The 72,089-nt window shown below is 43.7% G+C and overlaps 1 protein-coding gene across 1 annotated transcript; it reads left to right on the forward strand.

The window, feature by feature from the left end:
* Positions 1–8,701: 8,701 nt before the first annotated feature.
* On the forward strand, positions 8,702–38,902 carry LOC310792400 (pregnancy-specific beta-1-glycoprotein 1-like; the record flags this gene model as incomplete). The annotated part of the gene is made up of 8 exons (XM_083654115.1): positions 8,702–8,783; positions 35,720–35,968; positions 36,423–36,650; positions 37,319–37,579; positions 37,853–38,116; positions 38,376–38,463; positions 38,560–38,614; positions 38,876–38,902. The coding sequence occupies 8 exons, from the start codon at positions 8,702–8,704 to the stop codon at positions 38,900–38,902; spliced, it is 1,254 nt and encodes a 417-aa protein (XP_083510241.1).
* Positions 38,903–72,089: the final 33,187 nt, after the last annotated feature.

Consider the following 72,089-nt stretch of genomic DNA (forward strand, 5'->3'; position numbering starts at 1 on the left):
TGTTATACATTCAGGCTAACATGTTGGTCAGGAAATTCCACTCCTGTTCTGATGATGTGAAGATCACATTCTTTAGGGCTTACTGTACCCCTATCTATACTGCCCCCTTGTGGGCAAAGTTTAAGAAGGCAAGCATGCATAAACTTCAGGTTGCCTATAATGACTGCATGCGCATCTTGCTGAAAAAGCCCAGGTGGAGCAGTGCTAGTGACCTGTTCTGCAAGGCGGGGGTGGCCACTTTCCAGGCGCTCCTGAGAAATCTGAGGTACAGGTTCATCTGTAGATTGAACATGTCTCAGAATGTTATTATTAAGTTGCTCACTGATCCTGGGCTAAGCACTGTGAGATACCAGTCAAATATGTGGAAACTCTGGTATGACTCTCTTTTATAATGTACTTTTGTTCTTTTATTGTGCTCTTATGTGCTTTTTGTAATTGTGTATGTGACAACTATGGACCAAGTGTCTGTCAATAAAGGTTTGATTGATTGATTGATTGATTGATTGATTGATTGATTGATTGATATATATATATATATGTATATATATATATATATATATATATATATATATATATATATATATATATATATATATATGTTGAGATACCCGAAATACCTTACAACCCCAGCTAACATCACTGATGACGTGTCCCAGCGCATGTTGTAGCATGTATTTTAAATCTAGAATATTGGCTCCCCTGGCCAGTGACACTTAAAGACTAGGTGACAACCAAGTATAGTTTGGTGACAAGCTGGAGAGACAGTTGACGGTCGGAGAGACGACATCCGGTATGGGATGGGATTAGCTGGCTCTCTCGTGAGGGAGAAATCCAGAAGATGCACTTCAACTTCATTCAAAATCAAGGCAAGATCCTTTCTTAGGTTAAACTGATATTGATTATGGACAAGAATTGAAACACCTCCTCCAACCTTCCCCTTTCTATTTGAAACGGTAGAAGTGTAATGAGGTAAGTTATAGAGCTCTGCAATTTCATCGGTGAGCCATGTTTCAGTTAAGGCAATGATCGAAAATTCATGATTCAGGGCCGACAAATAAAGAGTAAATTGATCATTGTTTTTAGGGAGGCTGCATATATTTAAATGGAGTGTAGACAAAATGTCAGACTTCTTTGTTAAATTGTCAATCAATGTGTGGAACTCACTTTCATTATAATAGTTGCACAGGCTAGAATCATTGTTTACTTTGTGGAAAAAGTTTGCATCTGGATATATGAGTCAGTATAATCAGTGGATTTACACGCATTTATAGTAAATGGGTTAAAGGTATCGTTCATGATTTATAGAGAATGAACAATAAAAGGATCACACACAAAGACGCACACACGCACACACCTTCTTGAGGCATCCTCTCTGCCCATGGTAGGATTGCCCATGGTAGGGTCTGGTGAGATGTAGGAGGAGCCCGGCCTGGAGTCACCCACACAGGGCCTTAGACCCTCCATGCACCGAAGGGCCTTACAATACTGCGGTGTAGCACTAACTCTACTGCAGCGGATTGGGTGTGACCAACCCTTCCGCAGGCAACGTTGCAGACAGAGTAGGAAGGCTGATCCGTGAGCGGCTGCTTCTGGGACGCGGGTCGGGGTCTTAATCGGCCTCGGCTGAGTCTACTGGGCGAGGGTGTATGATGTTGAGAGACCCGAAACACCTTACAACCCCAGCTAACATCACTGATTACGCGTCCCAGCGCATGCTATAGCATGTATTTTAAATCTATATATATATATATGGTTTATATATAAACCACACACACACACACACACACAGCTCTGCTCCGTCTGTTTCACTCTCGTCTCTTCTTCCTCTTATTTAATCTCTTCTCTCTCCCAATCTCTCTCTCTCTCTCTCTGTGTGTCTCTCTCTGTGTGTGTGTCTCTCTCTCTCGGTCAGTTTGTCAATGAAAGCTTGCCTTTTTTATGACAAAAGAGGAAATGTTTTCAACAACACGGCTCCGATCCACGACTGAAAGCAATCAGGATGATTGATTGATTGAGTTTATTCGACAAATCAAAAAATACAATACACCAACAAGCACACAGCATAAAATAATTAATCAAGGATATATCACAATAAAGTCGTGAAACTTATGTCCATTGTGGTTCCCAGGTCTCGCCTGCAGAGGCAAACAGAAAAGGGAATGACGCCACAATACAACACAATCACAGATGGGAAGTAACTAAGTACAAATACTTTGTTACTGTACTCAATGGTTGTCGTTGAGTCCATCCTCACCGTCATCGATCACCATCTGGTTCGCTGCCTCCACCGCTAAGGAGAGAGGCAGACTGCAGCGGATCATCCGGTCAGCCAAGAACTTCATTGGCTGCAGCCTTCCGTCTCTCCAGGACCTGTACAACACCAGGACCAAGAAGCGGACAGGAAAGATCATCGCCGAGCCCTCCCATCCTGGTCACCATTGTTTCCAATGATGCTGCAAAAGGTTCTGGTCTATCAGGACCAGAACCTGGTATGGTATGGTGTTAATTCTTAATCCCCGAGGGGAAACATTGTTTGCCACCAGAGCGAGTACAGATACACAAACAGGAAACAGTAACATACAGCACAATACGAGTTACATAACACAGTAAAAAGACAGAGCCTCACAATGCAGAGCTAGCAGTGTTCATTAAAGAATTTCACAGCAGCAGGAACAAAGGATCTTCTAAATCGCTCAGTAGAGCACCGAGGCATCAAAAGCCTATTACTAAACGAACTACGCAGAGCATCAAATACATTATACAAAGGATAGCCTTCAAAAGAAAGAATAGAGTTCAGTTTGGTCCTTGTTCTCTTGGCTATAGTGATCTCCAAGGAATCAGGGGGAAGGCCAATCACTGAGTCAGCCTTTTTTTTTTTTTTTTTTATCAATTTTTTATTGGTATTTTTTTAATAAAAACAAAACAAAACAAAACAAGGAAAGAATGTGGTTATATCAACATCAAACCAAAGAGAGGAGTTAAACAGTTAAACATATCTTCTCGAATTGGGAAAAACGAGATAAGAACACCAAACACTGGGTTATTATTCTCCCCTGGATCAATACAGATGACCAAATAAACATTGATAAGCAAGAATAAATGAGAAAAGGGAAAGGCAAGGGAAGTTTAACCAAAAAGATACAAATACAAATTTGTTAAATTGCGTGTTTTAAGTCCCTATGATGCCCCTCCCCCCGCCCAATTTTGCACAATCCTTCCATCACTAAAAAAAGTCGAGACTGCGCCTTCTTGAACACAGAATCTGTGTTCTTCCAGTCCAGCTTACCGTCCAGGTGGACACCGAGATGCTTGTAAGACTGGACTATTTCTACCTCCTGCCCCTTAATAATGACAGGAGAGACCTTCGCCTTCTTCCTCCCAAAATCAATAACTAGCTCTTTGGTCTTTTCAACATTGAGCTGTAAAAAATTGTCATCACACCAATGAACAAATGAATCAATCTCCTTTTTATAGGCCCGGTCATCACCTTTGTTGATGAGGCCGATAAGAGCAGGATCATCTGAAAATGTCTGCATGAAGACAGAGACAGAGAGAAAAGAGAATGAAAAAGATGGGATAAAAAAAAAAAAAAAGGTCTCTCACCATTCACCACTATTGCTATTTTTTCAGACGCTGGTGCATGTAGCCCCCCGACGGGGAGGGACTTTGGCTCTCTATTCCTTGAGGGTTGAGAACCCGAGGTGAGAACAAGGAGGAGGCAGCCATGACAGCTAGTGAAGCACTAGAAGAACTGAGAGAATTTGAATGACAATTTTGTACTACCAATGAAACTGTTACTCTCTTATGGGTGGTGAAAGAGAAACTAGTGGATCCTAGTGTCCTCATAAACTATTTGAAAAGCTATTTAAATACTGTTTAAAAACCACGGGAGTTCGCGAGACAATATTGGATAAATATAACTCCTGCCAAATAAAACAGGCCTCGCCAGAGCGTATCCGCCCTGATTATGACCCCGTACAGAGGAATGTGTTTCTTTATTGGGAATTCACGAGCGGAAATAATGATTCTGAGCTTGGCCAGGTTCTGTTGTGGCGGTCATGTTGTTGTGCCTGCTGCTCCCGAATAGACAGTTGTGGGTTTATGCCCTCTATAAAGCCTCCACGGTGATACGCCGAGAATTCTAAACAGTTTGCGTAGAATCCAAAGTTACTCACTAACATCTGCGGAACGGGGCCGTGACAAACAACAACAGCCGAAAGATTTCTTTTTTGCCGTAGTTCAGTCAGAATAGTACCCTCACATACAGAGTGTACAGCTGTACGGCAGTGTTTCTATGCTGGGGCTTGTTAACCTCGGTGTGAAATACGTTGTCAAAAGCGAGACATTTCGTAACGTGTGCGCGGTGCCTATAATAACTTTCATTTGAGCGACGCTGCTGCGTTCTCACTCATTATCGCCGACTTGCATTAACACTTCCACGGTATGCCAAGTGCAATTTTGTGTAATGCATGCTTCAAAAAGTTGGACAGATTGACAGAGTTTCATATCACATTATTGTGTTGTGTCAAAAGATATCTTGATGTAAGCACGATTCACACTAATGTCAAACTGTCAAAAGATTTGGTGGCACGGCTGTGACACGGTATGCTAATGAGTGCTGGATGAGTTTATATGCACTGCATGTCATGCTGTGCTATATGTATATATAGATACATATATATATATATATATATATATATATATATATATATATATATATATATATATATATAAACAGTATATATATATATATATATATATATATATAAACAGAGTATATATATATATATAAACAGAGTATAATTAAAACACAGCAATTTGAAAAAAAAAATCATTTGAAACCCCGTTTTTCTTGACAGAAAATGCCTTCTATTTTCGCTTTTCATTTGTGCATTTTGAAATGAAAATCAAATCACCATTCGTTTTTTATTTTTCATTTTTGTTCCTGATAATAATATAGAGTGAATAAATACACAGATCACGAGGCTATGACATTTAAATAGGAACGTTTTGTTTTGGCGTCGGGTTTATTACAGTCGGCTTAGTTTGGGGCTTAGTTAGTCGGGCCTCAGGCCCGTGCAGACCTAAAACGTGAACGCACTTGTCATAACGTGAAATAAAGTGAGCAACATATGAAATAAAGTGTGCGGTGCTCTACTCTACTAGGCTTTGAGAATCCCAAGCTTAAATTATACTACTACTACTAATAATAATAATAATAATAATAATACTAATACTAATACTAATACTACTAATAATAATAATAATAATAATAATAATAATAGTAATATCTGTAACAACATCTCCAGATAAAACAACTTTTATTGGCACAATGCTTGACATAATTTCGACTTTGGGGGGAAATAATTGGGGAAACCTGCTTTAGAGTCCTTTATGAATTGAGCAACTTTAAAAAAAAAAAAGTCTTACAGCATTTCCTCAGAAGCTAACTGATGCAAGGTGATACACACAGTGTTTAATTGACTGCAACAAACGATGCAAGCGCTGGACTGGACTGTGTGCCAAATCTGAAATCACTGTTCTTCCTTGTATCGCCAGGAGGGGGCAGCATCGCTCCACAACATTTGAACCCCTCCTAGCTTGTTTTGCTGAGGCCTCTTATTTGGGACAGGGTGACATTAAGCGAAGCAGTTAAAGGTTAAATACTTTTCTCAAGGGTGCTCCAGCACGGTCCCCCGCCATACGGTGAAATCCTCACACACGAAGCTGCAACCTGCAGATCGCTGCTTTACTGCACCGTAACGGCCGCACCACGGTGCCATGGCACGAGTCCGATACCTCACGAGTCCGACACCTCACGAGTCCGAAAAAAGAGGCTAACTTCCCCCAGACCCTAACCCAAAACCTAACCTCTCCCACCCCCACGCCTAAACCTAACCTCCCCCAGACCCTAACCCAAAACCTAACCTCTCCCACCCCCACTCCTAAACCTAACCTCCCCCAGACCCTAACCCAAAACCATGAGGTGTCGGACTCGTGAGGTATCGGACTCGTGAGGTATCGGACTAGGGGGCAGTCCCCCGCACCACAGCTATTCAGCTCAGCTCCCCATGTTCGTGTGGGTTTCCTCCAGGTGCTCCGCTTTCCTCCCACCATCAAAGACATAATTAGGTTAGGGTCAATCTAGTCTGACTCATGGAAGCAAGCTGCAGGTATAAGCTCTGTCATTGGTGCCGACCATTTCAGTCAGAGCGAAGGGAAATCCCTTTCTGCTCCCTGCGTGTCTGCTCTCAAATGCCTCCACCGCTGTGAAACAACAACGCTAGCTAGCAAGCTAGGCTAGCCCATGCTGAAAATGGCAAGTTTTGACGAAGATTTGGTGCAATAAAGCAGGCCTGCTTGGTACTTTCGTTGGATGGTTGTAAAGATATCAGAGCATTTTCCCCGCTATACCAGAGTGAGCGTAAGAGGAGCCAGACTCTCTCTTGTGGTGGTCTGGCAAGCGAGACTAGGGTCAATATGAGAACCCATCAGTCAAAAAAAAACATGTATGCCCTAAACTAATGTCTCAAGACAGACTTCCGTTAGGGTTAATACTCCTGTCAGTGCCCCTGAGCAAGGCACTGGTAAAAGAACTGGAGTTGGTCCCCGGGCGCTGCACTGCGGCTGCCCACTGCTCCTATAGGAAGGTTCCTAGTAGAGGATGATGGGTTAAATCTAGAGGATGAATTTCCCCACGGGGACAATAAAGGATCGCTTAGCTGAACGAATGGGAAGTGTGGAAATGACCTAGAATCTGCCAACAAAGTGGAACAGCTCGATACAGACGGAACTGAGACCAAAGTAATACTGTAGCACCGGAGCACACAGATCAAGTGTAATATAGACTTTTATTGGCGGACTAACGTTTTGACACCAAGTCTTCAGCAGAGTCAGGACAGTCAGTTTCGCTCCATCTCCTGCGACAGCTAGGCGACGCCGTGAACACTCCGACTTACTTTCCCTTGCTCAACGACTGTGTAATGTATAATTATGTGAAGGTTGAGTAAGACTTCCCCCCGGTTGGGACAGGAGTGTTACTTTCACACTTTGCTGGGAATTAGGTGTGAGGGAAAACGAGTCTTGTTATTCTGGCCTCGTTACAGAGGTATTATAGCAAGGCTGTCAGGCAAACTAAGCCACACTTTAGCAGTAGCAGCTGTTGGGGCGTACAAGCATGCACCAATGCATGCTCTCTCTCTCTCTCTCTCTCTCTCTCTCTCTCTCTCTCTCTCTCTCTCTCTCTCTCTCTCTCTCTCTCTCTCAGAAATTCTGATTAAGGAACAGACATGATCACCCAGTCAGCCTTTATTCTGTTCCAACTCTTTAGGTGTCAGTTGGGTACAGCCAGAGCAATCTAGTAAAGAGAGTGGCCCCAGTGGAGGTCCACAATGCGTGACTCAGTAGCCAATGGATAGCCAGGAAGGGGGCTCGCGCTACGTTTGAACGCATAAAATAAAGCTGATAATATACAATTTGATTCTTTAAACGTCGGACCCTTTCAAAGTACAAAGTACAAAGGGTCCATTTTGTCCATTTTGTCCATTTTGCTGCAACTTGACAGCGCTGCTTAATCCAGGACCTTACTTCCGGGAACTTTTCCGAGGTAAAAAAAGAAAGAAAAGAAAGTCCATTGGAGTCAATGGGGATGTCGCAACTCTTCTATTATATGACTCTGGGTACAGCAAGGTACAGGCATGTGCCACACCCCAAGATTGTATTTATTGTTTCATTATAGAGGGGAGCAAAGATCAAGCAAAAGCCAAATGTAAAAGTCACCTCAGGGGAGGCTTCAGGACGGATGTTCAGTCTGTAATGACAGGCTGGGGACCTCGGTCAAATCATTGATCATTTATCATCTTTTACTAAATAATGTCACCCTGTCATCATCAGTCATTGCTGCACTTGCATCTGGGAATTTAGTCGATGTGAACCGATTTGAACATTTTGTCACAAATTGTATAGGACGGATGGACAAAATCGAAAGACAAAATCGCTTTAAATGTGGACTAAATAAGACGTCCTTGATGAGTGACCTATAGCTCCACCTACAAAAAGTCAGGATAAAGTGGAGCCCACACAGGTTAGATACATCTCTCCCTTCAACCATGCACTCCAAACATGCCACACGCATATATTTATTTATTTTGGGAGCAGGTTCAACCATTGTGAGTATTTCACTCTTAATTGGTCACTTTCTGTGTGCCAAAGAGATTTCCCCCATGTGACCATACTGGAGACTTACAATTAATTTGGGCCAGTAGGGCGAATCTACAGTGCCTCCGTTGCAGCACTAAATTGTAATTGATGTGTGTATTTCTACATAAAAAAGATGATGCTCTTCTAAGTATGTAATGTATGTATGTATGTATGTGTATGTATGTATGTATGTATGTATGTATGTATGTATGTAATGTATGTATGTATGTAATGTATGTATGTATGTATGTATGTATGTACAGTATGTGTATGTATGTATGTATGTATGTATGATCTGTAAGTTTGCTTGTATGGTATGTTGGATTGCCACCTTGTTCAAGAGGACCACAATGGAAATAAGTCCTGGACTTGATTGTGTTTATCCTCCATTGTGCTTTGTAACGTACACTGTTATTTACAATCCAATAAACTCACCTCAACTCAACTATGGACGTTCAAGTTTAGTCCTGCTGTTCTTCACTTCAGATGGAGAAGAACTAACATGAACTCTCCGCTGACATCATGGCTACAGAGAATATACATAGAGTCTTTTGACAAGGGCAAAGACGAGGCTGGAAGGCCATGTGAGAGGAATGAAAAGAGATGAAAAGAGAGAGAGAGAGAGAGCAGGAATGTGAATGGATAGATTGGAGAGACAGAGAGAGAGAGAGGAGAGGGAGAAAGGCCAGAGCGTGAGGAGAAAAAGAGAAACGGCACCTGAAAGAGAGAGATAGGAGAGCAAGGGAGTGATAGAGAGAGAGAGATGGGAGAGTGAGGGCATGATAGAGAGAGAGAGAGATGGGAGAGCGAGGGCGTGATAGATAGAGAGATGGAAGAGCGAGGACGTTATAGAGAGAGAGATGAGAGAGCGAGGACATGATAGAGAGAGAGATGGGAGAGCGAGGACGTTATAGAGAGAGAGATGAGAGAGCGAGGACATGATAGATAGAGAGATGGGAGAGCGAGGACGTTATAGAGAGAGAGATGAGAGAGCGAGGACATGATAGAGAGAGAGATGGGAGAGCGAGGACGTTATAGAGAGAGAGATGGGAGAGCGAGGACGAGATAGAGAGAGAGATGGGAGAGCGAGGATGTTATAGAGAGAGAGATGAGAGAGCGAGGACATGATAGAGAGAGAGATGGGAGAACGAGGACGTTATAGAGAGAGAGATGGGAGAGCGAGGACATGATAGAGAGAGAGATGGGAGAGCGAGGACATGATAGAGAGAGAGATGGGAGAGCATGATAGAGAGAGAGATGGGAGAGCGAGGACATGATAGAGAGAGAGATGGGAGAGCGAGGACATGATAGAGAGAGAGATGAGAGAGCGAGGACGTGATAGAGAGAGAGATGGGAGAGCGAGGACATGATAGAGAGAGAGATGGGAGAGCGAGGACATGATAGAGAGAGAGATGAGAGAGCAAGGACATGATAGAGAGAGAGCGAGGACATGATAGAGAGAGAGATGGGAGAGCGAGGACATGATAGAGAGAGAGATGGGAGAGCGAGGACGAGATAGAGAGCAGAATGTGTGTGTGTTTGTCTGCCTGTGTGTGTGTGTGTGTGTGTGTGTGTGTGTGTGTGTGTGTGTGTGTGTGTGCGTGTGCGTGCGTGTGTGCGTGTTTGTCTGCCTGTGTGTGTGTGTGTGCGTGTGCGTGGTGTGTGCATGCACTGGTAACTGCTGGCACAATATTTCATCATTTCACATTTGCAAAAGCCTCCCCCCCGTGTCCCAGGGTCGCTGGTTATGACAGGAAGTGGAGCACCCTTCCAAGTCAATGGCGGCCGACATGGAAATCAGGTTGGACAATTATAATGCAAAGATGAAAGGTGATGGAGGGGACAGGGATGTTGGGCCAGGCCTGAAACAGTGTGAGCCCACTGCTTCCAAACTCATGTTTCAAACCCAGCCAGGACAAAAGCACAACTCAAATGACTGTCTGAAATGTAGGGGTCGTGTATGTACATTTATACCATGGTCTCGATTCTGATTGGCTGCAGGGTGTCCATTAAGTGATAATGTACCAACTGTAAAGTCGTTCAGCCAAATGGTCTGTTCACCATTCATATCAATGCGCCATAGTTTCAACAGTGGTATCAAGAGAGCTGTTTGAGCTCTATACCCCCGTTAAGGGTTACTTTAGTTTATGCACACCTGAGTCTAAATTACTATGGCTTTTGTTGTGTTTTTTCTGCAGACTAAGCCATAGGCTTTTGGTTCTATGAAAGCTTTTATTTTTTGTATTGAGTGATACACTCTACTAAAACACTAATATCATATATATCAGAAGTGTTCTTTGTTTTGTGATGTCAGTTTGATTTGGTTAGGTTAGATCTATGGAATATTAAATCATCCATCTTTGCTCACTACATCTGCCTTTCTTACTGTCATTATTGGCAACTAAACCTGTTCGAATTTTGCATTGGGGAGAGTTGTATAGACCAAATCACCGGGATGTTTACATTTACTTCCGGGTACCCCTGAGGTCCACACATTATAATGGCGGTGAACGGCACAAACTGACGTGTTGAAGACAAAAACAGACAAAGAAGACAAAAATGGTTCGTTCGTGTTGTGTTGTTGTTTAATATCATTCATAACAACACTTTCACTAACGTTAGTGGAGACCAGACTAGCTAATTTACCTGTTGGACCAGACTAGAGTAGACTTGAAGCTAAATTAAATTGACGTGGCGTCAGTATCTCTGTCTGTACGAGGCTCTTTCTCGCCGAGAAGAGCGAAGAGCCTGGTGACGCGAGGTTACTCTGTAACGTTAACGACTGCAAAAAAACAGTGAGTTTGACAGACGAACAAACATTATTAGCTAGCTAACACTACATAAAACAAACACAGAAGAAAGGCTAGATACGTCGGACAAGCATGTTTACCAACCGTTTAACCATTTAAATTGAAAGTAGTCGGCTGAAAACAACGAGAGGGTTTGACAGCATTTATTTGACAACACGCACATTTAAACCTGCCGCCTTCCCCAAGTGGTACCCGGAAGTAAATTTGTTTACATGGTGACGTCACGGTGATTTGGTCTATTGAAGTGACTATAAACCATCTGTGTGTCGTTTCACTTTTTATTGAAAATGCTTCCACCAGATTTTCACGGCTGCTTTATGAGAATGCATTTGAGTGCCGATAACATCGTTGACATCACTGGCACTCGGCATAAGGAGGATTAACGTTATTATTATTAACGTCATTATCGATATCAGATTCTTCATCGTCAATAACGTAACGCTAAACATAACCGACACTGACCACGTTACTCGGTGTTGACGATTCAGCTAGAAGTGCCTTGTTGGTCGACTTGTCCTGTTTGTTTTTTCTGAACGGGTCCCCCTTCTGAGGACGTTGTTTTCCTTTTTAGCCAGCAATCTATCCTGTTTGCAAGCAGCTGTTTCCACCGAGAAATCAGCAGAGGAGCGTTGATGTCGAGAGGACTGAGGGACGCGATATTTTTTTCCCCATGATGGCGAAGGCTAGGCGAAGGACTGACCCGCCCCTCTCTGCCTCTGATTGGCCTAGTGTCAAACGTTCATCCAGTCACATTCGCTTGGCTATCCTGCAACTCTTTCTACAGTCTGTGCTCAGACCTGGCTCTGTCAGAGCACTGACTTCTGCTCCCTAGTCTTCCTGTGGGGGCCTTGAGGCCAAAGTCTCCTGCCAAAGTTTCCTGTCAATTACACAGCTGTCTCTGGTTCACTCATCACCAGCTGACGGCTTTGACTTTGATTGCTTAGCTGAGTATATAAACTCCTGTGCCACACTCAGTGAGTGTTGGATTATTTTGTTTGTACCTCCTGTGTTCCTGAGCAATACTGAAAGTAAACTTGATTTTTAAACTTCAACTTAGGAGATGCTCATCTTTTTCAACACCCAAAGCCACTAAACTTGTTACTCAAGCATAAATTCTGTCAAATCTGGACTACTGTCCGGCAATCTGGTCCAATGCCACACTTGATATGATTAGGAAACTACAAATGATACAAAACAGAGCTGCACGCATTGTACTCAATTGCAATTAAAGAACAAATGTTGTAACAATGCATAAAAGTCTTAAAGCAGCTACAGCAACTTTTTCGATTGTTATTAAACAGTATAAATTTAATATCAATGCATCACATCTTACCTCTAATAGTCGACGAGACCAAAGCCGTGTGTATCTGAGATTGCTCCCTTAGGTGATTATTAAGTCTATAGTCTGTCTAAACTCGCGCCAACAGGGGGCTCTCTAGAGCGACCGGACCGGGTAACCCGGAAGTGAAACGCGGAAGTGAAACCAGGAAGTGAAACGCAGCTGCCTTTTTACGCCGTTTGCGCTGCCTAGCAACATAACATAAACAATGTGAACGCCACGCATACTCGCGGGAACATCTCTCGTTATATTCTAACAGGTTTTTTGGAAGTTATTTTGTGGTTATGGCCGAAGTGGCTGCTGCAAACCGTTTCATTTCAATTCCTGATCTGCCCTGGCTACAGACACACTAACACTGGCCGATTCACTCGGGGTTCAAGCGAGACTACTCTGCGTTGGTATCGTCGACTATTAGAGGTAAGATGTGATGCATTGATATTAAATTTATACTGTTTAATAACAATCGAAAAAGTTGCTCGTAGCTGCTTTAACTGGTTATTTGTAAAAGATAGATTGCTTTACTCACTGCTGGTCTTTATTAGAAATATTTCTGTGACAAAAACTCCGGGCATTCTGTATCAAAATCTATCCTTCAGTAAGGACAAACATAATCACATCACTACACATGCTACTGTGGGTAACTTCACTCTTCCTAAAGTAAGAACAAATGCTATGAAACGAATGGTCATGTATGGAGGTATGTTCGAATGGAACTTGCTCCCCAGAGACATCTCTAAAGAGAATGGTAAAACAAAATTTAAATTGTTACTGAAACATCTCAAATCTTAAACTAAATGTATAATGTGTTTATGGAAAGATAGACTGAAACTGGTGTTATGTTAAAAACTGCTGAACTGTTATAGCACACTGATATTGTATGTCTGATAACATATACCTTATATGTTATATATTGCACTACTTAAGTTACTGTACTTTTACTATTTTGTGTATTGTATTTTATGTATTACTGTACTTGCTATGTGATCGGACCCCAGGAAGAATAGCCGTAGCATCCTGCTGCGACTAATGATGTCTTGGACTATTTTCAATAATGAAGACTACTTAACAGCCAACGCCCAGTTCAGGTCACATCACAGTGCACGCCTTCTTTCTTTGAGGTTGTATAACCCATTCATTGTTAGGCTCGCCCCCTTTCTCTGATGCTGTCTCCTCACCCATTCACAGTTTACCACACATGTGGCAATAACCAATCAGCCCAAGGTATTCCTCTCCAGCTGATCCCAATCACCTAATCAGCGTAGTATATCAGGGTCCATGTTTTACTCTGTTTGCTATGTGCTGTGTATGTGCCATTTCAATCAGGAGAGACTAGAGACCAAAGGATGAATAAAGTGATATTTATTACAATAAAGTGAATAATTTACTACAGAAAGAATGTTGAGAATAAAGTATTGTTATTAGTCTTTGGCGGTTAGACACCGCAGGGAGATGTTGAGAGCTGCACCAGCCCAGATCAGCATCCAGATATATCCCCCTGCAGTGTCTAGATACTGGTGGTGCTGGTGATCTCCTTCTGAGACTCATGATGACTCTTCCGACTGAAGAATGGGATAGGACTGCGATGACCGGGAGGAGAAGGGGAGGAGGAGGGTGCGAGCCTGACAGCAGCGATGATTGAGAGGCTCAATGAGACAGAAACAAACATATTTAAGGAACCCGCCTCCAAGCAATTGGCTTACGACTGGGTTGTGGAGCAACGTGATAGGCTTACACTGGAGGTGCGTAGGGTGAGAGGTGATCAGAGCAGTGATGTGACACTATGCAATTGGTTAACAGAGACTGGGCGGCAACCAGCTGATTGTTCATTGAAACCCGGAAATTGACAGCTTATTATGATCTTGTGAGTAGATTGAAGAGTGGAGATATAAAGTGCATTAAAGAAGTGTAAAAGATATTATAGTCTTCCTGCTTGAACTTACGTTGAGAACTACATGTGTCATTCTCAGTTGCTGATCATCATCGCTGAAGCAGTTGTTTTCGCCCCACCTCCTCCCCTGACCACCACCATCGCCATGACTCCTGATTGAAGAATTCCCTATGGGGGATTTCCTATCCTATTCTTCACTGACGATGCCCTCTCATCATCTCAGGAGAGCGTCATCATATCATGGAGTCATACGCCAAAATTAATTTGTTGTATCATTAAAGCTTGTTGTACTTTCTACTAGTCTCACATTATTGAAATACAGTTAATGGTGGATTATTGGTGTTTATAGATAAATGATATTGCTTCCCTATTATCTATTGTATAATGTGTAATTGACAATACTTTTCTCTTGTGTCTGTTGGAGAACCACAGGAAAAACAAAACGAATGCAACAGTCACAAATATATTTCAACCTGACCAGATTGTCTGGAACTCCCTTCCTTATGACCTGACCGTTGTACCGTAGTGGTGTTCATTCCTGAACCTGTTGGACAAAAAAACCTTTCTAGCATACATACACAAACATTATTTTAACTTTATTTGTAGCAAAATCATTGGAATTTATGAAAACTACACAAGTGGCATTACAGAGATACCATACTCTTCTCATAAGTAGCTTCCATTCAGAGTGGCTCTGTCCATTAGCATAGACCTACTGCATCTCACACAAACGACCTTGGAAAAAACCTACAGTAAGCACAAACACAACACAGAAAGAACCTACTGTAAGCACAAACACACAACACAGGGAAAAGCTGTTTGAATTCCAGTCTTGATCAACGAGCCATTGAGCTCAGCATCAGCAGTGAGCAGCAAATACAACTAGTTTCAGGATGCTTTTCATTGAGAAAGTGCCCATTTGTGTAGTTTTTTTTCTCTGTTTTTTCCCCCAGATTTTTCCACCCTCTGCCGATCTGGGGAGAGCCGAAACTGGCTCCATGCTTCCTCCGAGACATGGGCAGTTAGCCAGCCGCTTCTTTTCACCTGACAGGGGAAGTTTCACCGGTAGGACATAGCACGTGGGAGGCTCACGCTATTCCAACCAGTTCCCCTCCCTCCGAACAGGCGCCCCTAACGACCAGAGGAGGCACCACATTAGCAACCAGGATTTTGCATGTTTTTGGTGAGGGTTTCCTATATGAAGGACACCCCCAGGGGGCACGGGGAGAACATGCAAACTCCACACAGAAAGGCCCTTTTGACGACCCCACCCGGGCGGTGGGCACTCGAGGACATGCGGACAGGCACGCATTCCTTCAGCGCTCACAGCGTCCCAGGTGGGAATCGAACCCAGGACCTTCTAGCTGTGAGGCGACAGTGCTTACCACTGAGCCACCATGCCCCTGCCCATTTGTGTTTTGAAGTAGAATGCTGCGCTCACTGTTGTTTTGGAGGAACGGTACGCAGGCCAAAAGTCATGATCAATGGAAAACAGTGTAATGCAGGTTACTGTCAATGAAAAACAAAGGGACTCTTGCACTTGTTGAGTAAATACAACATATGAAACTACTAACGCACTTTCCTATGAATCATCCTCCGTCTTCTGCCTCTATCTATAAACACTCATAGTTTGTGGACTCACTTTGATCAGAGCCTTTTATGCAAAACAGTGTGATGATTTGATGAATTGTGGTAATTTTGCCAAACTGCTGGTTCTCGCAAACAGTGTGGAGACTAGTTGAATTTGTTTCACATATTTATTGTGATTGCAAATCCCTGCAGGGACTGGGTTTGTTTGTGTATGTGTGAGTGTGATGTCCTTTTGGAGTGACAGCTGTACTGCTGCTGCTCCACACAAAGCAATGTGTGCGCTTGATTTGCACTACAGATAGAATTATGTACCAGAGGCGACAATAGGTGGCGCTGCTCCGGGGCCGAAAACACGCACGACTTTGTTCTTGACGCTGCACGACTAATTCCCCTGACAACATTTGCACAATATGTATATACCTACATACTGTAGCCTATGGTGTGTGTGTGTGTGTGTGTGTGTGTGTGTGTGTGTGTGTGTTTACGTTTCTAATGTGACATTACATTTCTGCATACGCAGAGATGGGCAGTATTTTAACACATTCACTGCCAGCCGTTTTTTTTTTTACTGTAGGTAGGTTCTGCCAGAGGGTTTTTTTGAGGATTCTGGCTCATCTTTCAAGACCCGAGGATTCTTTTCTGCTAAGATTTTGTGAACACACAATATCTCAAAAGAACTAATAGAATGTGTGCTTTCTCTGTCTAAAAGAGTTAGTTTGTAGAGTTAGTAGTTATGTAAGCATTAGCAGTTGAATACAGCATGGTTTCAGCGTCTGGAAAATTATTCTGAGATAAACGGCTTTTTGTGAAATTCGATAGAACAGTCACTTTAACCATTCATTTTTGGCATCAGTAAGACGTCAGACATCTAAACAATAGTTTTGAACAGTAATTTCCTCCATAACAGCAGGAAACACCCCTCTGCTTCAAACTCCTCCCTCCGTGTGTGTTCTTTTTGGCTGCAGCGGGCATGTCACAAGCTCGTTGCTGCTGCTGCTGTAACCTCGCGTCACCAGGCTCACTGCTTCTGCTGCTGCTGCCTGTCTGCTGGCGGCCGCTCGGCAAGTCTGGATATGGGCTCGCTCGTTTCTTGTGATTTCGGTTGAGAGCTTTGATGAAGCTTTTGCGATTCTGGTCTTATTTATGCTGCGTGTTTCAAAGTGTGTTCCACCCGTAATCTATTATGCAAATTTGCAATCCCGCACCGCCAGCAATCAGCGCGAAAACGAAAGCGTTTTCGCCAATCCATTTTCGTGAGAATGGCTTCCTCAAACTGCTTTTTGCTTGCCTTCCTCTAGTCTGGGAGAGCACTGTCACCACTTAGTGGGTCCGTGGAATGGGTTGTACACGTTCGCTGGCTTCAATATTTTTATAGGAGACGTGGGGAGCGTTGATCCACGTCCCACCGTCAAAAAAAAAAAGCAGAGATATCTCGTCAATGGCAGTGAACGTGTTAAATACATGTATTTAAAATACATATTTCAAATACATTTGTGTATTTTGTAATTTGTATTTGGCTGGACCGAGAAAAATAAGATGTAATTTGTATCAAAATACTTTCAGACCTTGTATTTTGTGTATTTTAAATACATAAAATACTTTTTTCTTTAATTCTATGTTATTTGATTCTCAAATTGACACAGGTTTAAACTGTGGAGGAAAAAAATGTGACATGTCACTTCTACTCTACCTCTGATTGGCTTACCCTCAGAACAAACTCAACCACAAATCAGAGGCAGAGTAGGGTGGGTCTTGAATCAGACTTCACATCACTTCTTCGTCTAGTATGAAGCCTTGTGTTGGTGGAAATTCCCCCAGAGATAAATTACTAATATAAACTGATGATTAGATATTGCATGCACTGGCCTATCTGCAAATTAAACGGTTTACTGCATATTCAAACCAGTGTATCATATTGTATGTATCAAGACACAACTAATTATCTTCTTAATTAAAATTGGCAAAGTGGGTGGCAGTGTGGGTCATGATTGTGATGTCATCAGTGATGTCATCAGTGATGTCACTCGATCAATTGTGATGTCATCAGTGATGTCACTCGAGCCACTGATTGCCCAACTGTGATGTTACTCAGGCAGTTGTGATGTCATCAGTGATGTCACTCGAGCAACTCTGATGTAGTATGAGCCGATGGCGGTGTGTGGGCGGTGTCTGTCTGTCTGTCAGTCATGATTTTGGGAGCCGGCGATTTCCATAACTGCAGCCATGGCGCATTGGCGCATCATCTCCAGGGATACTGTTATGTCAGATATCTAGGGCTAACATGGTCAAAGTTCCAAAGCTTGAGGTTAACATGTAGAAATGCTGCCTGTAAGTCAAAAACCCTCACAGAAGGTGATTAACAGCTGAAGTGAGGGAGAAATTAGCTGTGCTGAAAAACAGCTAAAACTGAAATGAAAGAACTGTAGCCTAATGTGTTAGAGGGTACACAATAGGGTTGTGCGATGTCACCTAAATAACCATCGCGATGGTTCCACAGTGAAACATCGCGATGGACGTTGGCATCGTCGTTGACAGGGGGTGGGGTTAATTAATGATTTATATTTAAGTCCATGTGGTGCCGTTTGGCTGCGCCACTGCAATGTACGTTCACGTTTACAACAGGACAGCTGAGCTCTACATGTCATGAGAGACCAGCGGGCTTGGATAGGTTACTACTACAGCACAGAGCCAGGTAATTCAAACAGTAGGCTATCACTACCAGCAATATTGAAAGGCGCAAAACAATCCAACGTTAACGTTACAGATCGTGACCAACATGTGTGTGTGTTCGTGTGTGTTTAATTTAACTAGCTGGCAGAAAAGGGGCAGAATTACTGGCGGCTAACGTTAGATTTGTGTGGGCTCAGTTTTGAACCTAACATTAGGTTACGTTAAGGAGAGATAGAAACACAGCAGCAGGCAGCCTACACAGTATGTAATGGAGAGAGTTCCTGGAAACAGAGGAGTTGAATTCACAGTTGAAGACAACATTACTCACATTGGGTTGCAAACAGGAAAGAACGTGAAGTTTCTTCTTTCTTAACATTTTCACAACACAACCGACTTCTGCTTATCTTCTCTTCCTCTCCGCTTTACCGCTTCTCTGAACTGGGGATAAGGTACGCTTTGCCACTTGTTTAATGCCGCCTGTGCATCCTCCATGTGTCGCGGTTGAGTGGAGATAGCCTTTTTTATTATTAAATCTGCAAAAAATTTAATTCGAACAGATAATCACGATGGTCCGATGTAGAAGTGTCAGAGGTCGATGGGGGTCGGCCCATCGATGATAGTCGATGCCATCGTCCATGGTGCCAACCCTAGTACACAAAGGAGAATACTGTCACAGAGGACTAAGACATGATTTACCATCTAAGGAAACCAGAAAATTTCACATTTGATAAGCTGGAACCAGAGAATTAGGACATTTTCCTTACAGAAATGGCTCAAAAGGATGAACAGATGATCAAAATAGGCAATTAATGTAATATTTGGCAATGAATTGATGGATTGACTAATTGTTGCAGCTCTTTATCAGTTTTTATAAAATTTATTTTTATGTATTTTCAAAATACAAAATACGTATTTGTATCTCAAATACATTTTTCAGACGAGTATTTTGTATTTGTATTGTGATACATTTTTTGAGCAAGTATTTGTAATTTGTATCAAAATACTTTATGATGTATTTTGGCCCATCTCTGTGCATACGTACAATCTCAGCGTAAATTTGAAACAAACCTTGCTTCCTTTCCTATGTTTCCTAAAACAACTTTGGTCCTGTTTAGGCAAGTAAAACAACAATATTTAAGATTTGTTTTGGGTTAGGCTTAAAGCCAGGCTTATCGAAATAAGCCAGGCTTTTCCTTGTTGGAATACCCCTCTGGTCATTTAATTTGGTTACTGTCTTGTGTTTCCAATTATTTATGTTTTCTCAAGGGCTGGCTCATCGTTTCCTTTCACATTATTCTAGAATCGTGAGGAAAATATATACATACTGTACATATAATATACACATATAGGTATATATATGTATACAATATATGGCAATTTCGGTTAAATGCATGAAATAAGGTCTGCGGCTAACAAAAGTTTATGAAACAACAAGTTTGTGTTCAGAAAGATAATCCTCACAAATTAGCACCACGTACATTTAAATACCAAAAAAGTTAAATGTGGCCTTTGGAAACCCTGGGGATCGAGCACGGCCCTCCGGTGTGAAGGGCAAGTGATGTCACTCTATGACGTGCATAATGTTGTTATATACGTATCAAAAAATGTGATATCCAACATATTTTTGGTTCATGAATGTGATATTATGTATCCGTGGATTGCACAAACATACAATGCCGACATTTTATTCTGGTGCCACGCTGAGTTCATGACTTATGTATGGATAAGAATGCATATGAGAACATAATTAGATGTACTCTCTCTCTCTCTCTCTCTCTGTCTCTCTCTCTCTCTCTCTCTCTCACACTCGCATGTGGGCTGTGTGTGTGTATTCTTGTTTTGTGGGAGGTCCCACTACCAAACATAATCATTCATGACCTCATTAGTGTTAGAACCACAAAAGTAGTTAAAAAAATATGCTTTTTATGCATCCCTATGTGCCTATTACAAATAAGGTTAATTAGCGTAGAAATTCCCTGAATACATGAGTGTTCTCTCTATCACGCTCCGGTCGCACTGTGTTTACCTTTGCATTAACATCCGAGACATCCAGCCTGTGCTTGTATTTAGAACCGCTTATCACAAGGGCAGTTAGGCTGTAGGCCTTTTTCACAGCCGACCTTTTGTGTCTAAAAGGCGGGAAGTACAAGTGCACCAAAACATTAATTAGGGTTTCCAACTTCCAGTCCATTTAGGTGTTCCAGTGCTGGGGCCCTAATTAGTGAGCTGGTGGCACCAGTGTTTACCCTGCCTTTTAGACACAAAATGGCAGCTGTGAAAAAGGCCCAGTACAGGATCAAGTGAGTCAACATTCAACATTCATTCATGACCAGAGAAGCAACACAACTCCTGGTCCAGTCACTTGTCATGTCTCGTCTTGACTATTGCAACGTTCTTTTAGCCGGCCTCCCTGCCTCTGTTATTCAACGCCTTCAGCTCATTCAGAATGCTGCTCCCCTCTTCTGCGACCTTCATTGGCTTCCCATCTTGGCACGTATCAAATTCAAGACTCTGGTGGCCTACTGGCCTACAGGGCAGTTTATCTAACAGCCCCTCCGTACCTACAATCCATGGTCAGATTCCAAACCTCTCACCGCTCTCTCCGCCCCTCCGCTAGTGCAGGATGCCTCGCCCCTCCCTCGCTACACGGGCTTACACACCGAGCACGTTTTTTTCGTGCGATTAATTCGCACGTCAATGATATTTTCCGAACCTATATCAGTCAATGCAACCGTGCATACCGACGGCGAAGTTTCGCTGAGCGTTATTGCGGTGTTTATTTTTTCGAACCATGTTCGATTTTTCAGAAATTCGCTTCCGACGTGTACACATCTGTGGCTGTGATTGACAGGTGAGTCAAAACTCGCATCGCAATTTCGTGCCGTATATTCGCATCGCTCTTGATGTGTAAGGACCCTAGAGTCGCACTCGATCGAGACTTTTTTCGGGTCTCACCCCTAAATGGTGGAACGAACTTGCACATTTTTTTGCACTTTTTATATTGTCTTTTATTGTATCTCTTATTCATTGTCTGTTTATCTGTTTTATTGTGTGCTGTATATATCCTTGTTGTACGTCGCTTTGGATAAAGGCGTCTGCTACAGTAAATGACAATAAAGTAAAGTAAAGTAATGTCGCAGGAAACCATCACTAGAATAAGTGTGATGGGACTAGAAAAGTAAAGTACGTAGAGATGGTGTTTTTTTCGTAAGTGGTGCAGCCACTTCTCTAAGTGACGTCCATCCAGTTGAGCGGACCCCCTTCCCGGCTCTACAAGGAGTTGAGAGTGGAGGCAGAAAGCACCGTGATACACACACACACACACAGACATGTGCAGTTTATGCACACACACAGTGCCAGGGAGATGGGGGCGGGGGAGAAGGGTCCGACCTGCACAAACCTGCATCGCTTACTTCAATACCTGGGTGTGATTTTTTGATTACTTGATAGATTGTGTCAGAATTGCAATTAAGAAGACTCGAGCTCAATACTAAAACACTAGGGGTCTAATTGATTATCACGCTTGTACCAGTTACATAAGCCTCTTTCATTATCATCATCATCATCATCATCACACTTCTGTCTCCCACCGCTCTTCTCAAGAGCCTCATTTTTTAACATAACATATTTGTCAAAAACTGTTTTTCTACATGAAGTCTCCTAAAGTTAGCAGCCAGACAAGCAATTTTCAAGTCCCCCCCCACCACCCCCAGCAGTTAAGTGTATATTTTTCTCCCGTCAGACTGTGACAGCTCCGACTCCGTCAGCGAGTTTCTGGGTTGACATGATTTGTTTTCTGTCGTGTCACACACGCTGACAACGTCAGCTTCAGCTCATATTTCAACCAACTCCTACAATAATAATAAGTGTGCCGGGCGGGGCCTCACATGTGCTAGTCAGTCACACACAAACACAAACACATGTGTCCACACACACACACACACACACACACACACACACACACACACACACACACACACACGGCGTCCAAGACAGAAATACACACGGTAATGTATTCTGTCTTTGTTGACAAATATAAACAAATGTGCCATTCATTATTATTGTCACTATATCTAGTTCAGCAAACTAAACTTTGTTTGAGTTTGATGTAGCGATGGATTGAAACAACAACGTACGCACATGCATACACAACTTTTTTTAGTGGACCAACTGACCAACCAACCAAACGATCGACCAACAGACCAACAGACCAACCTATAGAGCTGCTGGTCACAGCTTAAGACATACCGGCTGCTATTTCTGCACTCTTTCCATTCTCTTCTGCACCTTCAGTATGGAATGTGTGCATTCATTTAGATTATTTATTATTTCCAGCGTTATTTTTATGATTCAATTTGCCATCCTTGGTGTAGCTACTTTGTGGTTTATTCAACTGGCCAGACTGACTTTTCTGTTCAGTATACACAGTGTGTTATGGGTTTGAATTATTTATGCAGTATTATTAAATATTCTTTTTGACTTAATCTGGTTTGGTTAAGTGAAATGGAAGGGGGGGGGGGGAGTTTGATTGATGTATTAATGTAAATGAATTTACATTTGTTTCCACACAAGCCGTAACACATAGACACAAACCCGAACTAAATGAATTAACCCTATACTGTATGTGTGCATCATGTAAAATAAGTAAGACCTCATGCTACCTGCGATTGCAGAATGTTGCATTCAAAGCATACTGAGGTCATTGAGCCTTGCAGGTATCTCACCACACTTTCTGGGCAGAAGAATGATCTTCAGACAGGTGGCAGTAAACCTTTATCTGTCTGGTTCATCATCGCGTTGATCCATGCGAAATTTCAGAGCTCACAGTCAGTTCAGAGTGTCAATCACTTTGAGAGCCACACTCGCACGTCCAGTTAATTAAATCACGGCCCGCTGTTCACCTCTGTGTCTCATCCTCGACTGAAATGTTCCTCGTCTTGGGTCGACCACCGCCTGAGGCTTCTCGGGTGTCTGATCCAGCTCCATGCCTTGGACCTGTTCTTTGCTTCTGCAGCCAGTGCTCTGACACATTACAGCAGCGCACACGTCTCCAGCCCCAAATACCATCATCATAAAAGTGGATTTGAACATAATAATGGAGCATGCTAAATTACAGCCATCCTGATTAGTGCTCATAATAGAGAAAAGACAGGTGCAGCTAGCCCAACTTTCATATTTAGTGTTGCCCTATCCTGGACTCACCTTTTGAATTATGTGATGTCACATTGAATGATGTCACATTTAATAATTCCCAAACTTGGTGTGGGGGTTTTGTTCCCTTTGCTCGGTAACTGTAGCATGCCATTTGGGTTCTCCTGCTTAATATGTTGACGTTATGGCATGTGTACCACGTTGATTGAAAGCACATCTCACTGTGCAAGAGAGTGATTTATTTCCAGTCCAACGTTTAATTAAACCTGCCTCCTACTTTTTTCTTCTTCTTCTTTATTATCTTTAAAAGAGAACATGAGGTATTTACAAGACATACATGACTCATATCCCATATCCCCTCCAAACAACAAACACGGCCTCCTATTGCCCCAGCCATTGATGAGACAGGGTTGCCTTAGGCTGCATTCAGACAGGGTGCATCACTCTGCGTTACACCTCATTCCATTGCAACCCGCCTTCAAAAACCAGCAGTGGATGTGAAGTGGCACAGATTCATTTATGTAGTATGCGGAGCGCAGCGATTCAACCTAATATTTGAGTCTGGGGAGAGACTACTCCGCTGGTGTGTTTTTGCTGTAAAGTTTTCCTTATATTAATGATAGCTTAGCTATCTTATGGTCAAACTTCATGAAATTAAAAGGAAATTGTGAACAAACAAAGACATCAAAAGAGCATATTTGACCCCCCCAAAAAAACCTTGGTGTTCAAACATGTGAAGTGGAAACTGTTTGGCTTGCTTCTTTCTTACATGTTCACTCAGGCCCACCTCTGAGAGGCACCGGTTTGGCTCAGTTCATCAGCTGAAGCTCGGATATTATTATATTATATATATATATATATATAATGTTATTCCCTCTTTGTCTCTTCAGATTAATTATCTGACTTTGGGAACATTTCTTACTTGGGAGCAGAAAAGAAGATAGTGATGGAAAAGCCTCCATCTTTCTCTGTCTTTCTCCTTTGTTTCTCTCTCCTGCTTCGTTGTTCTTCACAGAATGAAGTATGGGTGACATGATGCATTAGAGTGGCCACACGTTATTTTAGAATGTGACCGTGGCCACAATTAATTTTGTTTCAAGCGGTTCAAGCTAACCTGGGACAAAGTGTTAACCTGGGGTTAAAGATAACCCTCAGTTAAGAATGTGGGTGAGAAGCCTTAACGAGTCGGACATATTATTATTCCTATCCTCACACACTCTCCTCTCCAACATTCAAGTTTGCTGTTTCAAATGCACATGGATCTTTCACTATAATCTGCAGAACATATTTGTCTTTCTAAGCTGGGAAGGAGTAATTGCCTTATGCTCGTGTGGATAAGTGGTAATTGTTTGGCTCTGCGTCTGCGGAAGCTTTGATCAATACCTATCGGCGCGCCGGCGCCCTGATTGATACCGTCGTTAATTCAATCGGCACTGGGATACTCTTCTTTACGCCCCCTATCTGTTTTATGTCCGCTCTACAAAAATTAAAGAGGTATGCATTCTGCAGTTGTGGCACTTCCACGTCAATGGCTGTCCATTTGAAATGATTGGTTAAGAAATAAAAATCACTACATTCACCATCACCCTGTTCCCTGTGTCAATTGGCATAATGGTACAGGGCCATTACGTGAAAAACCCATTCTCTTTTTATTTTTGTTCTCAAATGACTCCACCACCTTACCTTCCCTGTTTCAATCAGAGGTTTAAAGTCCCAACCTGAGATTTTTGATACTGGCAGTGATGAACTGGGACAATGTGCACAACTTTGGCTATGTCTGACTTGTCACACAAATGGATGACAGGATGGACTACTAGTGCAATGGCCCTCAACTGTGCTAGCCACACAAGTCACAACCCACATTTTTCCTTACTCAAGTCGCGACCCAAATTTCAGAATTTAGCCTAAATTTGCCTAAATTTAGTATGGTACCAGTATCTTTACTCTGGCTTTAAAAATGAGACCACTACAGCCTCTGAAATAGAGTAATGTTGGCCGCAGACTCCAGCATCCTCAAGGAGTAGAACTTTTTTGTTAGCTAGAGACTAACATTAACAGTAGCTGATTTAGTAGCATATTTCTCCATTGTATGTGACTAATGGTCCACTAAAGCCCCTTTTAGACATGGCCAAAAATCCCACTAATATCCACAACGTAGTGGCATTTTCTTCAATCTAAAAGATTCCAAGCTGGGCCGTTTAGCCGATAGAGCGACCCTGCAAGTTAGGTGGGTTTTTACACGGCGGGTCTGTACGCCATGGCGATATAAATCTCGGTGGTGGTCCAACGCGTGATTTTCCGACCCTGCTTCTCCTCCTCCTGAGTTGCCGCCCCTTTTCCAGCATGAGTCAGTGAGATTCAGTGATTCCCACAGGCTGAAATTTGACGTAACAGTTAATTACTTTACATTGATGGGATATGCCAACAGAACAAAGCATCTCTCTCATGCTGCACGCATGAGCGCCAGACGCATAGACTGTGTCAAGTCAGCCAGATTGTATAAGTAGGTCATCCGCTTTAGCTCTTTCAAAATAAAAGCCTCGTAACGTTAACAATTAATTTACATTTTGAGTATTATGCTTTACAGCCACATTTTCACTATTATGTAATCTTAACATCAAAACGAGTATTTTGATACGGTTGCTGCTTCGTTTGTTGAAACACCTTTTTCTCCTCCAACGTGAATCAGTGAGGCTATTTGTTTCAATTTTTTACCCGGAAGTTTCCATTTTGTTTTGATTGGCCTGACGCTGGCCATATAAAAGTTTAAAAGGTGATGCTGCTGCTGCTACCCCCTGCTGCTTTCCTGGGTAACAAAAACACGTTTTGATTAGGGATGCACGATATATCGGCAATCATATCGGTATCGGCCGATGTTAGTCATTTTTTAACATATCGGTATCGGTCCGATGTTGCAATGTTAATATCGGTTATCGGTATCAGCCAAATTCTTCACATTGAGATGAAATAATGCATTAAATCTATGATTTATGGGCTTTTACAAATGTTTTTGAAATAAAGAAATGTATAGCTTTTTCAAATTCAGTGTTTACATGTGTTTTTCAGTATGTACAACATTTTATTATCATAGAAATGTGTTTTTATACAGATCATATAGACATCAGTAAATATCGGTTATCGGCCATAACAGCAATCTTAATATCGGTTATCGGCATCGGCCAAAATTTTCATATCGGTGCATCCCTAGTTTTGATGTACATTTTTTTTATAACATGCTAGAACCATGTGAGAGGAAGCAAGCAGTGCCCTTACTTCAAACACGTCTTTCAAAATAAAAGTCGCAATTCAGGATGAGCGCATTCTCTGAGTCGATTCAGGCAATGAAAAACGAAATTGTCCCCCTGGGCAATTTAATGCTCTTTAATATTGGAGAGGACAGTCCTTTGCGAGTGTCCTTCCTAATGTTTAGAGACTAATTAAATACCATTTATTTTCTCATGACTCAAACAAACCTGCAACTGCTGCAGCCTCAAGGAAGGTGATTTCCAAAGCAACTAAAAGTGTTTTTTTTCCTTTCCCTGCAGAAGGACTCTTAGGGATCTTTATGAGTTACCGAGACAAACTCTTCACAGAGTTACTCAAGTTCAATAGCAACGCTCTAAAACATAAGACACTAACTGGCTCTCCAACATTAGAAGAAGAAACCAAATGTAGTTTTGTTGTGGGGGCGTAAATAGTGTGGCTGATTCATTCAGTATGCGGTCGAGGTTAAGAAGCCGAGCAGAAGTCAGAGGAGTGTGAAGAGGAAGAGGCCCCCTCGATGCCGGGCCCGTCACGGAACGTTTCGTCATATAGAGGAGCGTCCGTCTGGGAATTTTTCTCAGGGAGACACAATATCCATAATTCTGCTTGTTCTCTGAGGCTTGAAGCAGCACCCTGCTGCACGCTCAGAGTAAATGCACTTTTTTGTTTAGCATCCAATGAGCAACAGTGTTGGGCAAGTTACTTTCAAAATGTAGTATACTACATATTAGTTACTTTCATTTGAAAGTAATAAGTTACTTTACAATATTACTTTCTGTGTAGAGTCACTTGTTACTTATTACACTACTTTTGCATTACTTTCACCCTAATAACAGCAGTAGCAGAATGACATTGCCGCCCTGGAACCATCACAAAAAATAATTTAAACCGTCTTGAAGTCAGTGTAAACCATCCAATATTCTAAATCTTATCCTTTTCCTTTGTTATTGTCATCTATAGTGGTTATTTGCATGATAACACACAATTTGATTAGGAAATGATTGTATCTTTATTTAAATATGTGCTTTGATTAAAAAGAATGTAACTCAATTTGTAACTTGTGTTACTTGACAAAGTAACTGGTATAATATTACTGAAATCCTATTTGTAATAAGTTATACTGAGTTACTGCTAAAAGTAATATATTACATGTAATATGTTACTTTTGTAATGAGTTACCCCCAACACTGATGAGCAATAGCTTGAATGGGAGTGTCCGGCGGGTACGGAGTACGGACAATGACAAGGAGACTGGAAATACGGAGGGAGATGCACGATGCATTCACCGGTGAACAAAATAAATTGTTGTCACGTAATTATCTGCCAGCATATCTGGATGATATATTAACACTGACAACTCTACACATTGCCGTCATGTATTAGAGGGACATCTGTCTTTATCCAAGAAGGCACACATTCCAAATCTGCAAACACAAGCTGTGCTCCGTGGTTGGAAAGTGGTAATCTGCCTACCCAGCATTTAATTGAAACTGAGTAGGCAGGTGCTATCCATTTTACAATCGGTTTTGAATATAGGCTGCGTAGGCCCGTGGGTTTCTTCTTTTCGAATAAAAGAAGATGATGGAAAACTGGACTTAAGAGAGGACGTGGGAGAGGATCCTGCAGTTACTCAAAATACAATGATCACACTTACAAGGTATTCATACATCCATACTTACCATACCTTTCAATTGAATGCAGAAAGTTCAAACCCTTTCTGTGGGGTTGGCAGAAAGTCGTTGTGGGAGATGGAGGAAAACAGCAATCAAAGCACACACCATCACAAAATAACTCCTGGAATACCTTGAACATCATAGATTCATGAGGTCTAATGGTGGAAGAGCATCTGAGGGTGGAATTCTCCTTTGATACCTGCAGGAGTTGTGATTATATATTTATTGCTCACTGTACTCTGTCAGGGTCATCGCTGTTATCTTTTACTTTACTCCTTTGTGTTGGTGCACACGGCCAGAGAAGCAGCTACAGTAATGATGAAGATGATGAGCCTACTTACTCTGATCTGACAGCTGCCAATCTTGCAAGATCATTAAAATGACATTGTACCTTGATGAATCTGATTCGTCGACACTGATCAAAATAGCTTTCAGCCGACCGAACAGCGGTTTTGCACGATCAATTATGAATTGATGGATGAAACATTATAGTGGAAAGGGTGGACGCAAAAGCGTGCTCTCTGCCATGAAATCAAACGCCACCAACAAGTTGTTTGTGGGGCAGAACACAGAGGAGGAATTTAATGTGAACCAGGCAGTAGCTACTTGCCACTCACCATGGGCTAAAGCACAGTCTGGTTCTTCAGAACAAAAATACAACCGTCTTTCAACACAATGTGCTATCTATCATCTTCTACTGTTCAAACGACATCCGTTCGATATGTTAATTCACTTCACTTTCTCTGAATTAAATTGAATTTTAATTTAATTGGTGATTGTATTTCTTTTCATCAGGCTAGTGTTGATAGATGAACCAAATCAAATGTTTCTTCGATTGCAGATTGATGATCATATAAGCTGGCATATTTAAAAAAAAATGCATTGTATATTTGTTTTTAACGTAGTAGATTTAATTAGGATGGCTTGTGCATCCATAGAGTTAACATATCCATTGTAGGATATAAAGATGCTATTTACAGAAGAATGAAGATACTATTTACACAAGAATAGCAAAAACATCCTACAATATCCTACTAATGGAGCATGGCGATATTCAGGCAGGCCATGTGGTCAAGCCCAGCTTAAACTCAGCCCACAGCTGATTAGGAGCTGATCTCAAACCCAGCGATAGCTCAGCTGACGCATTCAATTGGCTCAAGTCAAACTTCAGTCTGCCTGCCTAACAATGCTGCTTCCTCTGCAAGCCGTTTGCAACCCACCTCCTCCCCAGCTCCTCCTTTCATGCTGTATCTGACTTAAACAATGTAATTTCTGTTGTCCTTGTTGTCTGTTCTGTACCTGGGGGTCTGTTGTTGCTCTCCTTGCCTAAAGGGTTTCCATGTTGCTCATGGAGGGGCAAGGAGCTCCCAGAATCTGCTGCCTTAGGCATTCTATGTATGCTCCTGGAAGGGGAAAGAGCCCACAGAACAGAGCCATACTGCCAAATATAACTTGTGCAAATATCAATAAAGCTTTATTTTTTACTAAAGTGGTCCTGACTGAACTATAATTAGAGAACTGTCTGTCCGATCGCCTCTAACATTTAGAGGAATTAATCTGGTGTGGGGGGAAATTGAGGGGTAGGTGCACAAGGGGGCCCTACAGTAATAATTAATGTATTTTTCTCCACACTCACATAGACATTATGTGACATGACATCACAACATTCGAGTGATGTCATCAGTCACATATTGCCCCTCAGGGAATTTGCTCTAAGAGAGCTCAAAAAAGAACATAACAGACACACATATAATATACAGCACAAACAAAGCATAATATACATCACAAAAAAAGCATCACATTGCGGGATAAATGAGGACATCAGGTGCAAGTTCAAAAAGTGCTAAAAAAACAGACCAAATAATTAAAACAGCTGAATGCTACGTGGGACAAAGGATGTAATGCCTCGTTTGGTATGCACACTTACACCTCAACACATCTCAATCTTCATTAAACCTTTAAATGATATATTGTTGTGGCGTGGTCCTTGCTAGTGAAATGGAAGTTAATGACATGTTAATTTAGGTTCAGGAGGAGGGCCGCACCTCAACCACTCCTCTAACCACGCCTCTAACCACACCTCAATTACCTGGCATGGTACTGTATACCTGGTGAACCCGTCCTGCCCTGTTTGTCTCAGTTCTCTTGACCCACCCTCCCTTCCCTTTAATCCTAACATCTTTATTCCTTCCTGTCAAATCTGATGCATGTCTCACTTGTCTCGTTTCCTGGATCTGTCTGGGGGGTCTCTAATCAGCTCGGAGGTAAAGCACACCTGAGATGTATTCAGCTCAGTGAAATTGTGAAATTCAAAAATCATTGTCAGACGATAATAAACAAGCAGGCTCAACTGTCTTACAATGTGTTGCAAAACCTCCACCCAAACCACAACCTTTAGGTATATTTCTCTTTTCAGTCAATGTGTTATCATGACGATGTGGTGTTTCTTCTGTGGGTGATACAGATACGCCTCTCTCTTTTCTATAGATGCTACAGTAGACTTATACTAGTTCATCAGTTTGCAAAACAACAAACCCATTTTTGGTTATTAAACTTGGTGGTTTACTGGCTGCTTTCACGCACGTCAGTGAGAAAAAGAGGAAGGAAGCCTGATGCTCTTTCTTTCTTTCTTTTTTATACGAGCTTGTCTCTTCTGTCTTCAAACTCTCAACCACAGAAGACCACATCCTTCTTCACGGTAAGTTCTGTCACAGAAATTGTGTTTTAAAGTTTGATTTTATGGCGTATTACTTACAATTTAACAGACATTTGAAAGGTTATCATGTGTGATTTATTATTATTTTGGAGACCTGCCCCATTGATTGCGTTAATACTTTGTTCAATGATTCAATGATAAGGGTAATGACAGAGTACAGTACATTGTCAGCTTAATATGAGTAGAAATGTGTGTTTTGATGATTGATATATTTCTCGTGTTATGTTATCTCCCTGCTGATGTGTTTGAACATCTCTGCAGCCTGGACAGAGAGACGAGAGGACCAGCTATGAGTTTTACAGCGGCAGCAAGTGGATTTCTTGTCTTCCTTCTGTCTGCGCATGCAGGTATTGTGCATTTTGCTGACTATGTAAGAGCAACATACAGAGAGTGTCAGAGTAGAATAACCAAAGCTTACATTAATTCCTAGCTGGCTAGATTGCACTATATTTACTATTCAAAGCATCAATACTAAGGAGTGCAAAGGTCAAAGCCTCACTGGCCTGAGCATCAGTCTCTTTGTACAAGATGCACTAAAGTAAGGCTCTGTAGTGATGTGGTGTATATCTTTACAACTTTACAACAGCAGGGGCCAAATGCCTAAACCATCATGTTGTATGTTTCCAAATTTATTTAAAAAAACACCATGCATACTGTACGCAGTCTTCTGAGTCCGACTAGTGTGATGTGACAAAAAAGGATAATGTAAGTGTGAATTTGGATGACATTTTATTTTGAGCTTTTTTGGGCGTACACTAAATATACACAGAGTTTTATACATTTGGCCCCAGACTTTGTTTCATTAAAACTGAAGGTTCATAAGTTCGTTTTTGTTTTCAAATCCTAGAATCATCTTTAGTAGCCTGTGGTGTGGTCATGACTGAAGCCCTCAGTTAGTCTTCACACTAGTGATGCCTCCTTTTATCCCTTTACCTAAAGACAGTTGTGGACCGACAGACAGCACCAGCTATAGAGTTGCTGCTCACAACTAACAAGATTAGACTACTAAACTTCAGATGAATTAACACAAGTCCACAGTTGCTTTTTTCATCTGCGTAATATTGCAAGAATTAAATCAGTCCTCTCTGCTAAAGATATGGAAACACTCATTCACGCCCTCATTTCCTAACACCTCGATTACTGCAATGCCCTCTTTACATGCCTCAGCGATGCCACCTTGTCCAGGCTTCAACTTGTCCAAAATGCAGCTGCAAGGCTTTTAACCAGGACAAGCCGTAGGTCTCACATCTCCCCCATTCTGGCCTCCTTACACTGGCTGCCAGTGAGACAGAGAATTTATTTTAAAATACTTTGAATTACCTTTAAAGCTTTGCGAGGCCTAGCCCCTCGCTACAACTCCTGAAGCCATATAATTCAGCAAGGCCTTGCAGGTCATCGGACCAAGGACTGTTACTTGTCCCCCGAACCAGACTCAGAACAAAAGGTGAGCGGGCTTTCTCGTCCATAGCGCCAACACTGTGGAATCGCCTCCCCCTAGGTATTAGATTGGCAGATTCAGTGTCCACTTTTAAATCGCTTCTTAAAACCTATTTATTTAAACAAGCTTTTTATTAATTTTATCCCACTTGGTTATTTTTATTTGTTGCCTGATTGGTTTTAATTTTTGTTGTTTTATGTGCTGTTCCTACACATGTTATTGTTGTGTTATTTACCTGTTGCAATTTGTGCCGGTTGACGTTTTTTTGAACTAACCTCCTATAAACCTGTTTTTATTTCCTGTATGTAAAGCACTTTGTGATCTATGGATTTTAAAAGTGCTATATAAATAAAGTATTACTTACTTACTTACTTACTTACTTACTTACTTACTTACTTACTTACTTACTAAAGTGTTGTGCACATTAAAGACAGTATGGGAAATGGCATTTTGGTGCAACTGGAATTGCAATTGGTGGATAAAAAAAATCTAAATAGGCTTTTGTTAATTCATCTGAAGTTTAGTCTAATAATAATAATAATTCATTTATTTTATATAGCGCTTTTCAAGACCCAAAGACGCTTAACAGTAAAACAAAAGACAAGGAACAGGCAGCAAACAGATACAGGAAACAGGCAACAGATACTGGGGACAGGTACAAATAACAGTGGCGGCTCAGGGCAAGGTTGTATGGAGAAGCAGAGGAGAGGAAGAGAACAGGAGGGAGGGGCAGGTGGGGGGGGGGGAGGGTGATGGTTTGGAGGAGGTGGTCAGGGGTAGGGGAGGTTGTAAGCTTGGGAGAACAAATAGGTTTTAAGTCGGGTTTTGAAAGTGGGGAGTGAGGGAGAGTCTCGGACGGTCTGGGGGAGGGAGTTCCAAAGTCGGGGTGCGGCGCGGGAGAAAGCACGGTCACCAAAGGTTTTGAGTCAGGATGGGGGGATGATGAGGGTGGCAGTAGAAGAGGATCGGAGTGTACGGGAGGGGCGATGGGGGATGAGGAGGTCAGTCAGGTAGGGGGGGGGCTAGGCTGTGGAGGCTTTGAAGGTGAGGAGGAGTAGTTTGAAGTCGATACGTTGCTTGACGGGGAGCCAGTGGAGAGAGTGGAGGACAGGGGTGATGTGATCGCGGGACCGGGTGTGAGTGAGCAGGCGGGCGGCTGAGTTTTGGACCATCTGGAGTCTATGGAGGGAACGGGAGGTGAGGGAACGGGAGTCTAGTCTAATCTTGTTAGTTGTGAGCAGCAACTCTATAGCTGGTGCTGTCGGTCCACGAACATTTCGTCACCCTTTGGTGGCCACATTTTTCACCATACGTATGCTCACATTGTGAATTCACAATTGTTTATTTATATAACCTTTATGGGAGCGTATCAAGGTTCCCAGGGCTCAATACCACTGTTTCCTCTATGTGCATTCAGCAGTGGCGCACCATGGGCGCTAACCATTGTAAAATTCACTGTCACTGTCTGTCTGTATGATCATAAGATTTATATTCACTTTGACGAGCATCACGAGGGATCTCTTTGCTAAAGCTGTGACGGGGGGGGGGGGGGGGGGGGGGGGGGGGCTCTGACAGCATCATTACAGCAGGCTACATGTCCCATAACATTTTCGCTGTGAGGTGACTAGTAACTAACCACTGAGCCACTGTGCTGTCCAAGTTCATTTCCAAATGGCTACATGTATGTTGAGGGGTCAAATACATTAATCACTTAAGATCTAAATATAGAGAATCCAGCAGGCAGACAGTGTTATTACTACTACTTTCTTTTAAAAGTACCATGGTTTGTGTTTTGTTATGTGAGAATATATGTGACTATTCGTGGCAGATATCTCCTCATTTCTCATGGCAGACTTCTCATTTGTCAAATTTGACTCTGTCAACATTATTATTTTCTCATCATACATCTGTACCAAACTCTAGTTCACCATGATGTTCTAACATCAGTGTGTGCTGTGTGCATGTATACTAATGGTGTCTGGATCATCTAGGTGTCACATAGTGGCTTTCACACATTTATCTGTTTCCGTTTTCACACTTCACACAGCAGCAACATGAACAAACCAAACAAAGTACAGAGTCAAACTCCATAATGCATCTCTTGCTGCATGATTTATTTACCATTCTCAAACCAAAGTCTTTAACTCTGCTTTCTCATATCTCACTGTCTCATCAACTCATCAATAATCATATCAACATGAATATTATATTATTGTTGTGTATCCATATAGTAGCCTACTCCACTTTATAATGTTCTCACATCAGTGCAGTGCTATCCCCATTTATGGTTCAGATGATTGGGGCGTTGAGTCCTGGGTGTGACATGCAGCTAGATAGGCTACTTTCCCCCAACTCAGTGATCAGTATTTATAGAGGGCCAAAGTCACACCCTCTTCCACATTCAGCATACAAACCAAGGGATTTCATCCGCCATTTATTTTTCCATCTACATATCGTAAATGCTTATATAGCTTTACTTGGTCAAACCAAGTGATTCTGCTATATTTAGAATCAGGAGAGACCATTATAACGTTTCACTCTGACAAAAAATGGCAGATAAAAAAAATCTTTTCAACATTTTTATTGTTCTATTATTGTTGATGTTATATGGTCTCTCCTGATTCTAAATATAGCTGAATCGTTAGTTTGATGAAGTAAAACTATTTTAATAAGCATTTTACGAAATGTAGATGGAAAAATTAATGTTGAATGAAATCCCTTGGTTCGTATGCTGAACGCGGAAGAGGGTGTGACTTTGGCACTCTATTGACAGTTGTGTTTCACACTCTGCTCAGCAGCAAATATGACCAGTCTGAACAGACAGGCTAAGTACTCTATTGGATTTCATGCATCTCACTCTTTATGTGAGTAGTGCAGGTCTCTGGCAGGTTCACATGCTGTAACTCCACTACAGATGAAAGTCTGTCCTGTAATGTGTTTGTGAATGTGATGTGCTTTGTGATGTGCTCTATGTGTTACAGTGGTACAGGCTGAGGATGTCTGGGGAGTGATTTACAATCCTACTGAGATCTGTGCCTTCAAAGGATCAGCAGTGAACATATACTGCACCTACAGTTACCCCAACTCCTTAAACCACTACTACTTGCAAGTTACAAAAACATTCTGGTTGACTAAAAGTGTGGATCTGAGAACAGACCCATCGTATCAGGATCGTGTGAAGTATCATGATGATCAGAGCAAATGCACCTTCAGTTACACTGAACATACTGGTACTACTGTATCCTGTCCTGTACTCCTGAGAATCACAGACCTGAGAGAGACTGACTCAGCTGTGTACAAGTTCAGGTTCGAAACAAACCATCCAGGTGGGAGCTTTACTGGTTATCCTGGAGTCACTCTGACTGTCACAGGTAACACTTTGATCAGATGATTTGTTCATTCACTTCCAAATATAGCTTAACATCTTGCAAATGCTGTTGTGATTGGTGTGTGTGTGTGTGTGTGTATGTGTGTGTGTGTGTGTGTGTGTGTGTGTGTGTGTGTGTGCGTGCGTGCGTGCGTGTGTGTGCGTGCGTGTGTGCGTGCGTGCGTGCGCGCGTTTGTGTGTGTGTGTGTGTGTGTGTGTGTGTGTGTGTGTGTGTGTGTGTGTACGTGCGTGCGTGCGTGCGTGTGTGATTGACAGTTTAGTCTCCAGTGACATTTCTGTCATGTTCACATATCCAGGTCTCCAGGTGCAGGTGACCAGGTTATCAGTCAAACCTTATTCCACCCAGGTAAAGCTGCAGTGTCACAGCAGTTGTCCTCTAGCTGGTGATCGGAGGTACATGTGGTACAAGAATGGAAAGAAGATTGAGGAAGGAACTTCTTCTTCTTATACAGGCTACTTTGCTCCTGGAGACAGCTACTCCTGTGCTGTGTTTGGATATGAGGCTTCCTGCTCTCCTTCAGTGTGTGAGTGACATACCGCCATCTGGTGGAGCTTTTTGAATTAAATTGAATATATTTATTGTCATTGTACCAGCCAGGTACTGTGGGCGGCTTTAGCTCAGGAGGTAGAGCGGGTCGGCCAATGACGCAAGGGTTGGCGGCTCGATCCCCGCTCCCTCCCAGCTGCTGTCGTTGTGTCCTTGGGCAAGACACTTAACACTCCTTGCTCCTGGTGGTGTGTAGGCACCCTGCGTGGCAGCCTGCCGCCATCGGTGTATGAATGGGTGAATGTAGACTACCTACTGATTGTAAAGCGCTTTGGATAAAGGCGCTATATAAATGCAGGCCATTTACCATTTACCATTTACAATGAAATTAGGTTGCGACTCCCATAGATGCAATACAAAATACATTACATTAAAATGATAAGATGATAAAAAATAGAATAAATAATAAATAGAATAATAGCAAGAAGATTGGCAACATGTAAACGTACGACAGAGTTGTGGCTCAATGTGCAAAGCCAGACAGCACTAGAGGTAGATGGAGGTAGAGCAGCTTATGTTATGTATTTTGTATGTAAACTCTATCTATGCATTTAGGTTAGTAGCCTATGCATGTGATAAAGGGCCTTCTGCTTCTCTAACCATCCTCATCTTATAGTTAAGGTCTGTTAATATAATGTCTTCCAGATGGTCCAAAGGTCCCCTCAGTGTTGGTGAGTCTCTCTGGTGATACAGTGGAGGGACGTTCAGTGACTCTGACCTGCAGCAGTGATGCCAACCCAGCACCTACTTACACTTGGTACAAGGAGAACCAAACACTGCAGCAAGGACCAGAGACAAGTTACAGTTTCACTTCCATCAGCTCTGAGGACAGCGGGACGTACCACTGTCAAGCTGATAACCATTATGTACAGCTCATCTCTTCCTTTGTATTCATAGATGTCCAATGTAAGTAGAAAACATTAGCAAATCTCTTAGGCCGAAAATGACTTTACAAGAGCATTGACACTCTGATCATGCAAACCCCCTGAGAACCTAAAAAGTTCAAGCGCACTTGTTCAGAAATAAAAGACCTCAGCAGACATGCATATCAGCTAATCAGAAATTAGTTTTCTACAATGCCATGTAGCTTAATACAATAATTGTACTACTCCCAACACAAATTTTGTTCCATATGTTACAGTAAATACTATGAATTGTGTGTTTTCATTTCTCCTTCAGATGGTCCAAAGAACACTTCAGTGTTGACGAGTGCCTCTGGTGAAAGACTGGAGGGCAGTTCAGTGACTCTGAGCTGCAGCAGTGATGCCAACCCAGCAGCTACTTACAACTGGTACAAGGAGAATGACGCCTCTCCAAAAGCATCAGGACAGACCTTCACCATCACTCACATCACCTCTGAACACAGTGGAGAATATTACTGTGAAGCCCAAAACAGCAGAGGACGTCAGAACTCCACCTTGTTGCAGTTGACTGTTCTGGCAGGTAAGCAATATGCTAATTCACTTTAATTACACACAGCTTCCATGTGCTAGGTAAAAGGGGTCGGAGCTAGGGATAGGAAGGTCCTAAAGAGTCAGGGTTCGAGGGGGTAGGGGGAGTGGCTAGGGGGATGTGGGTGGTGGGAGGCGTGCGACAAAGAAGGGGTTAGGGGCTAGGGAAAAAACAGATTATCAGTCAGTAATGGACTTTAACATTTGATCCTCTAATTAATTGTCAGTATTTTCATCTGATCTCTTTACAGCCACATGGAAATTAACTGCTGCTGTAACTACAACTCTTCTCCTGGTTATCATACTCATAGGCCTATTTGTCATCTTCCTATGGATAAGGTGAGTGATTCTGTTTCACTGTGGTTATGTTCACTTAGACATTTAAAATTACTGATTTGTTCAGTAATTCAGGTGTTCATTCATTCCCCTAAGCAGAAGGAAGAGGGCTTCCCAACAACCACCTGCAGGAGGAAGAGCAGATAGTCTGCAGGTGAGACAATGAACTAAACAAGACCAAAAGAAAAGTACTTTCCTGCTGCAGTCTGGCTCCTCAGTTCAGATTGCAGAGTCACTTGCTGTCTTCCAGTGCAACTTGAAAGCCCATCTGACTGAACACTTAGGGCATGTTCACACCATACGGCAAAGCCACGCTAAAGCCACGCTAAAGCCACGCTGAAGCCACGCTGAAGCCGCAGTTTAATTTCGGCGTCCTTGTTAACGTCCTTGTGAACGTGCGGGACGTTCACACCAGCCGCACGCCATGCTGAAGCTGTGCTGAAGCTGTTCAGGCTTCTGTTCTATTTTCCAAGCGTGCAGCGCACTGAACCCGAGCTGCCAGGCATGAAGTCAAGTTGTGGGTGGAGGAAAGGCAGCGGCGAGCAGGCTCTGAGGAAAAGAGAGTGCTTCTTGTGTGACCGGTTTAGCATGACACTCGGCTTCAGCGTGGCTTTAGTGGGGCTTTGGCGTATGGTGTCAACAAAGGCTTATGTTTCTCTTTCCTCAGGACAGACAGAGAGGCAGAGAGGCAGATAGGCAGACAGACAGACAGACATACATTTCTAATGTCATGTAACCTTGTCTGTGTGATGTCTACCCCTCAGCTAAACCCGGGTTGTGTGTCTGACACGTCAGCTGCAGCACAGACACAACCCACAGACCAGCAGGTCTACACCACCGTCCACTTCTCTAACACACAGACAGATCCTGTCTACTCCAACGTCAGGCGTCAGAGAAGAGAGAAAGAGGAGGAGACTGTCCATTATGCTGCTGTCAACTTCAAAACAGCCCAAACTGATCCTGGGTGAGCCGGCCTTCACATTACAGCTGAACCACCAACATAGCACACTGTCCTCACTATGAGATTTACAATGCATGATGTTCATTGTCTAAGATCTTTTTACTGTAGATGACTAGAAAAGTGCACTCAGTGGAGTGCAGATCTCCACCAGGCACCGCTACACCGAACCATGGCCAAAATAAAACCCAACTGCGAAGAGAACCGCTTGCAGATAAGAAGGCGACATTAACATTCTTTAATTGAGTTTGACACATGGCCAAGAGTGAACGGCACCTATCGTGCTTATAGCCTGTCTTACAGTAGCCTATGTATTGACCATGACTCGCCACGCTAAAAAGAAAAAATAATAATGAAAATACTGCGGGCATATTGCCAGAAAAACAGCAATAGAGAGGTCAGAGAAGTCAAGCGTGGAAACCTCTTTTTTGCGATATTTGGAGGTTTTTGCGAATTTTGGAGCATTTTTTTTAGGGCGCAAATTGAAATTTCGCATAAAAACAGGTGGATGGAAACCCGACTACAGACACACACACCAAAAACATAATCTCCTCCCGGCTTTGCCTGGTGGAGATAATAACCATTTCATTACCGTTGTATTCTAATGTTGTGTTTGTTTGAACACGTTTCCGCTTATCTTCAGAATGCACTAATTTATTTCCCCCCTCTCAGAACCAGCAGCCAGGGAGCTGATGACGATCCATCTGAGCTGTACAGCAACGTCCACAAACCTAAGACAAACCCCAGAGTCTGAACACAACATGACTGTAGGGCGTGGAACAGTTGTTTGGAGTGGAGGCAGTTGTTTGTGACATTGTCAGTGTCTTGGCTGTGCCTTATTTGATTGGTTGGTGCTGCCTTGGGCGGAGTCATTCGGTGGTTAAGACTGACGACAGATGTTCACCTCCGGGGCCAAGCGGCACTGCTCCTCATTCGCCTCATTCAGAACCACTATGGCGGATCCCATGAATCTTTTTATATATGTTTTTATAAATATATTTTTTACTTAACAAAACGTTTTATAGATAATCTGTTTACATTTAGTGCCAAACTTTGTTTTTCTACGTACTTTCTCCGAATTGTAACATACCTTATTACCTGCAGCCATTTCCTCTTCTCTTTCTCATCGCAAGGAAAGTGGTAGAATGACAGTTGCATCGTTTTTTTTGTCTCGGATCTATTCCAACAATGAGGGACACAGCACTGTGTGCATATTGACGCAGAGCGGCTTCTCGGCTTGGCGCTTGGACCCGGAAGTAGTATTGTCGGGAGGTCATACGTCACAGCTTAACAAGTGAATAGCTTCCTTTCGGGTGTAAATGGAGTTTGAACTTTTGAGTGTATCTTCTTTTTTATAATTTATATTGTAATTATGTTCTTCAAGTTCGCTTTTATCTGTTTACATCTGTTTAGTTGCATGCCTGTTAATTTTCTAGTTGTATCCATTTTTATTCATTTAAACTGTTTTATGTCTTTCATTGTGGTAAATTCTGCATCATCATCACCATTATTATTATTATTATTATTATTATTATTATTATTATTATTATTATTATTATTATTATCTTCATTGTTATTATTATGATTAAGTTAAACCACTTAGTGCTTTTTCTTCTTCTCACGGAGGTGAGATACCTGTTTCCTAAATCTAACTAATGTAGGCAGGCCGACATTGTAAATAAGAATTTTGTTCTTAATTGTCTCGCCTGGTAAAATAAAGGTTAAAAAAAAAAACTTCACTTGAAGCAATTTAGGAATCAAATTCTGCTTTACTGATTGTAAATATTAAAACTTCACTGTGCATAGTTTGTTTATGTATATTTTAGGATGAAGTCCATGACTTGTTTATCTGACATATTTTTCAGAAGCCTATTTCTAATAAAGACTCAAAAGAAATATGTTTCTTCTTTTTCACTGACTCCCAGCCAGTGGCAAACTGGGAAATCCTTCATTATATTATATTATAGCCCCAGTCAGGACACTTTTTAAGTGGGAGTTCGGGGGTCCCCCACCAGGAGAATCTTAGTTACAAAGACATTGTTTCCTGCATTCTGGTGAATTTCATTGCACTGATACCAGAGCGTAAAGGCAAGACAGTATTCACCTTATTTGCCCATAAGGACGCTTCTGCATAACGTCATTTTGTAATCGTCTTTCCGTTTTAGACTCGGAAGTAGATTACTCCCACCTTCATAATTTTTAAACTTGCCAAAAAGCTGTTTTCAAGCAACAACAAAAAAAACTGTTATAAAGTTCTAATATTTTTTCGGATAACATTCCAAATATGTGACCATGCAGTTTATGAGAATAACGGCTATTTGGACATTTTCAACAAGCAGCGAGGAACGCTGGCTGTGTGCCGGTCGGACTAGTTAGTAGGCTATCTCTCAAACCCCATAGGCTACAGAGAGTGAGAAAACACTGTCGACGTGCTTTTGTATCTAACGTTAAATGCCGACCGGGTACAGCCATCGGCGCCTCGCAGCAGTAACGCTGTGAGCATGTCTGAAGTTGGTCGCAGCGTAGCTGCTGAATGTTGCCAAACTTCATTCATAGTTTACAGTTTATCGATGTTTACCGGCCGACTAACGCTGAACCGGAAGAACAAATAAAATTGCGTCTTACACGGAAGAGAAAAAGCGGACATGGCAATATAAGGTGAATAGTGCAGGTGTGTGCTTCGTTTGACCATCGGGGGGACGCATTAAGTGGGCGGTCTGGGGGTCCTCCCCCCGGGAAATTTTGACCATCAAACAATAATTTTTGTACATTCTGGGGATTTTTGTAAATGCTCCAATTTGTGTCTTTTCTGAGATTTTTTCTTTTCTTTTTCTTTTCTTTTAAGCCCACAGGCCATTTGCAGGCCAGGCCACCGGGAAGACTTACTCTGCTCCCTATGGCCATTCCAGGCCTGCTCCCAGCTCTTTGTCACTCAAAGTATGACTCACTGCTTGAATGATAACACACCAGTAGACAATATTTTTAAGACTTCAACAGATTTTTACGGGAACACCTATTGTTATTGTAGGCTACTGATCCTATCCACCTTATTTATAGCTGCCATGATGCCTATGGGTGCTTCTTCTGGTGTAATCCTCCCAGCCTTGTTGCTGACAGCTTGACACCCGTCTGTCTGTTTCAAAGCTGCAGGCGAACGGACCACTTCTATAGCTGTGTTCACACCGAGATATTTATTTTTCGCTCTGTCGCTTGATTCAACCCTTTGCAATCGCTCTGTCGCTCTGTTTAAATCGCTCATCAACAGGCACACGAATTGACGGACATGTGGGGGCTATAACGTTACGCAATGTCATGATGTTTGTCCACTACGAGCCACCGTAGATGTTTACAAGCTAAGCCTATCAGCGTGCTCCTAATGCGAGCTACATACCAGTAGTACAGACTTCACTTATGTCAGCTGTCAGCCTGTCAATGCGGTTTGTTGCCACACAATGAACCAGCGGTTTGTTCCAAGCCAGTGTGATCCTTGACTCACTCTCACACAGCAGCCAATCAGCGTTGAACAGCGAGCGACTGATGCCAGCGTAATTTCGCTCGAGTTGGGATATTTCATCTGGGGCGACGAGCGTATTTTCTCCCTATCGCTCTGTCTCTGTCGCTCGGACGCCCAGCGATTTTTCTCCCGGGCGAATATACGCTCAATCGCTCGTTTGCATTGACTTTGTATGTAAACTCGATGCCAGCGAAAAACTTTAATAGGTCGGTGTGAACGCAGCTTTAGAGAATCCACCCAGCAACTATAGTGTTATTAGTGACATTTACAAGTAGGCCTACTACTTTCTTTTAAAAGGACCATGTTTGTGTTTTGTTGTTTTGTGAGAATATGTGACTATTCGTGGCAGATATCTACAGTATCTCATTTCTCAGTATCTCTCCCCTACATAATGCAATCTTATTTAACCATTCGACTTCCTGTGTAATGCCTTGTCACTATATACAAGGTGACCATTAAGACAGTCAGAGACAGTTTCTGGGTTGATTTGTCTTACTGATTGGTTGTGTGCCAGGGTGAGACCTAGCCAACTGAAACTACGATATGGAGACTCTTGAGACTGAGTGTGTGTCTACATCTGCTATCTGTGCGTGCAGGCAGGCAGTGTGTGTGATAATAGCCTGAGGATGATGAGAAGCAGATAGAGGAAGAAGAGGCCCTAAAGTGTCACAACTCATTTACCAAATGATCTCTTTTCTTTGTTACTTCTTCTCATCCACCCTTCCTCTTTTTACTTTCAACTCTTCTGCTTGAAACTCTCCCCCGTCCATTCATACTTGCCTTATACAACCCTCTCCTTCCTAAGTTCCTACCTCCTCTCACCTTTTCTTTTGCACCACAGATTTTAAAAATGTATTAAACATGGGTAATTTACAGCAGGGCGATGTGGGAATTCAGGACTTTAATCATGAGAGAGATAACCAGGAAAAGAGTGGAAGAGAGATACAAAGTATGGAGACAAGATAGGTGGGTTTCTATCCTCATCTAGACTTGGACAACTATTTTGAATACCATATCAGTGGTGTAAAGGATCAGTTCATCCCAGGCCTGGGCCCTGTGAAGAGGCTCTGTGTTATGGGCCACCTGAGCTCTTGGCCACTGGGCCTGGAGAGACCACATAATATTTCACTCGGACCAAAAGGAAATTGCGTAAAATAAAGCTTTTTTAACGTTTGTCCGAGTGTTCTATGGTGCCAAGCTAGGAATCGAGTGTGTGAGATGCCTAGTATTTTCAGATGTGGAGGGAAGTCAGATTTGACCTCAAATCCCAGGTAGTGTAGCAGTAAATTCCCTGCCTACCAACACAAAGGTCGCAGGTCTGCATCCACATGTTACCTCCGGCTTGGTCGGGCGTCCATACAGGCACAATTGGCTGGTGTCTGTGGGTGGGAAGGCTCCTCTGGTCAATCGAGGCGCCTGGTTGGGGCGGAGGGGAACTGGTGGGAATAGCGTGATCCTCCCACGTGCTACGTCCTGCCGGTGAAGCTCGTCGCTGTCAGGGGAAAAGAAGCGGCTGGCAACTGCGCATATGTCGGAGGAAGCATGGTGCTAGTCTACGGTTCTCCCCAGATCGGCAGAGGGTGGAGCAGCGACCGGGGCAGCAGGGGGAAAATTGGCCAAGTACAGGTGGGGAGAAAATGGGGGGGGGGGCAGGAATCAGAAGAAAAAAACACATGCCTGAGAAGGAACCCCCACACTGAGTCTCCCTCTGCCCGGCCTTCAGTTCGTCCTCCCAGATCAGCCAGACAACAACCGATGGCATCCTCATGCACACTTACACCTCAACACAGCTCAATCTTCATTAAACCTTTAAACGACATATTGTTGTGGCGTGGTCCTTGCTAGTGAAATGGAAGTGAATGACATGTTAATTTATGTTCAGGAGCAGGGCCGCGCCTCAACCACTCCTCTAACCACGCCTCTAACCACACCTCAATTACCTGGCATGGTTACATATACCTGGTGAACCCATCCTGCCCTGTTTGTCTCAGTTCTCTTGACCCACCCTCCCTTCCCTTTAATCTTAACATCCTTATTCCTTCCTGTCAAATCTGATGCATGTCTCACTTGTCTCGTTTCCTGGATCTGTCTGGGGGGTCTCTAATCAGCTCGGAGGTAAAATCCACCTGAGATGTAATCAGCTCGGGCAGTCAGTGAAATTGTGAAATTCAAAAATCATTGTCACACGATAAGAAACAAGCAGGCTCAACTGTCTTGCAATGTGCTGCAAAACCTCCACCCAAACCACAAACTTTAGGTATATTTCTATTTTCAGTCAATGTGTTATCATGATGATGTGGTGTTTATTCTGTGGGTGATACAGATACGTCTCTCTCTTTTCTATAGATGCTACAGTAGACTTATAATAGTTCATCAGTTTGCAAAACAACAAACCCATTTTTGGTTACTAAACTTGGTGGTTTACTGGCTGCTTTCATGCGTGTCAGTGAGAGAAAGAGGAAGAAAGCCTGATGCTCTTTCTTTCTTTCTTTTTTTGTACCAGCTTGTCTCTTCTGTCTTCAAACTGTCAACCACAGAAGACCACATCCTTCTTCACGGTAAGTTCTGTCACAGAAATTGTGTTTTAAAGTTATATTTTGTGGCTTATTAGTTACAATTTAACAGACATTTGAAATGTTATCATGTGGGATTTAATATTATTTTGGAGACCTGCCCCATTGCGTTAATACTGAGTGATTCAATGATCAGGATAATGACAGAGTCATTGTCAGCTAAATATGAGTAGAGTTGAGTGTTTTGATGACTGATATATTTCTCATGTTATGTTATCTCCCTGCTGATGTGTTTGAACATCTCTGCAGCCTGGTCAGAGAGACGAGAGGACCAGCTACTATGAGTTTTACAGCGGCAGCAAGTGGATTTCTTGTCTTCCTTCTGTCTGCGCATGCAGGTATTGTGCATTTTGCTGACTATGTAAGAGCAACATACAGAGAGTGTCAGAGTAGAATAACCAAAGCTTACATTCATTCCTAGGTGGCTAGATTGCACTATATTTACTATTCAAAGCATCAATACTAAGGAGTGCAAAGGTCAAAGCCTCACTGCCTTGAGCATCAGTCTCTTTGTAAGATGCACAAAAATAAGGCTCTGTAGTGATGCGGTGTATATCTTTACAACTTTACAACAGCAGGGGCCAAATGTATAAACCATGTACACATGAAAAGTGTGATGTACTACTTTCCACACAGGTTTCAGAATTTATAAAAAACACCATGCATACTGTACGCAGTCTTCTGAGTCCAACTAGTGTGATGTGACAAAAAAGGATAATGTACGGTAGTGTAAATTTGGGTGACATTTTATTTTGAGCTTTTTTGGGCATACACTAAATATACACAGAGTTTTATACATTTGGCCCCATACTTTGTTTTATTAAAACTGGAGGTTCATAAGTTCATTTTAGTTTTCAAATCCTAGAATCATATTTAGTAGCCTGTGGTGTGGTCATGACTGAAGCCCTCAGTTAGTTTTCACACTAGTGATGTCTCTAACTGTCAATTGTAAAGTGTTGTGCACATTAAAGACAGTATGGGAAATGCCATTTTGGTGCAACTGGAATTGCAATTGGTGGATGAAAAAAAATCCAAATGGACTCAGTTCTGACCAGCAGCTGGTGCTGTCAGTCGGTCCACGAACATTTCGCACCCAGTTTTGACCCTAGTTGTGTACATGCTCACATTGTAAATTCACGCTTGTTTATTTATATAGCCTTTATAGGAGTGTATCAATGTTCCCAGGGCTCAATACCAGTTTCCTCTATATGCAGTCAGCAGTGGCGCACCATGGGCGCTCACCATTGTAAATCTCACTGTCTGTCTGTATGATCATAAGATTTATATCCACTTTGACACGCATCACAGGGATCTCTTTGCTAAAGCATATGACGGGAGGGGAGGGCTCTGACAGGGTGCATGTCTTACAGGGTTTTACATAGCATCATTACAGTAGGCTACATGTCGCACCCATAACTTTTTTGCTGTGTGGCGACTAGTAGCTCACCACTGAGCCACCGTGGGGTCCACCTGCTATGCCGACCACCCGCAGTGCTGACAGCCCGCAATGCCGCCGTTAGGTTTAGGCGTGGGGGGTGGAAGAGGTTAGGGTCTGGGGGAGGTTAGGTTTAGGCATGGGGGGTGGGAGAGGTTAGCTCCAGCCGGTCCACCGACACGCTACACACCACCTCGCTCAGCTGGTTCTGCTTGTGGGCTATCGGCATTGCGGGCTGTCAGCACATAGACGGGGCACCGCCACCATGCTGTCCCAGTTAATTTCCAAATGGCTACATGTCCATGTTGAGGGGGTGAATCCATTAATCACTTAAGCTCTAAAATATAGAGAATGCAGCAGGCAGCCAGTGTTATTATTTTGACATTTACAAGTAGGCCTACTACTTTCTTTTAAAAGTACCATGGTTCATGTTTTGTTATGTTAGAATATGTGCGACTACGTGCCAGATATCTCCTTATATCTCCTTCTCATGGCACACTTCTCATTTGCGAAATTTCACTCTGTCAACATTATTATTTTCTCATCATACATCTGTACCAAACTCTACCCAGCTGGCACACAACGTCATTAGACGTTGATCTTTGGTTGGATGGAGGTCGTGACGTCCGTGACCATAATCCAATGTCAGTCCAACGTCTAATGTCAACGTCAGGTTGACGGTTAATACTGACGACATCTGACGTTGATATTATGTTGGTTTTAAGTTGTGTTTTTAAATAACCAAAATCCAACGTCTGGTAAACGTTGTAATATTAACATCCACACAACGTTAAATTCTAACATCATCAGACGTTGATATTTAGTCGATTTTAAGTTGTGTTATAAAGTAACTAAAATCCAACGTCTTCTAAACATCCCAATATTAACGTCATTATAACGTAAAATCCCAACATCATTAGACGTTGAGATTATGTTGATTTTAAGTTGTGTTATAAAGTACCTAAAATCCAACGTCTTCTAAACATCCCAATATTAACGTCAATATAACGTAAAATCCCAACATCATTAGACGTTGATATTATGTTGGTTTCAAGTTGTGTTTTTAAATAACCAAAATCCAACGTCTGTTAAACGTTGTAATATTAACATCCACACAACGTCAAATTCTAACATCATCAGACGTTGATATTTAGTCGATTTTAAGTTATGTTATAAAGTAACTAAAATCCAACGTCTTCTAAACATCCCAATATTAACGTCATTATAACGTAAAATCCCAACATCATTAGACGTTGATAATATGTTGGTTTTAAGTTGTGTTTTTAAATAACAAAAATCTAACGTCTGTTAAACGTTGTAATATTAACGTCCCCACAACGTTAAATTCTAACATCATCAGACGTGGATATTTAGTCGATTTTTAGTTATGTTATAAAGTAACTAAAATCCAACGTCTTCTAAACATCCCAATATTAACGTCATTATAACGTAAAATTCCAACATCATTAGACGTTGAGATTATGTTGATTTTAAGTTGTGTTATAAAGTAACTAAAATCCAACGTTTTCTAAACATCCCAATATTAACGTCAATATAACGTAAAATCCCAACATCATTAGACGTTGATATTATGTTGGTTTTAAGTTGTGTTTTTAAATAACAAAAATCTAACATCTGTTAAACGTTGTAATATTAACTTCCCCACAACGTTAAATTCTAACATCATCAGACGTGGATATTTAGTCGATTTTAAGTTGTGTTTTAAAGAAACTGAAATCCTACGTCTTTAAACGTTCCAATATTAACATCAATATAACGTAAAAACCCAACATCATTAGACGTTTATATTATGTTGGTTTTACATTGTGTTTTTAAGTAACCAAAATCCAACGTCTGGTAAACGTTGTAATGTTACTGTCCACACAACGTTAAATTCTAACATCATCAGACGTTGACATTTAGTCGATTTTAAGTTGTGTTATAAAGAAACTAAAATCCAACGTCTTCTAAACGTTCCAATATTAACGTCAATATAACGTAAAATCCCAACATCATTAGACGTTGATATTTTATTGGTTTTAAGTTGTGTCTTTAATTAACCAAAATCCAACGTCTGTTAAACATTGTAATATTAACATCCACACAACGTTAAATTCGAACATCATCAGACGTTGATATTTAGTCGATTTTAAGTTGTGTTTTAAAGAAACTAAAATCCAACGTCTTCTAAACGTCCCAATATTAACGTCAATATAACATAAAATCCCAACATCATTAGACGTTGAAATTCTGATGGTTTTAAGTTGTGATTTTAAGTAACCAAAAATCCAACGTCTGTTAAACTTTGTAATATTACCGTCCACACAACGTTAAATTAGAACATCATCAGACGTTGATATTTAGTCGATTTTAAGTTGTGTTATAAAGTAACTAAAATCCAACGTCTTCTAAACATCCCAATATTAATGTCAATATAACGTAAAATCCAAACATCATTAGACGTTGAGATTATGTTGATTTTAAGTTGTGTTTTTAAGTAACCAAAATCCAACGTTTGTTAAACGTTTTAACATTAACGTCCACATAACGTTAAATTCTAACATCATTAGACGTTGATATTTAGTTGATTTTAAGTTGTGTTTTAAAGAAACTAAAATCCAACGTCTTCTAAATGTCCCAGTATTAACGTCAATATAACGTAAAATCCCAACATCATTAGACGTTCATATTTTGTTGGTTTTAAGATATGTTTTTAAGTAACCAAAATCCTACGTTTGTTAAACATTGCAATATTAACGTCCACACAACGTTAAATTCTAACATCATCAGACGTTGATATTTAGTCGATTTTAAGTTGTGTTATAAAGTAACTGAAATCCAACGTCTGTTAAACGTAGTAATATTACCGTCCACACAACGTTAAATTCTAACATCATCAGACGTTGATATTTAGTCGATTTTAAGTTGTGTTATAAAGTAACTAAAATCCAACGTCTTCTAAACATCCCAATATAAATGTCAATATAACGTAAAATCCCAACATCATTAGACGTTGAGATTATGTTGATTTTAAGCTGTGTTGTTAAGTAACCAAAATCCAACGTTTGTTAAATGTTTTAACATTAACGTCCACATAACGTTAAATTCTAACATCATTAGACGTTGATATATAGTTGATTTTAAGTTGTGTTTTAAAGAAACTAAAATCCAACGTCTTCTAAACGTCCCAGTATTAACGTCAATATAACGTAAAATCCCAACATTATTAGACGTTTATATTTTGTTGGTTTTAAAATATGTTTTTAAGTAACCACAATCCTACGTCTGTTAAACATTGCAATATTAACGTCCACACAACGTTAAATTCTAACATCATCAGACGTTGATATTTAGTCGATTTTAAGTTGTGTTATAAAATAACTAAAATCCAACGTCTTCTAAACATCCCAATGTTAATGTCAATATGACGTAAAATCCAAACATCATGAGATGTTGAGATTATGTTGATTTTATGTTGTGTTGTTAAGTAACCAAAATCCAACGTTTGTTAAACGTTTTAACATTAACGTCCACACAATGTTAAATTCTAATATCATTAGACATTGATATTTAGTTGATTTTAAGTTGTGTTGTAAAGGCTCTCTGCGTGCGATAGGTCTGCTCTGGGCAAATTGCCGGCGAGACGATGAGGGAGACGGCCGCCCTGTGAAGCATCTGGGGCTCCTGCCTCACCGTCCGCAAAGGCATGTCCTCTGGCTGGCCTGTAAGGGCCAGCTGCTGTGCTGCTGGGTGTAGGAGCACGGTCCACTCTGAGCGGTCGTCCATTATGGCGTATGTGTCCAGCCTCTGGTCCCCATGTTGGGTCACCACTTTGCAGACCTTACGGAGGGCATGACGGTTTCCCCATGGAGGTTTCCCAGTGTAGTCGCCCCCCCCCCCCCCCCCCCCCCCCGGTTCCCCCTGGGGGAGCAGGGTGGCTTGATCCGTCAGGGGGAGCCGGGTGGCCGCTTCTTTCTGGGGGAACGGGCTTGGGGCCCGTTCTTGGCTTCCTCTGCTCGGACTTCTTGGCATCCCTAGAGGCCTTGGCTGGAGTTGTCTCCATGAGCCCGGGCAGGGCCAGGAGGTGAATTCCGGGAATAGGTAATCGTGATGGCTGGTCCCGCCCTCTGGGGGGGTCCCAGCTGTCGTGTCCGGCTATCTTGTGGGAATGGTTGACGCCGGCCGGCTGACTGTGCCCCGTGCTGTTGGTCCCAACGTTCGCCATGCCTACCTGAGTGTGGTGTATCCCAGTGGCGGGCTCGGCGGAGCCGTGCCCGTTGCACTCTATTGCATGCTCAGGGTCGGCGACCTTTGTTGGCGGATGTGTCCTGGGTGCGGGTGTTGGTGGCATTGGCAATGGCCGTTGCCCTTGTCTGGGCAGTGGAACCGGGGGTTGCGTAGTTTGGGTCATTGGCTCTGGGGCTGCCGTGCTGACCTGACCCTGGTCGTGGGAGGTGCGAGGCACGGGTGAAATGTTGAGCCGGGGTGCGGGCACCGGGAAAGTGGGTGGCGCCCTCCGGGGTGCTAACCCTGAGGCCGGTACGCACGCCGGCTCGAAGGACCAGTTTGTAAGGAAGTTTATGTGCTTGCCTTGTGTGAAGTTGCCGGATCTTAGGTAAGGGCTCACGGGCAGTGGTCGATTAGAACCACAGAGATGTCTTTTCAGGCTTTAATGAAATATCAGGCAGATAGGAGCAAGGCAGAAGCCACGTATAGAGCTTACAGATTGCAGAAAGGGGAATAGGACCAAGAAGCATATCATAACAGAACAACACCTTTTTATACCCCCCCACATTCGGGGTATGACACCGTTGGTGATGTCACAACGTCCGGGGAGGTATGACATCATCGGTGACCTCATAAAGTCATGTCTGCCATCACAGTCAGCCTAGACCGTCTGCCATCGCTGATGACCTCACAGGTGAACTCTGACATCATCATCGCTGATGTCACGGCGGTGTCATCATCATTACATCGTTGGCTCTGGAGCTGCCGTGCTGACCTGACCCCGGTCATGGGAGGTGCGAGGCACGGGTGAAATGTTGAGCCGGGGTGCGGGCACCGGTGAAGTGGGTGGCGCCCTCCGGGGTGCTAACCCTGAGGCCGGGACGCACGCCTGCCTCTGGTCTTGGGAGGCGGGAGGCACAGGTGGAACTGCCTGCTAGCCTGAGTCGTTTTTGAGATATAAGCTTTTACATATTACATGATAAAGCATGCGCGGTGTACACCAACATATGCAGGGTGAACACGGCTGTTTCTCAAGAGAGGTGAGGGCTAGAAGGCTGATCTTTTGGTATGTTTGTGGCACCCCCTGCTACTCTACGACCACCAAGTGTCAGCCTTCTAGCCCACACACAGCCCGCCCACATGCCACCAGGGCTACTTACTATCTAAATTGATCTCAGAAGGGTGGGGGGTGACGCCCCTTGGCCTCGCCCACTTCCATTTAAGGTTATCATTGTAGTTCAGGACCTCCGGCTGAACAGACGTGCAAAGAATTTAGTCATTCTATCCATCCGTTGCAATGCTATGGCAAATTAGCTGTTCCCCGGTCTTCTGAGCGACCCTGATTGGCTCTCATCTTGGCATGGCTTAACGGAATGAAGCGATATTCGCTACACCAGTTCAGGACCTCCGGCTGAACACACGTGCAAAAATTTTAGTCATTCTATCCATCCGCTGCAATGTTATGGCAAATTAGCTGTTCCCCGGCCTTCTGAGCGACCCTGATTGGCTCTCATCTTGGCATGGCTTAACGGAATGAGGCGATATTCGCTACACTAGTTCAGGACCTCAGGCTGAACACACGTGCAAAAAATTTAGTCATACTCTCCATCCGCTGCAATGTTATGGCAAATTAGCTCTTCCCCGGCCTTCTGAGCGACCCTGATTGGCTCTCATCTTGGCATGGCTTAACGGAATGAAGCGATATTCGCTACACCAGTTCAGGACCTCCGGCTGAACACACGTGCAAAAAATTTAGTCATTCTATCCATCCGCTGCAATGTTATGGCAAATTAGCTGTTCCCCGGCCTTCTGAGCGACCCTGATTGGCTCTCATCTTGGCATGGCTTAACGGAATGAGGCGATATTCGCTACACTAGTTCAATACCTCCAGCTGAACACACGTGCAAAAAATTTAGTCATTCTATCTATCCGTTGCAATGCTATGGCAAATTAGCTGTTCCCCGGCCTTCTGAGCGACCCTGATTGGCTCTCATCTTGGCATGGCTTAACGGAATGAGGCGATATTCTCTACACTAGTTCAGGACCTCCCCCTGAACACACGTGCAAAAAAATTAGTCATTCTATCCATCCGTTGCAATGCTATGGCAAATTAGCTGTTCCCCGGCCTTCTGAGCGACCCTGATTGGATCTCATCTTGGCATGGCTTAACGGAATGAGGCGATATTCGCTACACTAGTTCAGGACCTCCGGCTGAACACACGTGCAAAAAATTTAGTCATTCTTTCCATCCGCTGCAATGTTATGGCAAATTAGCTGTTCCCCAGCCTTCTGAGCGACCCTGATTGGCTCTCATCTTGTGCATCTAGTCTTGTAGCGAAGCTTGTGGGCTTGCCTCGTGAAGTGTGCTGGATCGAAGTTGAGGGCTCACGGGCAGTGGTCGATCAGAACCACAGAGATGTCGGTCCTCGGATGCGGTTGAAGGAATACCACTCGTGACCTGGCTGGTTGTAGGCAGTCGGTCACCAGGGCCTGGCTGGTTGTAAGACAGCCAGGGTTCAGCTCAGGTTCGGATTTGGTCGTGGTAAGGGTAGACATTATGAAGTAGAAAAGAAGTATATAAGAAGTAAGTATACCGGATACAGCGTCACAGAACACCTTGTATATATATATATGTTATGTCTGACATCGCCGATGACCTCACAGGTGAACTCTATGCTATGACATCATCGGTGACCCCGTAAAGTCCCGTCTGCCATCACAGTCAGCCTAGACCGCCTGACGTCGCCGATGACCTCACAGGTGACCTCTGACGTCATCATTGATGATGTCACGGCAGTGTCATCGTCATTACGTCATTGGCGCGCCGGTTCGCGAGCATCGACTGCCCCAAGAACAGGCCTAACGGTGGGCCATTATGGACCCTTTTCTACAAGTCTATTGAGGGTAATCTTCAGCCACATCAATCACATGGTTTCCTCCCGGTGTGCAGGGACCATATTTTCCATTGGGTAATGTGGGACGTGCACACGGTGACCTTGGAACTTTGACCCCACATGCCTGTCACTCTACTGAGGGATGGTACGCTCATGTGTATATTACAAGTCTTTGGTGTCTAAACATGATTATGAAACAATAAACTCCCCAAGTCCTTCAGGAAAAAAAGTTCCTTTGATCAACCTCTGCCCTGGGGGCCTGACAGCCCTTATGCCGCTGAGTCCAATGTTAGCAAAACGTTCTCTGAACATGGTAGCACTCCAATCTTTTAATATGTTGTATATGGGTCCCATATGAGTAGATTTGTGTTGTTTGGTGCCAATCGCTTTTCTCGTTTCAAGATTGCGGGCGCTGGAACATACACAGTCGTGCCAAAATGAAATGGCCGCCATTCAACCAAAAATGGATGAAACGACTTGAAACTTGACATAACACCTCATTTCTATGGGTGAAGTAAACCGCAGGACAACACACTGCGGCCCCCACGGACCCCGCCCGCAGCAAAGCACCCCCGACGTTCACTTCACATCAAAGATGCCTTGCCACAAGCAGAAACCGCAGGAGCTACGACATGCCGCCCCCACGGCGGTATTCCTTGGTGAGAGTGTGGCCAGAGCACTCACACCGTTGGAAACCCTTCTACATCCTCAGCAGGTATCTCAGGGTCACCAGCGTTTCGCCCCCCCAGCCTGTACGCCTCGCCTGAGTGGGGCTGCGAAGATTAATCTTCGTCTGTAGAAGGGCTCCAACTGCGAGCTCTAGTCAGCCACACCCATCTTGCACCCCTTCTTCTTGTGCTCTGAGCAGGTTGAGCAAAGAGGTCCAGGGCACTGTGGTTTAACTCCTGACCCCGGTCCTCCGCCGACTAACAAGCAGTACTAATAAACCCAGAGATAACTCTCTGGATAGTATCAGGTACTTTGCGTTGCTGTAGCTGCTCTTTGCACTTGGTCTTGTACTTGTAGCTAGCTTGCGCAGTGCCTCAGGGTGCCAGCCCTAACACTGTTGCGTGCCGTCTTTCCGAGCTGTCATCCGTTCTTTCACAGATGTCCGTGGGTCTTCCCCCACCGCCAATCTATACATATATTATGAATATATACTATAGTCAGATTTACATTCAAACATAAGTTGCTGCTATTTGGGCTACTTGGTGTTGGTGTGTGCTGTCTGGGCTACTTAATAATATATAATAATAATGATAAAAAAGGTATTCTGAACAAAGTAGCGCTCCGCCCTTTTAACCCACATTTTTTCTTCAAACGACACGAAACGTCAGCATCTGCATCGTTAGACTGTCCTACACAAAAGTATCAAACAGCTTTTCGATTGGTCAAAAATTGAGCCCACAGTGCATCAAAATGCACTGCCTAAACAGCATCTTAATTACCCTAATTACCTAGGGTAATTAGGTTGTATTTGTGATGTCATCAGTCACTCGAGCAATTGTGATGCCATCAGTGATGTCACTCGAGCAATTGTGATGTCATAAATCCTTCCTGGCTCACCCTATATAAGTGGAAGCAGTGTGTCCGTCCTGGCTCACCCTATATAAGTGGAAGCAATGTGTGTTTTTACATGCAAGCATCCAGTCCCATAAAACACCACTATTATGTTTAGGTAGAGGCTAAATAATCACACCATGTTGCTTGTTTCATGCTCTTTACTTCCCTGCCGTAAACCCACGCTTTTACAACAATGCCGTACATCGGGTGCAGTAACTCTTAAAGGCACAGTAACATGTACCTAAGTTAACAAGGCCAACCAGGCCGTAACATAACGTTATCAGACAACATTTTCTCCCCCCACCCCCCTTTTAAAGAACATAACATTCAGTCCACAACCCCCCGTGTCCCTTATCACCCAGTCACATAGTCTCCATGCCAGGCGGGCGGGACCCTCACTCTCTGAGGGCGCGCAGGCTGGGGAACAGCCTCTGGCTGTGGCGGTAGGTTACCCCCCACCCGATTTGCTCCTGGTCTGGGCTGCCAGCCGAGCGCCGTCGCTGCAGACAGGGGTGGTGCAGGTGCTGTTGGAGCTGCGACTCTGTGCAGGCGGTTTGCGTGCCAGCGGCTCCCGTTGTCCAGTCTGTACGTGGCCAGACACAGCTGCTGAGTCACCTGGAGGGGTTCAGACCAGAATGACTTCAGCTTGTTCTGGCGGTGGGGATGTTTAATCCTGACCCAGTCCCCTGCAGACAGTGTGGGGGTCTGTACTCTGCGAGAGGCATCAAACCTCCTTTTCATCTGGGCCTGTGAACCTTGGACCCGGGCTCTGACTTTCTGGAGCCCTGGCCTCTCTTGTGCAGGAGCTGGCTCAGCTCTCAAACAGTCCAGTGGTTGCTTTAGCTCGCGCCCGATCATGAGCAGTGCAGGTGACACCCCCGTGGTGGAGTGCTTGGATGCCCGGATGGTCAGGAGAGTTTGGTTGAGTGCGGCACTGAAGGTTTTCCCTTCCTCCAGGCAGGCTCGGATTCCATTTTTGAGGGTTTTATTTAGTCTTTCCACCCCCCCATTACACTCCGGGTGATACACTGCTGTCCTGATGTGTCTGATGGACCGCAGTGCCAGGAACTCTGATAACTCTGCTGATGCAAATTGGGGCCCATTGTCCGTTGTGATGACACTGGGTAGGCCCCATCGCCCAAACAGGTTGGTGAGGCGGTCGATGACTGTGTGTGTGGTGATGGAGCTCAGTTCGACAGCCTCCGGCCACTTCAAATGCAGGTCATGCACCACCAGCAGGTAGCGCGCATGTGCGGGCGCCCCATGGAGCTCCCCACAGAGGTCAACCTGGATATGTTCCCATGGTGCAGATGGCCAAGGGATTGGAGTGAGGGGTGCTGTAGCCGGCTGGCCTGTCTTCCCGCTCAGAAGGCAGCAGGCGCAGTTACGCACCAGCTCCTCTATGTCAGAGTCTATATGGGGCCACCACACTGTATCTCTGCAACGTTGCTTCACCTTGACCACCCCCAGATGCCCCTCGTGCGCCATGTGCAGTATTCCGGCCCTCAGAGTCTCCGGTACAATGGTGCGGTGGCCGTGAGCGAGGCACACAGCCCCCCAGCAGGAGAGCTCATCACGGACCCGGTGGTAGGGAAGCAGATTGTCGTCCACCGTGGCAGGCCAGCCATCTTGGACATAAGCCCGGAGGGTTTTGAGAGTCTCGTCTTCAGCTGAGGCCTGCTGCAGCTCTGCCAGGGTGACTACCGTGCTGAGGGGCCCATGCAGAATGTTGACCCAGTCTTCGTCGTCCTCCAAATCGGGTGTCACCCCACCCGTCTCCTTCGTCACGGAGACCGCTCTGGATAGGAGGTCAGCCGCTGTATTAGCACGCCCCGGCACAAACTTAAGGCTGAAGTTGTACTGATTCAGCCTATCAGCCCACCTCAGCAGTCTGATGGGCCTGTGCCCCGAGCCCCGGGTTGCCAGCAGTGCCGTCAGCGCCTGATGGTCCGTGCGGATGGTGAAAGCCCTGCCGTACAGGTAGACGTGCCAGCGTTCGCACGCCCACAGACAGGCCAGGGCCTCCCTCTCCCCCACAGAGTACTTCTGCTCCGCCGGAGAGAGTGCCCATGAGGCGAAAGCTACAGGGCGTTCCACCCCCTCCTGGACCTGGGAGAGCACCGCACCAAGCGCCACCCCAGAAGCATCACAGGTGACCAAGGTGGGCGCGCTCAGACTGAAATGCGTCAATGTGGGTGGGGACGTAAGCTGCTGCTTGATGGCATGCACGGCCTCATGGCAGGCAGGGGTCCACTCCCACACAGCATCCTTTCTGAGCAGCTGGCGCAGGGGGGCAGTTGAGTCAGAGTAGTGTGGTATGAACCGCAGATAGTAGGTGGCCATCCCCAGGAAAGAGGAGAGATGGGATGGCGACTGCGGGTCTGGCAGGGACAGAATGGCTTCAGTGTGGGACATGATCGGGGCAATACCGTCCTTGGAGAGCCTGAAGCCGAGGAACTCGACCTCCGCAACTCCAAACACGCACTTTTCAGCATTAAGTGTGACCCCCTGCTGTTCAAAACGTTGAAAAACCTGCTCCAGGCGAGCATCGTGCAGCACGGTGGAGGGTGCGTGTACCACTACGTCGTCCAGGTAGATGGAGACCCCCTGGATTCCGGCCAGGATGAGTGACATCTTCTGAAAGCAACTTGGGGCCGATGACAGTCCAAACGCCATGCGTTTATATCTGAAAACCCCCACGTGCGTGACAAACGCTGTGAGGCTCATGCTGGCAGGTGCCAGGCGAGTCTGCAGGTAGCCGTGACGTAAATCCATCTTACTGAAGACAATGGAGCCGTGGAAATGACTAGTAAGCTCCTCGACCGTGGGTAGAGGGTACTTATCCGGGATGATGGCTTTGTTTACATCCGTCAGGTCGACACAGAGGCGCAGCCCGCCCCCCCGTTTCTTGGCTATCACCAAGTTGGACACCCACGGTGATGCGTTGATTGGTTCAATGACATCCCCCTCCACCAGGCAGCGTAGCTCCGCCTCCACTGCATCACGGAGGGCGAGGGGAATGCACAGCAGTGGCTGGATAACGGGGCGGACAGACAGGTCAACAGTAGGCCGGTGAACAAATCCAGACATGCAGCCCAGCCCTTTAAACAGATGTGGGAAACGGTCGGGCCAGGAAATGGCGACCTGCAGGACATGCGGGCCCCTCGCATCAGTCATAGTAAAGCCCAGGGCGAGGAACAGATCAAGACCCATGATGTTGGCTCCCCTCTGTGTGATGTAGAACTTGGTGTCAGGGGCAAATTGTTGGTCATATCTGACAGGAAGGCGGGCCACACCCAAAGTGGAGATGGGGGAGTGGCCATAACCCGACAGAGCGTTACCTGCTGCTTCCAAAGGCATGTGTTTGAAGAGTCAATCATACGTGCATTTGTTCAGTATTGACACTTTTGCCCCCGTGTCCACCAGGAGCGGTACGCTTGCTCCACCCACACGACATGTGCAATGCTTGAGTGAGGTCTGTGGGCTCTGTATTGTGTTGATTGGAACAACAGCTGTATCTGAGTGGGCAGGAGGGGAGCGACAGCAGCTTGCAAAATGATTCATCATGTTGCAGTTACGACAGCGCTTGCCCACAGCAGGGCATGACTGATCTCTGGTTGCATGTCTAGAGGAGCCACAGTTATTACAGCACTTGGGCCCGCCCTCTCTAAGGCCTCTGTCCACTCTCTGTACATCCCAACTGTCACTCACCACGTCTGCAGCAGCGGTCCCTGCCGTCTCCTGAGCCACAGTCTGAACTGACGGGGCGAATGACGTCACAGGCTCGTGCACAGCGCGGCCCAACTTGCGCACCTCCGATAGAGCCGTTTCCAACTGCTTCCCAATCACTAACGCATCCGCCAGTGTCATGGAGTCTGGCTCCAGTAACAGCCTCTCTCTCAGCTGGTTACAGGACGTTTTCTCTATCAGTTGGTCCACTATAAGTCCATTCTCTAAAACCCCAAAGTCACAAAGCCTAGCCAGCTCGCGCAAGGCAGACACAAAGTGCGCGACCATCTCACCCGGCTTCTGAGCCCTCTGACGAAACTCAAAGCGGTGCATGCGTCGGCTCCTTCCCGTGCTGAAGTGAGACTTTAGGGCCGCGGTAGCTGTAGCATACGAGCCATCCGTTAACGTGAGTGTGGCGAAGATCCGCTGTCCCTCCTGGCCGAGGCAGTGGCGGAGGAGCGCGCACTTCCTATCCTCTTCCAAATCGAGTGCCCCAAAGCCAGCAAATAATCCTCAAACGACCTCTGCCATCGATCCCAGGGAACAGCTGGGTCACTGGGGACGGGTAAAAAAGGTGGCGGCGGCGGCAAAATCAAGTCAGCCATCCTCGCTAAATAGGCTAAATAATCACACCATGTTGCTTGTTTCATGCTCTTTACTTCCCTGCCGTAAACCCACGCTTTTACAACAATGCCGTACATCGGGTGCAGTAACTCTTAAAGGCACAGTAACATGTACCTAAGTTAACAAGGCCAACCAGGCCGTAACATAACGTTATCAGACATAACAACCACCACCAAGCATCCAGTCAGCAATGGGTCGTGCCCAGCCACAACCCATTGCTGCGCAGCAGCTATAATTTTAATTATATTTTATTGGGGATACTGTAATCCTTTAAGGGACCACTCTCATTTGTTTTGAAACCATGCAGTAGCTATAGTAAAGATAAATTAAAATGTGCAATGTGTATACAGTGTTCCTGGCCATGGCATAAGGGGTTATCATACCAGTTTTTTTATAAAGCAGGCTCTGGTAATGTTATACCTTCAAGGATTTTAGTAACCACATACTACTACTGATGTTGTAGAGGTTTTAAAGGCAGCCGTGGGGGACCAGTTCCCACCATCAGCTGTCTCTCTCAAGGGCCTGGCTCAGGTCTTGAAGCTTGCGTTGACACGGGTGTGTCTGCCAGGACACGGTCTAATAATCTCTGAGTACTTCTAATTATCCCGTCCTGTTCCGGACTGCTATTGGCTTCGTCTCCTGAATCACTCTGCATGGGGCGTGGTGTTCGTGGCATAGTTAAGAAGAGCTCATTCTACTTGATGTCATACATCGTCGGCAGGGGCATCACATCTGTCATGATGTCACAGGGCAGCATTGTGATGTCATGGATGGACTCAGGGATGTCATGTGATGGACTCAGAAGGCCCAGAATGTGCCCTGGGAGCTGGCCGGCCCCTGGTGTTGATGCGAAGTCTCCGAAACAACTGACATAATTATTGTTATTGTTATTATTATTGTTATTATTATTGTTATGATTGCTATTATTGTGATTACTATTATTATTATTATTATTATTATTATTAGTATAATAATAATAATAATAATAATAATAATAAAGTCTGACATTTAGTCATTTCTGGTCATATCAAAATCAAGACTGAGCAATTACAACATTTTGATCAAACACAAATATAAGTAAAATTAATAACAAAAAAGAAGTCAGAGGTCTAATCATAAATCAAAATCTGATTGATTGTCTGTACTACCAACAGGAAAGACAGATCCTCAAGAACAGATTGGAGAGCAATCGAATCAAGCTGGAGTTAAAATAAATATTGCAGTTGAATTCAGGGAATGTGGGGTATAGGGATATATTTTTTTTTAGAGGAAACTGGACGAAATAGAAGAATATAGTCAGGATAGTGTTTTAGAAGTCCGTTCTGATCCACACTCCATTTCAGAAGGTGGCGGTAATGCACCATAAGTTGTTTGCCAACCGCCATAAAACACTACTAGAAGAAGAAGAAGCTGGCCTGAGTTTGAAGTTCCTGCGCGGGTTAAAGCATGAAGATGTTCACTTTTTGGCTCTCATCGGATGGTCTCATGGGATTAGCAGTATATTCAACTAAAGTAAGCAGGAAAGGTAAGTCCACTACTAGTAACAAATGAGGTTAGACCAGCCAAATCTGTGTTTTTAAGTCGCGCAAAGTGACGCTAATGGCGTTAGCATTAACGTTAGCATTGAGCTAACGCTAATGTTATGGGCTACGATTGCAACTGTTGTTACTGTTAGCCTACATTACTAACGTGATTATAGGTACAGGACACACTGGGCTGATGTACCACAGCCTGCCAGTTAACTTTCAGACCATGTCCGGCTAATTTGAATGAGTTTAGACTTATTTTAGTTTAAAGTGTGTTGTTACTAGTTCGCTTGCTAGCTAGGAGTTCTCTTCACAATGCATGGCTTGCAGAAATGGAAATTCTGGGCCAAACTCAATTTATTTGGTGCAGGGTAATGGATAGCACAACTTAGTTGTGTCTTCTGATTTACTTCTCAACATGTGCTCATTAGCTCAGTGTCTATCAAAGTGTTTGTATGCAAAATGAGAATGTAGTGGGTAGCTTCAGCAGCACACATTGCTGTGTATTAATGTGTAAATGTATTCTTGTTAAGTTAGCTAAGAAAGCAGTATGATGAAACAGTATGAGATTTTGGTTGATTAAATTGATTGAGGACAAGGATGTTTGTACTCTATAGACCAGGAAATAACTGGGAGCCTGTAAGATGTTTCCCACCTGCTGCTGCAGTGTCCTCCCTGAAATCCATCCACAGCTTTCCCCCACCTGGATTTCATCTGTCTCCCTCTGCCTCTATGCTTCAGGTAAAATCTATTAGACTTCTGAGTACAAACTTGCTTGAATGATTCATAATTCACTGTATGAGAGAGTGACTGAGACGCTTTTATAGAAATGTCAGAGAAACCTGTATGTAAGTCATGCCTTTGCATATCTTTGCCAACAGCTACAGTGTGTCTAGCCACATATGTTCCGCTGTTCTCTGTTCCTCTGTGATCCACTCTGAACTCGCGTCACACAGCATAGCATAAGGAAATTGGGGAGTCAAGTGTTCAAAACTCTCTGCTACCAGTAGGGCTGCACGATATATCGTTTACACATCGACATTGCGATGTGCGCATGCGCGATAGTCACATCGCAGGACGTGCGATGTCAAAAGCAAATTAACTCGTCATGTTGCTTGATAAACTCTCACTTTAGGGGAGGCTACTGAGTGAAATGCAGGCTCTCTCAAAGGAGAGAGACGCCCCGCTACTGTACTCACTCATTTAGTGCTTAGCTTCAACACAACAAACATGCACAGAGAGCTCAATTGAATTATCTTTTGCTTATGTTGCGTTGCTGACAGACAGTAGCCCGTCTGTAAACGATGTGGTTGCGGAGGCGGACTTGTCCACAGTTTGCAGCGCACTCGCATACAGCAGGCTGGCTGCTGTAACTCAACATGTCCGTGGAGTGGAGATATTTACTCTTGAAACACCAAAAAGCAAGACCGCAACTTATGACACGAAGGCTGATTACTGATAAGTTGTCCGTGTTATCACTGTGGCTGTCTCTCCCCTTCAAGTCTCTGATGTTGCATCACATGATAGCAGTAACGTTACGGTAGAGTTAATCATACATACATAGCGACTTATTTACACAAAACATGTCAGTGAAAATAAAAAGAGAAGAGGCATATCTGGGCAATTAAATGTATATTTATTACTTTTCACGAATGAATAGTTTGTCACCGGTCGGCTGCATGTGAATCCTCGTCTCTCTGTACTGCCAGCCTTGATGCGGAGTGTACCACTTGGTCGTTTCTGGAGGGGGTTTCCGGGAGGTCAGACCAAGTGTGTAAAGTGGCAGGGGTGTTTCATTGTTGATTTATTGAAACGTTAGAAGAACGAAAGAAGTTGAAAGCAGTGATTATAATCAATGAAATCTAATGTTTTTCTGCAAATAGCATCATTGGGAGGTAGATTCTGGCACTCAATATTAGGGGTGGGCAATATATCAATTGTATATCAATATTGTGATATGAGACTATATGGTCTTAGATGTTGGATATGGTAATATGGTGATACAGCATACATGTTGTCTTTCCCTGGTTTTAAAGGCTGCATTACACTAAGTGAAGTGTAGGCTAGTGACATTTTAAAGTAGAATGTCATAACTTACTCACTTTTTCATGTATGTAGCCTAAGTCATGGAAATCCATTGGTCAAAATGTGTATGCACCCTGATAGATGACGTTCTGAGGCCTACAGTATAGGCGACAGCCCAGTGGTTGAGAAACATTAAAATACCTAATTTCCCCTCCAAAATCAGATGGACTCTACAAAATCATCCCAATCATTCTAGAAGTATTCTTTTCTTTAAAATAGAGCTATTCTGGTAATCTGGTGAAAATCTGTATTTTTTCATATCGCAATATATATCGCAGGGGCAGGGAATATCGCAATGTCAGTTTTTTCCAATATCGTGCAGCCCTAGCTACCAGTCTCCGACGTCCAATCACAGATCCAAAGATATAATAATATCCCTATGGAAGCCAGTAGTTTAGGCGGCGGTTTTAATGATATTCCTGCATGAAACAACCTTTAAAAAGCAGTCTTTCCACAGCCTGTGCTGAATTTACAGCAGGGTGTTTGATCTCACTATCATGGTGCATGCGTCTGAGCAAACATACAACATTGCAGTCACACGGATACGGCAGCACATTGATCAAATCATCAAATCAAGTGTTGAACTTGAATGATTTGTGTCTTGTAAGGACATACAGGCTAGGCACCACAAATATGGTGCATGACAGAAATAAAACTGATCTATCTAGTATCTATCCAGTGCACCTGGGAAGTAAAACTTCATGAAATATTATTATATCTTTGGATCCGCGATTGGACGTCGGAGACGGGTAGGAGAGCGTTTTGAACACTCTACTTCCCCAATTTCCTTATGCTACGCTGTGTGATGCTAGTTGAGAGTGGACCACAGAGGAACGGAGAACAGTCAGGCTGGGGACCTTCAACCTGCCTCTCGTCTCAACATGATGGAGCCCAGCAGATACAGGTAGAGCTGTTGTGTGGTGTGTTTCATTTCATGTTCACATGGATGACCAACAGAAGTTTGATGACCACTATTGACAAAGGCGCATTATCTCACAACACTACTATAGACGGTTTTCACAGAATGGCCAGTCCTCCACTTTAATGATTTTTTTAATGCAACAGGAAGTGAGCTGGGGTTCAATTTAGAATGTTTTTGTTGTCAAGTTAAAACCATTTATAATAAGGCATTATGACTGCATACAACCACACATAACATTACACTGCGTCATTGTATGGTAACACACTTGTCTGCTATCTTGTCTCTTGTGTCTGCTTCCAGGGCCAACCAAGTGATGCATCTGCCTCCCCCTCTGTCCAGCCAATGGACACGTCCACTGCCATCCACTCCAACTCCTCACACCTCTTCTGCCCAGTCTGAGGACAACAGCCCATGCTGGACCCAAGTAAGAAAACATCTGCATCTCACACTGGATATGCAGTACAAGCAACTTAAAAAAAAATCTACTCCAAATTACAGGATTATTATTAACTTGTTGGATTAAATGTGGATGCAGGGGAATGTGATTGGCTCATTGTTGTTATACAATCTCTTTACTTCCACGGTGATAGACAGCTTGAAGTCTGGCATTGTAAGCGTGTATCTAACTTCTGTATCATGATGTACTTACTGCCGGGCACATTATAGAGAGCCAAAGTGAACGTCACTTCCTGCCTTTCTCTCGGTACGAGCATCTGGAAAAATATGAATGGGGGTGAATGGTGAGAGACAATACTTTTTTGATCCCGTTTGAATTCTGCCACGGGGTACACATGTACATTTGTCAATTTAAAAGATAACTTTGCAAGTCAAGAAAGTCGCAGTTTGTTCTGAAACTGAAACGTAAGGTTTAGTTTTGTCAATCAACTACATCTCTCGTGTCTCACAATACGTCACACCATCAACAACGTGGACTGGCAGGAGAGATGTCACTTATGCGACTGGTTGTGCATAGTCTTTCTGATTTTATAACTTATAGTGGCACAGTTTTACCACAAACTGCGACTTTCTTGACTTGCATGGTTATCTTTTAAATTGACACAAAATTACATTTGTACCCCGTGGCACAATTCAAACAGGATCAAAAAAGTATCGTCTCTCGCCGTTCACTCCATTCATATTTTTTCAGATGCTGGTACAGAGAGAAAGGCAGGAAGTGACGTTCACTTTGCCTCTCTATATAATGTAAATCCAGCTTACAGTCCCTGGCTGGCTCACTATGCTGCTTCCCAGCCGGGGAGAAAGGCGCTGCCGTCATGCCGCCAGGAATGAGCCATGAACCGCGGATGGGACATTGTGAATAGCGATATTCTACAATGAGAGTTATGAAAAGCCAATTAAATTACATAGGCCTTTGTATTAACATTAATCCAAGTAATCTTTTGCATGCTTATCTGCACAGATATGGACATTTCTGGTGATCTGTGCCTCCTTGTGCTGTTTGATGCCTGCCCGGTAGTGATGCGCGGGTCACCCAGAACCCGCCGGGTCCCGCGGGCTGGGCCGCCCCGCAGGCGGGCTGGGTTGGCAAATTATGAAAATATCGCGGGTGCGGGCGGGGCAGGCTCAGAACGTGACAAAGCAACATTATTAAATAATTTAGAGCAATGAAACACGCAGAGTAATTAACCTTAAAGACGTTAACTCTCTCTCGCATGTAGGTACACACAATCAGACAGACTCCTGCTGCACTCTCTATAGCCTACATGGAGTAAAGAAACGCTTCAATGAGGTAGCCTATGTGCTCTCAAAACAAACACTTTGGAAGGATTATTCGCTGTAATTATTATTTGAAGTGTCCATATAATGCCACCGCAGATTTTCTGTTGTGGACTCGACTGTGATCTATTTGTCAACTTTACTGCAACGTGAGTAGGCTGTGAACAATTGAGTGCGCATGAGGTAATTAAAAGAAATCAGACAGCGAGTCTGGCCGTATCTGCAAGCCGTGTGCGCACCTGCTGCACTACTACGTTTAGCCTACTACTGCAACAATTGAGAGCGCATGAGGTAATTAAAAGAAATGGGGAAGAATAAGAACTGTTTCTGTAGCCTGCCTAGTGCCTACCTCTATACCTGCTACCTCCATTTGAAACACTGCGCGGTCACGCCATCCGCACTTTGGGGAAGCGTAGTCGGTCGTGCTATCTGAAGACCATGGATTAATTGAAGAAAGACCGACATGAAAGCAGCAGCGCAACTCATCCAGAGCAGGCCTAGGCTACAACTGTTGTCGCGCAGGGCAGCATGTGAGTGTCTGTGTGTGTGTGTGTGTCTGTGTGAGAGAGAGAGAGGGGGGAGAGAGACAGAGTTATTAGCTGCTTTGCACACCTTGGAAGCTCTGCTGTGCTCCTCCTGCGTCCGGAGACATATTACATTAAATTGGCCGTTGCGGGCTGCTGGGTTGGGCTGGGTTCGGAATTTTCAGATATTTTAACGGGGCGGCCGGGGCGGGCTGGCTCCGATGACGGGTTGGGTTGGGGCGGGCCTTAAAAAAACCTGACCCGCGCATCACTAGAAAGTAGACATCATTATTGTAGTAAGCTAAATTATTTCATACTTGTAAAATAAAACTAGAGAAATTATTCCATTTTCGATTTGGGTCTTTTGAGAGGGGGGTGGGTCGTTCTCGCGTGGGATCCTTACGTCACCTGACAACTTGGTTTTCACTTTGAAAAACATGTCAAAGAAGCTGTCTGAGAGAGCCAAGTCATTAAAAAAATCGATCCTAACCCCTAAACTAAAAAGATTATTGCTCCTAAGGGACCCTAAAGCTGCGTTCACACCGACCTATTAAAGTTTTTCGCTGGCATCGAAAATACGCTCTCCGCCCGGGATGAAATATCCCAGCTCGAGCTAAATTACGCTGGCATCAGTCGCTCCCTGTTCAACGCTGATTGGCTGCCGTGTGAGAGTGTGTCAAATATCACACTGGCTTGGAACAAACCGCTGGTTATTGTGTGGCAACAAACCGCATTGACAGCTGACATGAAGGCTACGTTCACACAGCCAGCCTTAGTGCTTGAATCTAATCTTTTCCCACCTAAGTGACTCAGGTCAGTCTTTTTTATGACTGTGTGAACAGTACAAGTCACATTGAAAGTTACTTTTTTAAAGACGACCTGGGCTACTTTCAAATGTGGAAAAACATCAGATTCGAATCTGATGTTTTGGAATGTGACTCCGGTGTGAACAGACATCTTGCCCATATCTGACTTAATGCTTCAATGTGACTTTTACGTCATTCCAGAGCGACATTCGTCACTATTCTGCACTGGCGGGAGGAGGGAGGACCAGATTGTGATTACAAACATGGAGGACAGCTGCGAGGGAGGTAATCAGTGGAGGAACAGTGAGGTTTTAGACCTCATAAGTATTAGCAAGAAGTAGCAGCTATTGCTCCACAGAAAGCCATTATTAAAAAAAAATCTAAAGGCTCTCTTTCTCCTCTTCCTCGCTATCATCTGCACCTATATGACGGCACGGTGGCTCAGTGGTTAACACTGTTGCCTCACAGCAAGAAGGTCCCGGGTTCGAACCCCGGTCCGTCCCAGGTCCTTTCTGTGTGGAGTTTGCATGTTCTCCCCGTGTCCGTGTGGGTTTTCTCCGGGTGCTCCGGTTTCCTCCCACCATCAAAGAAAGACATGTATGTTAGGGTTAATACTCCTGGCTGTCAGTGCCCCTGACCAAGGTACTGGCAAAATAACTGGAGTTGGTCCCCGGGCGCTGCACAGTGGCTGCCCACTGCTCCTAGTTCTAGGAAGGTTCCTAGTAGAGGATGGGTCAAATGCAGAGGATGGATTTCCCCAAGGGGATAAATAAAGGATAACTTAACTTAACTATATTCCCTGTCTTCCACTGCACAATAACTTGTAAATTGAACCGTAAACAACAGATGAAACAACATCGTCAGCTACCGCCATGTTTACTGCTGTCTTCTTCTGGGTTTATGTAGAACAGCAGTGTGCTGCACATGCGGGTCACTTCAGGTCCGCGACCTGTTCACACTGGAGTCTGATATGGGCCACTTTTAAAAAGTCTGTGTGAACAGCCACACAAAAAATCAGATGTGAGCAACAAGTCAGATTCAAGCACTAATGTTTGCTGTGTGAACATAGCCGAAATGAAGTCTGTACTAGCTCACGTTAGGAGCACGCTGATAGGCTTAGCTTGTAAACAACTACAGTGGCTCGTAGTGGACAAATATCATGACATTGCGTAACGTTATAGCCCCCAGATGTCCGTCAATTATTGTGCCTGTTGACGAGCGATTTAAACAGAGCGACAGAGTGATTCCATAGGGTTGAATCAAGCGACAGAGAGAAAAATAAATATCTCGGTGTGAACACAGCTTTAGGAGCAAGAAATAAATGAGCACAGAATGATTAAAAAATAAGGAGGCTCTAGTTAGTCTCAAGAGATCAGAATGAGCAACAGATTTTTTTGCTATGGTTAGATGGATAACAGTGAAACTATGATCAATATAGTATTTTTTCTATGTTCTCCAATTGTGTTAACTATTAACTACTACTAACTTAACTACTTTATTCAGAATTGACATCACAACATACGTTTACTTGCATTTCACTTATGGTTATCCGCTTGTGTAAAGTAAAGTAAAGGTAAAGTCCCACTGATTGTCACACACCTGAGTGTGCGAAATTTGTTCTCCGCATTTGACCCATCCCCTGGGGGAGCGGTGAGCGGCAGCAGCACCGCGCTCGGGAATCATATGGTGATCTAACCCCCCAATTCCAACGCTTTGATGCTGAGTGCCAAGCAGGCAGGCAAATGGGTCCCATTTTTATAGTCTTTGGTATGACTCGGCCGGGGATCGAACTCACAACCTCCCAGTCTCAGGGCGGACACTCAAACCACAAGGCCACTGAGCTGGTGTAAGCACACAAATTGAAATATATCATGAAACGACAATGGTTTAAGCAAGTGTACTCAAACTTTTGACTGAGTAATGGCTAACTTAAGTTCTGGCCAAGGGACAACAGTTGGAAATTAGCCATCTGGCTAACACTGTCACATTTGACAGTGATGTTATGTGCACTGTAGTGCGAAAGCATGTGAACTAAGCACAAGGCCAAAACACATGCTGTGTGGCACTAAAAATCATTTTCCAAGGTTGGCAGGTCTGCTGTAGCAAGAGTGAGCAAAATCTCAGAACACTGGCAATTGTACAGGAAAGAGGAAATGTCACAATTAAAAAAAAAAAAGATAGTGGAATATCCTCAACTGTTATGTACACAAGGCTGAATTAATTCAGTGATAAGCTCAGTGTCTTCTTGCCCCTAACTGTAACTTCTGTTCCAGCTACTAATGTTGGAGAAGACTTGCTGCACTCACTCTCCCGGGATGAAATCAACAATCTTTTTCCCGGTCCTGAAAACTTCCTGAGGCTGTATGGCACCTTGTGATGTGAGACAAAAGGGTCAGTGCAGGGAGCACGTCAGTGCAACACCAGCCCCCTGCAGGAAGCACCAGCACCCCAGTGCAACACCAAGATCACAGTGATAACATGTATGTGGTATTGCATTTAATATACTGTATGCATCTGTGAGTCTTTGGATGAAAACGTTAGGCCACGCAACAGCTTTAGTGTCTGTCCAGGGATCTTAGTATTCCATTCATTTGTAAGTGTTTGGAAACCTAATATTTCCCAATACTTTTTTCTTCTGATGTAACCTGCAGCCAGCACCCAAGTGCCATGCCGATCTGAAACCAGCAATGCCAGTCACCTGCAATGAGCACCGCAGAGCAACGCCAGGATATCAGTGATGAAACATGTATGTATTTTTTAATACTCTGTATGCAATATTGCAACAATACATTAGCCCACAGTCCACATACCTTTTGTTTTTGGGTCATGGTTTCACTACGCATTTTATGCATAAGGAGAAAAAAATGCTTCCATTTCTAAAATGGAAGCATGGAAAATGGAAATGCTTATTAGCAAAAAATCTATTTCTGGTCTATAATATGAAAGTATAAAAAAACACTTGCAAATGTAAAAGTGCTTCTTAGTAGGGCTGAACGATTTGGGTAAAAAATCTAATTGCGATTTTTCTGACCGATATTGCGATTTCGATTTAATTTCGATTTTTTTTTTAATCAAGTTTCAGTGCAATATTAACTGTAATAAATGTAAAACACAATGGAGCATTTGCCTACCACATTCAAACATCACAATCAACAAACTGCTCTATATTATAATGCAAGGATGAGAACTTGGATAAGAATTCCTTCCAGCAACATTTATTTGCTTTTAAACAACAGCTGCAATTCTCTCTGTGTCTCAGTCTTTAACAATACAAACAAAACAAAAAGCACCAGCATCGCTGCAGCTCTTGAAGTAACTGCCCAAGGATCGCTTGGCCTTTTTTGCAGCCGATGGCCTGGCTCCTTCCTGTGCTGCACTTTGAGGCACAGCAGCAGCATCTGGGGGTGATGGCAGCCCTCTTCTCCTGCAAAACACAGACACAACTGTTAAGTTTCACATTAATGCAATTCACAGCACACACATTCATTCACACATCAAATACGGGGCACAGGGCAGGCTATATACACACGCAGTGTTTCAGTGAAGCCCTATTTTGCAAGGAAAGCCAGGGGAGAGAGGGGGAGGATAAGGAGAGAGGAGTGGGAGAGGAGAGAATTAATGCAAGTTACCTTTAGTGCCACCTGCACTTGTTCCATCTCTCTCTTCACCCGGGCCTTGATTTGTGGGACATTCTCTGCACTTATGTAGCTTGTTTGCAACTTTTCTGAAAAACAAAATAATTAACCAAATTATTCTATAAGTACTACATGGCTGTATTGCATTTTTAAGATTGGAACTAATTATAGATGATGTAGGAGGGAGAGAAAGTAGGGAGGAGAGATGGGGAGGGAGAGAGCAGAACGCTGGGAGAGAGGACATTAGCTGCTACAGAATCATTCCATTTCCCAGACTGACAATATATTGGCTATATAATATATTGGGGGAGGTGAAGAGGGGCATTTAGACATTACTGTAGGCTTACCCAGGGCCGATCCTGGCCATTTGGGTGCCCTAAGCGTAATTGTTCTGTGGTGCCCCCCCCCCCCCCCCCCGTAAAACTTTCAATAACTGTCAAACGAAAGACTGCAAAATCATTAATTATGAACGATACTAGTGTATCTCACATTTCATTACATGTGGGAAACAAACAATTGTTAGAATTACTGTACATGTCAGCAAACAAGTGGTTGTTAAACTGTACATGCAAGCAGGGGCGGACTGGGATCATAATTCAGGCCGGGCATTAGATACCAAGCAGGCCAGGCCGATACAGGCCGACGTGCGTGCCGGCGTCCGAAGGGCGGCGGCGAAAAAATTGGGCTGTTTGAAGCCCAATTTGGGCCGTTTGAAGCCAGATTTGGGCTGTTTGAAGCCAGATTTGGACCGTCTGAAGCCCGATTTGGGCCAGTTGAAGCCAGATTTGGGCCAGTTGAAGCCAGATTTGGGCCGGTTGAAGCCAGATTTGGGCCGCTTGAAGCCCAATTTGGGCCGTTTGAAGCCCAATTTGGGCCG

This window comes from Poromitra crassiceps (assembly GCF_964638095.1).
Source record: "Poromitra crassiceps genome assembly, chromosome: 17".
In the NCBI taxonomy this organism is placed as follows: domain Eukaryota; kingdom Metazoa; phylum Chordata; class Actinopteri; order Beryciformes; family Melamphaidae; genus Poromitra; species Poromitra crassiceps.